The 72,089-nt window shown below is 40.3% G+C and overlaps 1 protein-coding gene across 7 annotated transcripts; it reads left to right on the forward strand.

The window, feature by feature from the left end:
• The first annotated feature begins 1,678 nt into the window (after positions 1-1,678).
• Positions 1,679-59,882, forward strand: PCGF5 (polycomb group ring finger 5). 7 transcript variants are annotated; one of them, XM_048946961.1, is made up of 10 exons: positions 1,679-1,749; positions 27,806-28,111; positions 36,967-37,063; positions 42,529-42,584; positions 42,709-42,768; positions 43,908-44,056; positions 44,644-44,742; positions 46,105-46,194; positions 48,006-48,065; positions 50,352-59,882. In XM_048946961.1, exons 2-10 carry the CDS (start codon positions 28,000-28,002, stop codon positions 50,397-50,399), a joined length of 771 nt encoding a protein of 256 aa, XP_048802918.1. In that variant the 5' UTR covers positions 1,679-1,749; positions 27,806-27,999; the 3' UTR covers positions 50,400-59,882. The 7 variants fall into 7 exon arrangements, with proteins under 7 accessions (XP_048802918.1, XP_048802917.1, XP_048802922.1 ...); XM_048946960.1 differs by lacking the exon at positions 1,679-1,749 and adding an exon at positions 8,697-8,828; XM_048946959.1 differs by lacking the exon at positions 1,679-1,749 and adding an exon at positions 27,245-27,369.
• The last annotated feature ends 12,207 nt before the right edge of the window (positions 59,883-72,089 follow it).

Raw genomic sequence — 72,089 nt, forward strand, 5'->3', positions numbered from 1 at the left:
CCTTGGATGTCTCCAGTGGTGGGGCATCCACCGCCTTTTTGGGAAAACTGTTCTAGCGACTCACCACCCTTAGCGTAAACAACTTCTTCTGTATATCCAATCTAAATCCCACCTTATTTAGTTTGAAACCATTTCCCCTTGTCCTGTCACAACAAACCCCGCTAAAGAATCTGTTCCTTTCCTTCTTGCAGCTCCCTGTAAGATACTGAAAGGCCACTCTCAGGTCCCGCCGGAGCCTTCTCTTTCCTAGGCTGCACGGCCTCAGCTCCCTCAGGAAAAGTGAATCCTCACAAAAGAGGTGTTCAATCTCTTGGAACTGTCAGTAAGCAGGCTTAAGAGAACTCTTTCCTTGATAATGTTTTGGTTGTGTTGGTTTTTTTCTTTGTTTTTTGTTTTGTTTATAATGGAATACTATTTGGAAAGGATCATGAATAGATTACAGTGAATCCTTCAGAACTGCTCACTCTCTGTTCTGCCTTGAGGAGCACAGGTCAGACTTGCAGGCAGGTGCCTTGCAGCCACTGACCATCAGCAGTGCGACCGCTGCTGAGTGCAGGGGGCTGCAGCCCAGACCTCACACGGGCGGTGGCACGGCATTGGTTCTGTCGCAGCACGCAGAAGCCGACTGCTGTATCGCTACGTTTCAGGGAAAGTTGATGGAGGTTATTCGCTTACAGATGAGTCGGGGGAACTCCTGCAGTGCATGGTGGGCATTCCTGTTGCAAAGAGCAATCATGGCATATATTCTGTTTTGACACTTCGTTTATTGTTACTGTCGACCCTGGGATGTAACAGAAAGGGCTGCTTAATTAGAATTAACGAGCAAGAGTAATGTCACAGAGTTCTTACATACTCTCTGTTAAAGTAAGCATTTCACCGGGAATTACCATGGGGAAAACGAGTTACAGCCCGTTCAGCGGAAAGAGCTAGCTGAGGAGATAACATCCAGCGGTTTTGCCCCGGGCACCCGCAGCCCGGAGTTGCGCCTCAGCGGAGAGTGCCCCCGGCTCGAGGCACACACACACACGCCACACTCCGCATCCCGGGCGAAGGCACCTGCCGGGACGACAAGGCCGCCCCGCACCCACTTCTTGGGACGGAGAGAAGCCGTCGCCGCCGGAGCGACGCTCAGCACACACACACACACCTCCGGGCGCGCACGCAGCGATAGCGGATGACACCGACAGAGCGGCGCCCGCCGCCCTCGCACACAGGCGCGGCCACAGGAGCGCATGCGCCACCGTCCCGTTCCTCCTCCTCCTCCTCCCTCCCTCCTCCCCCCCCCCCCCCCCAAAAAAGAGCGCCGCGCGTGCGCAGAGCCGCGCCGGGCGGCGTTGGGGGCGGGGGCGGGGGCGGGGGCGGCGGTGGTGGCGGGACCCGTAGCCGTGCCCGTAGCCGTACCGCGACGCGGTCCGGCGAGGGCTGCCCGAGTGGTTCCGCGCGCCGCCGGTGCGGCCGCGCCCAGCCGGGCCGCGCCCCAGTTTGTGTCCAATCAGAGAGCGATGTGCGTGCACCGAGCGGGGCGGCGATGCGTAAACAACCCCGGGAAACTCCTCCGCCCCCCGCCCGCTCCCCGCGCCGCCCCGCAGCCTCCCCCGCCGCCCGACAGCTCCGGCAAGGCGCGCGCTCCCGTCGCCCAACCGCCACGAGCGCCCTCCCCGCCCCCGCCCGCCCTCCGCCGGCGCCGCCCGCGCCGCCGCACGCACCGCTCCCCGCTCCGCACGCACCCGCGGTGCCGCGCAGGGGAAGGTAAGGGCCCGGCGGGCGGGGCTGCGCGGCGCGGCGGGATCCCGTGTCATAAGTAGTTGTGGGACGTGACGCAGAGCTCGCGCCGCGGCCGACGAGTAACTTTCTCCGAGCGCGGGGCGGCGCGGGGCTCCTGAGGGGACGGCGCTGCAGCCGGGGTCGTTGCGGCGCGCGGGGATCCGGAGCGGCCGTCGTGCGGGGCGCCGTCCCCGGGTGACGCGCGGCGGCGGTGCGGAGCTCCGCGTTATGTAAGATGTCACCGCGGAGGGAGCGGAGCCGCCGGGCCCCGCGCGAAGGGGCCGTGCCCCGCAGGTACCGGGCCCGGCCCGGCCCTCCGCCCCCACCCCACGTGCGGCGGCGCGGGGCTCCGCCAGGAGGGTTCCGTCGTTCCTCCCGCTCCGATGTAAAAGAAATAAACGCCGGAGCATCGCAAAGTTTAAGAACTTGGTTTTTCCATCCTTGCTGTGCGCGTGCGGTGCGCTAGCGCGATCCGGAGCCGACTGAATGAATCATCGCTTCCATGGAATAAACGCGGGTGAATCATCTCATGCACACGCGCGGGGGGGGACGCGCGGTCGCCGCGGACGGGGGCAGAGCCGCGCGGGGCCGGTGGGCGCGGGGTCCCCGGGCCGTGCGAGACCCGCGGGGCTGTGCCGCGCTCCGGGGGCACCGAGCGCCCCGCTTCGGCTGCGCCGGGCGGCCCTCGCTCCGTACTGAGTCCACTAAGGATGCTGCTGAGGGGCTTTGAGGAGCTGTACTGATCGAAGTGGATGATGAAGTTCAATTCAGATTTAAAGAAACAAACAAACCGAAGCCCACCACCACCAAACGAAGCACCTGAAATCGCACGGTGTCTGTTGCCTAAAACCAGAGACAGAAGCCAGATCCTTTCAGTCTGGGATTTGTTTAGTTTTGTTAAGCAAAAATACTTAGTCTGCATTATAGTAAATACGTAAATAGATATTTGGAAAACAAATGAAACCCGTTTGTTTAACAAACACATTTGAGTTGCACTCAGATGGAGTCCTTTTCCTGATCCTCCTGCCTGTTGCTGTTCAAATGGGATTAAAGCTAGCTCTCTGTATAGTTTTTCTTTCAACCCTGACTTGATTCCAGAGCTGAATTTCCATTTCCCTCTTTCTTTGACATGTTTATCTCTCCTTGCACAGAGGCAGTGCTTGGATTTTGTGAGATTCACTCCTCTTTGCTCTCTGGGTATACCTGCTCAGGCACAGAAGTGAAAGCATGGGTTGCAGAGCGGAGGAGGAGCTTCACAAACAGGTGGTTTCAAAGTATAAAAGCATGTGAGGAACACTGAGCATCTTGCTGCTAGGCCTGTCTGTTGCCTTGGGCATCAGGGATCCTTTACTTAGCTGTGTGTTCTGTACCACCAGCCGTTCTCCGAACAGGAACAGGGAAATGAATCAGCCATGGAAAGGGTTGGTATTTGTTGCTGTTGGAAGAAAGGGCATGTTGCTGGTTTGGTTTGATCTGAGTGCATTGGCCCTTGACGAGCAGTGTTGTAACATTCATTCATTCCAGAGTTGGAGCAGCTGAGTGTAGGAGAACTGTTACTTCAGCACCCGTGGTGTGGCTCACAGCTTCCCTGCAGCCAGAAGGCTCTATGCTTACCCACATTAGGGCTGTGTGTGGCTGGATGCACTGCTGGTCTCTGGGGTGGCCAAGCCAACAGACGGGAGCCAATGGCATTCTATTTCAGCATTTAAATCAGTAGTCAGTCAGCAGTCAACCTTTTTTATCTGATTTCTTACAAAGGAGGTACAAACATACAGTGTCTATAGCATGTTGAGTTCAATTCCAGAGCTCACTTGTGAGCCCACAGAGTGTGCAAATTAATTGAGGTAAAACAGATTGCTTGAGGGTTGCTTCTGCATGGTGCCACTGTTAAGGCTGACAAGCAGCAACTTTGGGAACAGCGGAAGGCAATGCAGCTCAAAGGGGAGCATCTGAACTTTGCATCCTGGGATGCAAAGTTTTCTTGTGTTGGGATACACAGTCTTTATTTGAAATGAATGACACTTTGCTCAGAAAATGGTTTGTGATGCACCTGGTTTGCAGATTATGTGTGCTGATAGGCTGATGCTGCAGGACTTTCATGGGTTCTCCTTCCCGCTCTCTCAGCTGGAGATGAATGGTTACTGTTCAAATGCAATTCAAAAACAAAACAAAACAAAAACAAAACAAAAAAAACCCTAAATGAATTAGGTGCTTTCCTCTCTGCAGTTTAAGCTTTAAAGGTTTTCTTTAGATAGATGCAGCTTCTCATGCAAAGTTTTGAACTAGTGTAGGATGTGGTTTTAATAACTACAGTGTAGGAAAAGGCTTTCAACTGGAAGAGGATAGATTTGGACTGGATGTTAGGATGTTAGTAAAGAATTTCAGTGAGGGTGGTGAGACAGAGATGCTGGAACAAGTTGTTCAGCAAAGTTGTGAATGTCTCCTCCATGGAAGTATTCAAGGCCAGGCTGGATGGAGCTCTGAGCAACCTGGTCTAGAGGCAGGTGTCCCTGCCCACAGCAGGGAGTTGGAACGAGATGATCTTAAAGGTCCTTCCAGCCCCAACCATTTGTGAGTCTGTGATTCCATGACACACTGCTGGTGTTGAAAAATAGAATCTTTTCTTCAACTTTCTAGTGAAAACTTGGTACCAAGTGCACATTTGCTCCCCAAATCCTCAATTTGAAACATTTGTTATGGTTAAAAGGTTTACTTTCTATTGGTAGGTTCAAACACAGTTTTCAAAAAGCAAGAAAATTACTAAGTTTAAAAAAAAAAAGTTGATCCTCCCACAAGGTTGTATCTCTTTGTATTACTATATTACTGGAGTTGTAGCTGCTCCATTCTTGCATGTTGATCAACAGTGCCTTGGATACTTCCCAGAGGGAAGCTGATTTCTCTGATTACCAGGTTTTTCTCGTTTTTTGTTTGTTTGTGTGTTTGTTTGTTTGTTTTCTAGAAAGTGTAGTGCATGAAGAGTACAGTTCGACAGAGGCTGAGGCTGGCAGTGAGCAGAGCAGGTGAGGTGCAGGCAGTGGCCAGGCTGCGTGAAAGCTGCATGGGTGCATGTGGAAAACAACACTGATACCCACTTCATCTTAATTGTTGTTTATAAAATAAAAATGGTCATCTGCCTAATGTGTGGCACTTCTGGAATGAAGGATACGTGGTGTTACTTGACTGCTCTGGTCTCAACAGCTGCCACTGTTAGTTCTTGCATGTGAAATGCATAAATCTGGCTGGTTACCTAAAACTGAAACCATTTGTCCCATATTAATAGCTGAATTCATCTATGTCTCAGCAAATTTCCTAACATCTGGCCAAACCGGTCATTTGCTTCTTCTCATCAGTCATTTATTTCCTGTTGGGAAGAATTTTCTTCCTCTGTTTGTCATTATTTTGTATGTTTTTAGGTTTGGCTGAAATTAAAAAACAGCCTGCCAGTTTGCTGTAGTGCTAGTAACCATCTTATTTTCATAAACGACCTAACAAAAAAAAGCTTTTCTGTCCCAGAACAATTTAAAGATGAGAAGAAAACTTTATGGGAGGATCTTCACTTCGTTGAGGTACTCCTGCTGATGGGAGGAGGCATCAGGCTGCAGTTGGTTGCAGTGTGCTGTGGGTCACACTGAGCTTACCCTGGTGGCTGGGGTTGCTCTGGCTGTTGTAAAGAGTGTGCCATGAGGGCACTGAGCAGGGACTGCTGAAGTCCCTTGTTCTTCATGTGTGTGTTTCTGCACTATCCAACACTGCAAATGGGGTGTTTTTGATGACCCCCCCATGTGTCAGTGCTGGCTCTTCCAGGAAGAGGAGAGCCACATCACAGTCTTAGCATTTCTACTCAAGGCAAATTCTTATCAATAAGAACTCTTTCTGCGCAGTAAGTCACTGCTGTTGATGCACCGAGAAACAGTGGTGGGACTTAAATGGTGAAACTGTATTCTTATCCTGATTCATTGGTATGATTCATTCTATGCATATTATTGATGGCAGCTTTACAAAATTATTTTCTGACAAAGATGCATTGTTTCTGGCAACTTTCTGGCAATTACCTACTTCTTGGAAAAATCTGTGGCTTGGTATGGATAGCAGACAGCTGAATCAGAGAGTAAAATCTGATACCAGCAGGGAGGGTCATAGTCTGTAATTGCCATAGAATTGCTTGCATCCTTTTCCTCAATCCCATCTCCCCAACTCTGCCCTGTGCATTTGTTTGGTTCTCTTGTTGCAGCTTAGTTTTTGTACTGTGACCTTTGAGGAACACTTTGTCATTCCTGCTGCGTTGGTAAAAATTTCAGCATTTTGGTGTCCTGGTTGATTTGGCTTCCAGTCTCTATGGAAATAATAAGAATACCGTCTGCTTTAGATGTTTTTGCCTGAATCTCTATTGTATTTCTGTCCCAGTGCACAGAAAAAATGAACTAACCTACAGTTTTTTAAAAGTTTTACAGTTTTCCTAGAACATTTGTCCAGTGACCACCACTAGGAGTAAAATAAGACTGAGTAGACAACAGTTCAAACGAAAGAGAAAAACAAATCTAAATTGTGAAGCTCATGTGAGGGAGCCCATGAATGCCACCAAAAGCAAAAACAAGCTCTAGCAGAAATAAAACTTCAGTATTGTTTTAACACTGTTCAGCAGGAAAAATCTCATAGGAATTCTTAAATGTGATGGGAATGAAAACAGTTCTAGTGATGATCTTCTGTAAGGCACAGATTGATTGTAGTTTATTTATGCAATTTTTTTATACCATCCTCTAGACCTTCTTTAAAAATAAGATTTTCCTTTGTAGCCAAAACACCCCACAGTGCCACAAGTAGCAGCTGGTTCAGCTGTGGACTTGGAATCACACACTTGAGCTTTCCTTTGCAAAGGTGTGGAGTTAGAGGTTACTCATGCTGAACTTATAGATAGGTGAGTTTGCTACAGCTGACTTCTTCCACAAGATACCAAGTGATAAGTAGATGATGGAGAGCTAATTTATCTTCAACTTGTAATTACATGAGTGATTTCACATTGCACTGCATCAGAGTATAGGGAATGTATGGCTTTACAGTGTGGGGTTAACTCATACATTTACATTAATTTCCCTTTACAGTGATCCTTGGAAGCATGGCTGTCCATTGATTACATTTTCAGAACCAGTGTCATTGTTCTGTAGCAATTGCAGCCAGGGCTAAAGAATTCCATATTACCAAACAAAAAAAATAAAAATAAAAATACCCAGGTCGATTTGCAAGATCTGTGATCTTGTAGTTGTAGGATCATTGATGATTTTTTGACTTTTTATCAGACAGTGGCTGCACTTGACAAACTAATTTTCAGAAGCAGAATATCCAAGATTTCTTTTAGAATTATAAAATAGAACATTTTCATATGCATTAACATCTGCATTTTTTAAAGTTTATGCCATCGTATAAGAAATCAGTGTATTTTAGTATGTACTCATAGAGACAGGATGAATATAGGAGGGCACAGTTGCATTAATTTTTATGTTTCCATCTGTCTACAGACATTTCATTTTTGTTTTCAGTCATATAAAAGGATAAATCGCGGAAGTAAAAAAACGGCAAGTCAGGAGCATAGGCTGTGATGTGTATTGTGCCCCAGCTATTTTGAAGTTCCCACTGAGCGTCCTAACCTGTGAAAAAGATGCTGTTATGCAGTAGTCCCAGTTTCCAGTCTTGGCTTTCTTCTAATCACTGCATTTTTTCACAGTTTCTGAATTTGTGATGCATAAAGGAAATACCTGCAGATTGAAAGTGTTTGTAAGGTCATCATTTCTCTTGTAGCTTTGTCACTACAATGACAGCGCTTGCTGGCCTTGATCAATAGCAAGGCTTGAGTCATAAAAGAAGTTCTCCAAATGTTAGCTCTCAGTCTGCTTAGCAGTTTCTGACATAATAATACAATGTAATACTGATTACATGACCTAGAACAACTATTAATTTCCTCAGTCTGGAGCTGTACGTAAAGCTGTGTGTAGAGACACTGGAGTTCCTTTCAGTAGCAGATTTCCCATTGTGCTTTCTAGTTCTGGTTCCTCTTTTTAACAGCACTGGTAAAATATCATTGCCTGATTAATTTGCTATGGATTTGATGGCTTGTTTATTAGATTATTACAGTCTGTGTTCAGAGAAACTATCACTTTCCCTTGGGATGTGAAATGTGTTTGGATTATCTGTTTATGATTCTCACGTGCAATTTTTAGATGACTTTTTGCATTGTGTTATATCTGTAGGAATCTTTGTGCACTAACAAAGCACACTGCAGTAACAGAATCCAAACATTAAATATTCTGAAGACATATTTCAATGCTAGTTGCTGCTGATCAGATCTGACAGACAGATAAATTCTCTCTGCCACAGAAAAGCAGTTGATCTTGAGATAAGAGAAGTCTTGATGACTTCAATCATTCTTAGAGAAATGCCACCCTAATTAAAGGAAGTGTAATTATATTTGTCTCCTCCCTCTAGAAGAAGAATGGAGCATGTAAGGAACCAGGCTTTTGATTATTTTCATAATGAAAACACAGGTTTTTTTTTGTGGAAGATCAGCTCTTAAATGTGTGGATTGAATGAAGTTAAGGAGTTTTCTTTCTTTCACAGTTTTATAAAATTGTTATTTACTTCTTTGAAGAATCATCAGTGGTTGCTGCAGAGACAAAAGAGCCTTTATGTGATATAAATGGTATTTTGACTAAGTACTCTTGGTTGATTCTGGCTGTAGAATTTCCCTGCTTACAAAGTGATTTTGAAGGGCTGCTTAATCAAACCAGTATTTTTCAGCTTTCTATCGTAAGGCTTTTGATATATCACTGTATGGTAACTATTGAGTGACGGCCTGAACCACTGATTGAGCACCTGGGGAAACAACCTGATCAGCTCTGGGAGCACAGGTGAAGACAATTCAGCTGTGTGTCCAGAAGGGGTGGAGCCTGGTTGCACTTCTCCTACACCCCGTGTAAGGACTGATTGCTACTAAGAAAAGATCTCTTTTCTGGGGGTCCCTCCTTGGTGAAGTTTTCCCTGGGAACCTGGAATCTTTCTACATTTTGGTATGGGTGAGTAATCTTTTTCCTTTCCTTTATAGTGCCTTTCTTTTGTGCCAGTCCTTCTGTCATCACGCCTTTGTTGTAATGCCTTTCCTATTGTGTTGATTTGTTCAATTACTACAGCTTGTGTATGGTTAAGCTTTCACAGATCTTGCCTTCAATTGCTTATAAAACTGTGAATTTTTAAATGATTGCAAGAGTAAGACTGGGGGAAAGTTGTCATTTTGCCCAGTTAAACATTTTTTTGTAATCTTTTCATTAAGCCAGCACCTAAAATTTGGCTTAGATATGGCCCTTGTAATACGATTTTTGTGTGTGTGTGCCTGTGAAAATAGAACAGCGTTTGGTCAAAGTATGAGCTTTTAAAAAAAAAATAGAATGAGTTTATGTATATTCTGGGAAGAGTTTGGCAGCTGTATCTTCCAAAGGCACCTGCAGCCAAGTAGGAGTGGAGCTTTCCCCATCATTGTTTGTCCTTGAATCCCAATATGTACTTTGATACAAATGCTGAAAAGGAAGAAACTGGCTGTGTGCTGAGGTACAGCCATCATGAAGGAGGAAGGGGTAACAGATCTGCAGTGGGGTTTAAAAAAAACAAAAAAAAACAAAAACAAAAAAAAAAAAACCAAGTGGTATCTGTTTGCAAATATCAGAGAGTGGAGGAAGCTGGTAACTACCTGGGGATCTAGACACAGGGAAATGTGAGGGTGTCAGTTGAGTAATTCGATAGGGATCCAAGACCAACAGGGAGCAAATTTCTTAAGCCTCATTTTATCCTCTGCTATCAGCAAATAGTAGAGAGAACAACAGGAAAGAGCATCTCTTTCCTTGAAGCCTTGCTGTTTTGTGTTGATCCTCTTTATGCACACATGTGAAGTGTGCTTGGTGGGTGCAGAAGTCAAGCTGCTGCTAACCAACAATGTGGAGTTGTACCAACTGCAGTGGAATTTGAGCACGGCAGGCTGCCAAATGTAAAAATTGGGCAGTTCTAATATAACTATTTTAAGACTGAAGGACTAAAATTAGGATGCTTCATAGCTTAGGCTATTGATGTGACCATGGTTTATCTGTTACAGTACTTGTAAATTCTGCTTTCTGAAAAGATATCTCCGTGGCATTCTGTTGTTCGTGGTACTGGTGTAAAGTGTTTATGGAATGAATTCGAGATTTATCAGTTGGGTTTGTCTGCAGAAGAATATACAATGTGCTCAGTCCGAGGCAGAAAGATGAAGATACCCTGCTTAGAAAATAAAAATGCTACCATGGATCACTAGTTTCTGCCCATCTTGCATGCTCAGTGACTATTGGAACAGATTTTATTTTGGAACTCTATTGGAGTCTGCTTTTTTTTTTCTTCTGAAATTATATCAATCTCAGAAGACTCCATCTAGCCATGGGATTCAGCTGAGTTTGCTTTCGTGGAGACATGCAAGAGATTGCTTTGTCCAAAGATTATCCATTTAGACAAAGGCATGTAGTAGACAAGTAAGTTCAGGGAGAGGTGCTAGTCATACAGATACCATTTTTTCCACAAAGTAATTGGGTATGCTGTTTGAAGGTACACAGTTTCTATTTTATTCCTCAGAGTATATCTGTGTTAAGGTGCATCAGAGCAGTTCCAAGCTCCTGCTGTTGAGCTTGGAGGATCAGGGGAGATCCATCCTTGCCTGTGGTCAGCAGCACCAAGGTAGTGCTAACTGTGGCTCAGTGCCATGGTAACACCACAGCAGTTTCCAGCCAGCTTACAGCACAGGCAGATCTCACTGTGTTGGGACTCAGCATTCAGCCTTTCTTGTCACTCAAGCAAGAGTAAACAAAATACTTTATTAAAGAAGCTTTTTTTTTTTTTTTTTTTTTTTTTTTTTTTTTTTTTTTTTTTGAGAGCTGCAACAGTGATCTCATGGATGAGGTCTGAACGTGGTATGGAAGAGACAGGCAGAATGTAGGGAAGAACTAATGTAACTGTGTGCTAAAAACCCACAGTGCTTAAAGCTGGACAGTGCAGAGCCTTTCCTCTATACCTCACTGAGTGGGATGGCACTGGTAGTGCTTATTGGAGGGAGTGAGATTTACCTTGTTCATGGAGATAAGCCTAATCGCTCCCCAGAAGTAGCAACTGACAGATTAAATGTTGATTCCTGTGCTTTCCTAAGAAAGCTAAGAATAGCATAAGCATAGCTGAGCATCGTGTGCTGGAAGATGTGTTGGGAACCTATGCTGCAGGAGCATTCTGTAATTGGGGAAAGTCAAGCAGCTCAGTGCTGCACTGCTCTAAAAATGAGTGGTAATATTTTGGCATCGGTGATTGTGAGTATTCAGACAAGTCTGTATCACTGTTCTCAAATATGTTAATTTAGCTGCTGAACAAGAGCAATTCTTCTTTTAATTGATCGCTGTTGTCCATGTGTACTGTGGGCTGCACATTTTAAGCAGCGGCTAAAAAGCCTGGTACTCCATCAGTGCTCATTTTATGATGTTAATATGTGCAACATTCACTTGGAAGTCACCAGCTCTGCATGCATTAATCCCTGGAGATATACCAAATACATGGATGCAGTGATTCCATATGAGCTGTAGAGCTAAACAGTGCAGAGATATCTAACTGCTGACTGCGAACTTGCTGTCCTTTTTCACCATGTACCAAAAGCAGTCAGTCCAGTATACCCAGAACAGAGCCAGAGCCCCAAAACTTTTTCAAGTGCTGCTAACAAAGGGTGAGATCTCTATTATGGAGTAGTTGTTTCAGCAGCTTGTTTTATTCTCTGGACCATGCACAGGTGCTGGAGATGGGTAAGCTGTCTTCCTTCTCTAGAGGGAAGTCAGTAGATCAGGTGTTTGCAGGATACTAATCTGAAGGATTAGTATAGATAGAAGGTCCTTGCAGAAGCGAACTGCATTGCAGTGTGTACCAGATAATTACCTGCCAGAGACCACTGAGCTTAATGACTTAAGTGTCTATCAAAAATGCTTTTCTCTAAGCAAGTAGGTGCTAAATATTTTCAGGGGGAAGGGCAGGGCTGAGATTGTTCTTAGTGTAAACAATTGCAATCTTTTGGGTTTGTCTTAACCTTGTAATTTTCTCTAACATCTATGTTTCTGAGTTGCAGGGTTTCATATCCAGCATTTAGTCTTTTTGTTTGTTTGTTTTATTTTGCCTGTTCTTGTTCATCTCACAAGTACAAGGAACAAACCAGAACTCAAGGTAGAAGATAGATTTCAGAATAAGAAGAAATTTGAGTAAACTAAAAAAGTCACAAGAGGACTGCGGAGCAGAATATAGAATATGAGGCTGGTATGAAATTCTAAATGTTTTCCTTGGAATTCAGATCACTTCCCTGGAAGACAAACCTTACTTAATATGGAGCATGTAAAATAGTTCCACTGAGTCAGTGCTGGCCAGGCAACAATTATTTCTTACTAGAAAACTTAAGTTTAAATGGGTTCAGACTAGCATCGTTCTTACTCTGTTGTACAAGATAAAATACTGTGGTATTTTTCATGATTTATCTAAAGGTTGAAGTTTTTTATAGATAAGAAAAAAAAGTTATAAATGAAAATTGTCCAGAAAGACAGGAAAACTTTCTAGTAGAAGTTGCTGTTGTTTTCAGTCACCAAATTCCAGAGAAATAGCTTGGTTATTCTGCATCTTATGTAGATGGACTTAGTGGTACAATTTCCAAAGATTTCTGTTTGCAACAGAGTTGACTGGAAGGTTGCAATGTATGTTTTCTAGGCCCCTATCCTAGCTGCTGTTGCATGAAAACACCCATTTTTGCGCTGAAATTCAAGTTATGTTCTCAGTGTTGCTAAGTACTGATTTCAACTAGTTTCGAATGCCAGAGGTTTGTTACTTGTGTGCAGGTTTCCTGTAAAAATACTGTTCCCCATTTGTTCTATATTAAACCCTTCTCCGTTTGTATTTTGTACTCATAGAAAATAAACACATAAAAAATGTGTTGTTTTACCAACTAATAGAAGCAAACTAGCTAGGGTGCAGAGTGGTCCAAAATCAGCTTTCCATAAGAGTTTTTTTCTTAAAGAAAAAAGCCCGACTTAAGTGAATGTCTTTTATTTATTTTGCAAGAAATCACAGAATAGTTTGGATTGGAAGGGGCCTTAAGAACTATCCGGTTCCAGCTCCTTCAGTGGGCAGGGATGTGTTCCCCTGTGTCTGGGCCCAGGATCCCATCTGACCTGGCCTTAAATGCCTACAGGTAAGGGGCATTCTGTGGGCAACTTGTGCCAGTGCCTCCCCACCTTCACCTAAAGAATGTCCTCCTTACATCTAATCTCAGCCTACCCATTTGTAGTTTAAAAAATTTGTGACTTATACTACCTTATACTCAGGTTTTAAAAAAAAATCTCCATGATCGTTTAATACAGGAATTTAAACACTGCATTTTCCATTAATATCTAGAATGAAGGAGATAATAGTGAAATAGATCCATAATAATCTTTACAATGTTTAATACTGTGGCTGAATTCTCTTAAATTTAAGTGGTCTGCCCCATTGATGTTGCTCAATACTTGAATGAATTAAAAAATAAGATTTGTTTTTCTTGGACGCAACTTTGTACTTAAATCAGTAAGTGTAGAAAACAAACTATGTACAGTTGTGCACACTGCACAATAACTGGGGAAGTATTTAATGCTCAACTTTTGCCAAACAGATTTTTTTTTTTTCCTGCAGGAGTCTTGTAGATGTTTTGCTTAGATGTTTTGCTTCCACCTACTCCTGTCTAACATAACGCATTTCTTTCATAGAGAAATGAGTTCTGAAAAATCATGTTTGGCAGTTGTATCAAGTAAAACTGTGGGGTTTTTTTTTTGTTTTTTTTTTTCTTTCTGGAATCTCTTAAGTGTTGTGTAGGTTTACCAACAGTGCTCATTTAGGAGTAGAGTGAACAGGTGCCTGTTATTTTTGTTGACATTGGAGTCTGTAGGGATGTAAGCAGTCCAGCATTCCTCATGTAAGCATTTTTCTTTCCAGAACAATGTCTGAATCTTGTGTGAAAATCTTATTCTTATGTCTGCTCTCACCTGTCATTAGCAAAATGGGGCCTTGTGAAAAAGGAGTTCACTTGAGTACTCATGAAGTATTGAGGTATTGTAGAAGGCAGGGAAGGAGGTACTTAGTATGTAAATATCTTGTTCTTGGAGGGTGCAAGGAGGGATCTAGAAAAATGGATGGAAATGTGGTGTATTCAAATGGATGTTTTTGCATGTGCAATGTTCATCACAACCTAACTATATGCTCAAAGATAACATGATATCTGCAGAATTCAAATGCAATCTCTGTGGCTTCCAAACTAAGAGATGTAATAGAGCAGAGGATCACCTCAGTTCTTAACTGTGTCCACGTCCTTCCGGAACACTTTTTTTATGAGATAGCGTAGTGTAGGGAATCTTACAGGAGCTAAAAGGAGCAATATTTGTTTGCTCAGAGTTACTAATGCACTATGTGGACACTGGTAGTATCTTGTGCTTTGCCTCTTCCCTCCTAGCTGTTGGGAGACTGTTGTACATCTAGAATAAGATTAGGCATTCTAGACTACACGTACGCTTCTAGCTATGCTGCAGTGATGAAAATGTTGCCTATAACCTAGCTGCAGATCTGTAATAGCATTCTTTTATTTGTCACCAAAAGTATTTTCAATTAATTGCAAATATACAGTGAGGCAGTATTCCTTTTCCTGCTACTGTTTAACTGCTGCTTTGGAAATGAGCCTAACTGTGCATTTTTATTTCCTTTTTAATAATGAATATGTAGCTGTAAAGCAGTCTATCAGTGCTAGATGTATACTGCCCAACAACTTCTTCATCACAACACTGGTAGAAGTACATTTAATTACATCATAGGGACACAAAAATAATTTGTTCAAGGAAGTCATGTCAGCATTGTGTGGGATTGGGCTGTGTAAATAGCAATGTTCACATTCATTCATGAGATGTTTGTTAATAAGAAAAAGAAAGATGAGTTGACGGGACTGAAGCTTTGTCATCTTAAGTAGTCATTACTCCTGCCTAAAACTGAAAGCAAAAATTTAATCAAAGCAATGTTCTGTTTCATTCCTATTTTGCGAGTGTATAAAATTATATATATAAAGACACAACTTGGATATTCAGTGACATATGAAATTCTGCCCAATCCAACTTTAATCTTTCAACTTTTTTTTCTTGTAAAATGTTTCACATGCTTCCACTTTGAGATTGGAGACTTACCTTTCAATTCCTTACTGATCCTGTTTTAAAAGTAACAGCTGATAACTTGTTTAATCATTTTCAGGATCTAGTAGCAACAGCAGTATGAGATGATGTGTAGGCTTAGTGCTCAATATAACTATTTCATGCAAAATAAAATCCCTCACCTCAGAGATTAGGTGCCTGGTTTAAATCCATGTCAAATGAATATTCAGATGAAGAATAATGTTGTGATTAACACAATGTATTGAAACTTGGTAGTTTTAATTCCTAGGCAGTCATACCTGTCTGTGTGGCTGGCATCAGAAATTTCTTAGGAAAGCAACAAGAGTATTTTACTCTTTCTGTAAAGCAGACTCAATGTATTCTTCATGATGCTAGACTGCAGCTGAAGGTATATTTGCTGAATGGATATATATGGATTGTAATCAAGCCAGGTTTGTTAAATAACAAAGATAGTGTCAGGGATTACAGTCATAGAATCACAAGGTTGGAAATGACCTATAAGATCATCTAGTCCAACTGTCCCCTCATCACCGTTGCCACCACAAGCAGTAAACCATATCATGCAGCACGTTGTCCAGACACCTCTTGAGCACTGCCAGGGATGGCGACTCCACCACCTCCCTGTGCAGCCATTCCAGTGCCTGACCACCCTCTGAGAGAAATAGTTCTTCCTTATGTCTAATCTAAACCTCCTTTGATACAACTTGCGGCCATTACCCCGTGTCCTGCTTGTTGCCTGGGAGAAGAGGCCAAATCCCTCTTCACCACAACCTCCCTTCAGGAGGTTGTAGAGTGCAATGAGGTCTCCCCTGAGCCTCCTCTTCTCCAGACTGAACAATCCCAGCTTCCTCAGCCGCTCCTCATAAGACTTGTGCTCCAGACCCCTCACCAGTTTTGTTGCCCTTCTCTGGACACGCTCCAGGACCTCAACATCTTTCCTGTAGTGAGGGGCCCAAAACTGAACACAGTACTCAAGGTGCAGCATCACCAGTGCTGAGTACAGGGAGACTACTACCTCCCTGCTCCTGCTGGCCACACTATTTCTAATGCAGGCCAGGATGCCGTTGGCCCTCTTGGCCTTGGGCACAGTCAGCTTGTGTTCAGCTGAGCATCAGCTAACACACCCAGGTCCTTCTCTTCTTCGCACTCATCCAGCCACTTATCCTCAAGCTTATAACGCTGCATGGGTTTGTTGTGCCCAAAGTGCAGAACCCAGCACTTGGCCTCGTTGAACCTCAGCCCAGTGGTCCAGCCTGTCTAAATCCCTCTGAAGGGCCTCCCTACCCTCAATCAGATCGACACCACCTCCCAGCTTGGTGTCATCTGCAAACTTACTGAGGGTACGCTCAATCCCCTCATCTAGGTCATCAGTAAAGATATTAAACAAGACGGGCCCCAGTACTGACCCCCTGGGAACACCACTTGAAACAGGTCACTAGTTGGACTTCACTCCATTCACCACGACCCACTGGACACAGCCCTGTAGCCAGTTCCTTATCCAAAGAAGTTTATACCTGTCCAGACCACAGGCACCTAGGTTCCCCAGAAGAAGCCTGTGAGGGACCATGTCAAAGGCTAGGAAGACTACATCAGCAGCCCTTCCCTCATCTACCAGACTGGTCACCCAGTCATAGAAGGAGATGAGGTTGGTCAAGCATGACCTGCCTTTCGCAAACCCATCCTGGCTGGGCCTGATCCCCTGGACACTGCACACATGCCATGCAATCTCATCCAAGATGATTTGCTCCATAACCTTCCCTGGTACCGAGGTCAGGCTAACAGGTCTATAGTTCCCCAGATCCTCCTTACGGCCCTTCTTGAAGATGGGAGTCACATCAGCAGCCTCCAATCCTCTGGGACCTCACCAGTTAACCAGGAGCGCTGATAGATGGCGGAGAGAGGCTCAGCAATCACCCTCCCTCCCCCCCTCCCCCCCCCCAGCACCTGAGGGTGCAGCCCATCTGGTCCCATGGACTTGTCACAGTCCAGATGGAGGAGAAGCTCTCTGACTGTCTCCACTGGAATTGCTGGGGGCATATTCTGAGCAGTGTCCCAGACTTCCAGATTGAGGCATAAAAAGCCCAGAGGATAACTGGCCTGGCTATTAAAGGCAGATGTAAAGAAGGCATTGAGGACCTCAGCCCCCTCCTTGTCCTCAGTGACCACATTCCCTACTGCATCAAGTGTAGGATGAGAATTATCTTTGGTTCTTCTTTTGCTGTTGATATATTTATAAAAGGATTTTTTATTGTCTTTTACTGCAGAGGCCACCTGAGTTCAAGTTGGGCTTTCACCTTCCTAACTTCCTCCCTGCATACCTTAGCTGCTACTTTGTAATCTCCCCAAGTAGCCTGTCCCTTCTTGCAGAGGATGTAGACTCTCTTTTTCTCCCTGAGTCTCAACTGTAATTCCTGGCTCATCCACACCGGTCATCAGTGAATGGTACCCAGCTTGCTCTGGACCCTTGTTTGACGACGTTGTGCTGATAGATGTTCTTTTTGTTTGCTTCCATCATTGTTGAAGCTAGAGAGATAAAAAAAATAGATCTGCTCTTTCCTTTCTAAAATTTGTTTTATTTTGATAAGCTTTCAGGACTGTGTACTTCTACACAGTAGTCTAATGCTTACTCTAATGATAAATGTGTTCTTAAATTATTTAGCATATACAGTAGCTGCTTAATAATTTGAAGTTTTTCGACATATGGAACAAATGGAAACAGATTCAGAGCTGGTAAGTGATAGAATCCTACTGGTCTGTAATGATTTTTAGGAAAACCTGGTAGCTCTTGTCTATTTTGCCTTATGATGCTAACCAAAACAGATCCCAGGGTCCAGTACTTGACACTAAGGGCAAGGTGACAGAGACAGTGCATGCTTGAGTGTATCCTTATAACAAGCATTGGTACAACAGGGATATGCACTTGTATGAATCTTGCCATGGGCCTGATTACCCCTAGGTTGGAAGTAATGCTAAGTTGATGAAGAAAAAAACTGAAGTGCAGGGACACACAATCATAGACACAGGGCTTTTAGTCTTCCCTGCATAACTTATTCTTTAGCAACTTTTCATACAGGGAACTTGCTGTATGTAAAATGACTAGATATGATGAAGCTATGCTTTTTTTAAAAAAAAAAAAAAAAAAATTGTTTCACTTTGATAAACAATGTACCTTGCAGGTTGTTTGATCACTAAGGCTGTATTTTTCCCTAGTCAGTATCAGTAATTCCAGATGAGTCTGTGTTGCATCAGAGGTATGAACTGTGATGAATGCTGAGCTCTTGTCTTGTGGCCATGTCATTGGTCCCTCATGAAAGTACAGCATGGGAGGATAGGAAGATATGTGCTGAGCAGTGGAGATAAGGCAAAGACATTCGCACATCAACCTTTTGAGATTGGCAGCTCAACCAGGTTTCAGTCCACCTCTTTGTTTATCTAGTTCATACAGTCAGTGCTGAAAGGTTCACTAAAGCCAAGGTGGTGTCCCTTTATCTACAAAGCCAGCCATCTCCTCATAGAAGGCTCTTGGTCTGATCAGGTCATTTTACCATTCACAAGCCTGTGCTGGCTAATCTGTTACCCTCGTTTTTCTTCATGTCTAGGACTATTTGCATTCTCGCTTTCCCCTGTGATTGAGGTGAGACTGACCAGTCTGTGTTCTCTGGATCTTCTTTCTTGCCTTTCCAGGATGGATGACATTTGCTTTTTTCTAGTCCTCAGGATCAGTTTCAGATACCTATGATCTTTAATGGGGCATTAAGGATGGCCTTGAGCAACATCATGTCTACTAGCTCTGTCAGGATACATTCACAAGCACTATCAGGAGACATGGACTTGATTAGGATCATCTAGCCTGTATAAATGTGCCTTTATTGCCTGAGATCTCACAATCTCAACCTGGCTGCAGCCAAAGCTGTCCCCAGCCTTCACAGCCCTAAAGAGTTCTTCTCTGTAAGAATCAGATCTAGCAAAGCATCTCTCTTTATTTTTATCAGAAAGGAATTGTCAGAGCTCTATGAAAGCCTCCTTGGTTGCTTGTACCCTCACCTGCGTTGCTCTTCTAGCAGATACTGGTATGGTCACAGTCCTGCATGAGGACCAGTGCATGCAAATATGTGATTTCTTCCACTTATAGACCTCATCTACTCTTTTCTCTCATCAGGTGTCTGTAGCAGATGTTTACCACCTACAAGTATGAAGTCTTCGCTTTAGCATAGAAGGCAGGCACTGAGAGGTGGGGGGCTCTGAGTTGCAGTAAGCCCACTAATGGCAACAGGGCTGCTCCTAGCTTCTTAGTTATTACTTCACAGGGAACAGCCAATATTCCCAAATGCTTTTTAAGTGTTTCTGGTCCCGGATTATTACAGTAAGTAGCCTATAATGAGTACATGACCATTGCTAAACTGATGCCGCTGGTGAGCTTGTTTACAGATCTGCTGTTAGAGCATTCCTGCCCTTAGCAAAGGTACAGTTCTCTTTAAATTTGGAGATTAGAATAAACTTTTGTATTTAGAATTATTGATTTATGAGATCATCACAACATCTATTATAATGTGTTTTACTGTAAATTAATTATTTGTACCTCACAGAATCAGACAGGTTTGGAAGGGAAGTTTGGAGGCAGTTCAGGATTCTGTCTATCCCAGCACCTCTGTTCACAGCACATCAGCTAGAGCTGGTTGCTCAGGGTCTTGTCAGTAGGATTTGAAACCTTCGAGGATGGGAATTCCAAAGCCTCACTGAGCAAACCATTCCAGTGTTCATGTTTATGGTAGAAAAACAAAACAGTTTTATGTTTAAATGGGATTTTCCTGTTTCAGTTTGCCTCTTGTCCTGTCACTGGACAATATGAAGAAGTCTCTTACTTCATCTTATTTACTTCTCCCCTCAGGTATTTATATGAATTGATAGTTCCCCCCTGAGCAAGGTTGAAGAATCTCAGTTTCCTCAACCCCTGCTCATATAACAGACGTTCCAATCCCTTAATAATTTTACTGGTTCTTCATGCACTTTGTAGGATGAAAGTCATAAACAGGAGAAAATAATGTGGTAGAACAGTAAAATGAGGAAAATTATAGAACAGATTTAAAACATGCTGGATACAAGTGTAAATTGGCAATCTCTGTTTGAACGTACCTCTTTTTGATGTCCTTTGTAGCAATGGTTTCTCGTGTGACTTTTGGTAAGTTGCTGCTTAGCAGAAGATGTAGCCTCAACATACATATTTTAGTTCCTGACTGACAGCGGGTTATGATGGCACAGGCATTTCTGACAAGTTTAAAAGACACAGGGGTGATACACCAGACAGCATTCCAGATTTCTCAGTGGGAAAATGTAAATCTCCTTAATTTTATTCCTACTGAGCAGTGGCAACTAAGATCTTGTATTTAAATGTGCATTATTAAATAGACAGCACGATGATGATAGGAGCAAGATGTGTTATATGTATCAACAAGTTCTCATAAGCCTGATACCTTGTCAAAAATTCATATTCCCATCTATGCATTTGTGATAAAGGCACATCATTTTAAGAGTATTATGCCTTTTATTCTTGAAAGCCTACCAAGGATTTTAGATTAAGGAGTGGAGTGAGATTTGCCATGAAAATTGATAGATGAAAACTTCTAGCTTTAGGCCTCTAGAAGCTTAACTTGCCACAACACTGAACAATCACATCTGAAAAATCTGAGCAAACTGTTAACAGGTTGTAGGAATGTAGTCAGATGTTGTATGACATCTTCATAGTTTATCATTTGCATTAGGAAACTTTAATGAAATGAATTTAATGGGCAGCTCAAAACATTACTGATGATGGAAAAACTTGAAAATAAGGCTGTTTTTTAATGAATGGATACAGTTAGATAATACAAAAGCTGCTAGCAATCTGAAGATGTGGTATTATATCTGAGATCAATCTCGGTTCTTAGAATCTAGGGTGTTTGACAGTGACTGCAGGACTTGGAACTGTAGCAATTCAGATTAGAAATAGCACTAAGGCATAAAACATATGTATAGAATGGTTTGTGCTCTGCTCATTTTATATACCTTTGAAAAATATGAGAAGATGAACATTGTATATCTGCATGTACACTGCTGCATGGACTTTGGTGCTAAGGTTGATACATGTGAATAGTCACCCATTTGAATGAGCTGGATTGTGGACTTGTATGGACCATGAGTGTGCATAGTGAAGCACAAGTGGTAGTGTCTGTAGAATCGGGGGCTAAATATGAGATGTAAACATAGTTGACTTTCCGTGTAAGTACAGTACTTCTGCAGCAGAATGCATGAGGCTTTTTGCACACACAGTGCTAAATAGTGGCTCTTTGGAGGTCTCTTTTTAAATGTAAATATAATCTCCTGAAGTATTACCTACATTTCTTAGCATGTTTTTCTTCCTACAGAAGTAGTTCATGGTCCTGTCTAGTTGATGAGATTGGATGAGTTACTAGGTTGAGAATGAACTCCGGAAGACAACTCAGCTTTTTTTTAAAGCAGAATAATGTATATTAATTGTATTTGGGAGGGAATCAGTCCTCTTCTGTCCAGAGCCTAAAAGGAGTCCAAACTGTAATATCTTATGCAGCTAAAAACCATGTGATCTAGCAGCATGTTGAGCCCAGACTTCTAACCACTGTAGTGAGAAAGCTCAAAATGTGGGGACGTAATGGAAAGCTTCATTTGATGTACATTTGATCAGGCTGAGCATCAACACAGAAAATGCAATTTGAATGCAAACTGAATCTGAAGGCTGTGATTCTGTAATCATAAAAAAATCTCTAAACATTTTGCATATTTGAGAACTGTTTTATAAATGATATCTGTAGAAAACTCTAAAGATGATACTGTCAAGCAATGGCACTGCTTATGCAAACTCTTATGATTTGTTGCAGTCATGGGAATCAAGTTGTGAAACCAGCACTGTCAAATTCCTAAGGTAATATGACTTCAGAACTGGCATATGGTGCCAAGTTATGGGTTGAGGAGTGATTGTTCACTTGAGAATAGATTCTGGCTAGAATCCTGAGCTTGTCTCACCCTAAAACTGGTACATTATTGAAATGAGGAATCAATTAAAAGTGTCATTTTTGCTTAATCTTTTCCCATCGGCATATTGATAAGTTATTAATATTGAGATAATGCTTTCAGAAAAATGTTATCTGGAGTGACTTGTTTGTCCAAGTTAATGTTAACAAACATCCAAAATACAGGAAGACTTTCTATTTTTTATTAAATATGGGGAATTATGGAATTAATGCCTTTTATCTAACTCAGATTAAATTCATCTGTGACCATAGTTATATGATTAGATAGAGACACATGGAAAAGCTTGAATCATATAATCTAAAGTCCTGTTAAAAAAAACATAGGATATGTGAGTATATGAAGCTAGGGCTGGAGTGTCTTTCCCCTACCCCCTATTTTTACTTAATTTGAGGGGAAAAAAAATCATTATTTTAAGAAGTAAAAATGAAATTCACAAATACCTGTATTAGTTTTCCTTTGGTGAATTCTATTGTTTTAATTGGTACCAAAATGATGTTTCCCATGAATGAGTCTTCTCATACAGTGCAAATGAAATGTAGTCTATCCAATAATATGTTATTGAGTTAGAGGTTTTATTCTTGAGAGGGCTGGAAATAGAACTCCTGTTGAAAATCAATTGAAATAGAATGCTTCACTTACTTAACCAACCCTGAGACATTTTGCATATTGTTAATTTGTTTTGTAAAATATGAAGAAATTTGGTTGTTCCTTCTCTATTGCTTTGTTTGCTGGTTCTGCCATTATAACTGGCATGAGGAGCTTTCTCGAGGATTGCTTCTGCTGAGCTTCTTGGAGTTTCAAATTTGCTTTGACTTAAGATCTAGTAGCAAGTCTTGTTTTTAATTTGCAGTGCAAGTTGATTGCATAATTGTGAAGCTGTTTGACATGTGTGATACAATTTGATCTGCATTCCTGCCAGCTTTCAACTGTAAGAAACAAAATCTGTTAGTAACAATTTCAGCAGGAGCCATTGGAGTTTGTTTGCCATCTCCCAGAGACTGAAAGATGAGGCTATTTTAAAGGTATTTGAATGCTTCATGTAATTGCTTAGTTGAGCTGCAGAGTATGGTGGTGTGAGTGGCTTTGATATATTTAGGGAACAAATACTGGAAATGGTATAATATATGTGTGATACCATACATATAATGGAGTATAGAGGGGAAGAAACATAATGCTGGCTGAAACAAGGATTAAAAACTAAAATATAGCAAATAGTCATTAGGAAGTATTGTGGGAAAGAACTGATCAGAGAACTACTTTGTGCCTTAAAGGATACGTATATGGAGAATGACCAACATATCCTGGACATCTACAAAGGAGACAGTCTTGCTTGTGCAGACAGCAGCCATGTTCATGCTGTCCTATGCATGTTATACTGCTTCAGTGTTTCTAATAATGTCACTGATCTTCATGGACTAATGTTGTTCTGTCTCTTTTCACTGTTGCGCAGTAGTAGGAAGACTTGAGATAAGATTAATTCCTGAGTAGCTTTTCTCTGGAAAAGCCACAGAATAGGCATTTGATTCTCTTGTAGAGAACAGAATAGAAGGAAACTGAATGGGCAGAAGCATATAGTCAGACAGCAGTGTAGGTAGAGAAATAGTATTTGAGTATACAGTAGTATCAATGGCAATGCATGCAGTTAGTGCCATGAATTCAGAGGAAGACTAAGAAGCAGTGGAAGTAAAATAACTGGCCAACAGAAACCAGAATAGTAATTCTTTGTGCATGGAGAGCAACTGGTTCACAGCTGATGTGGGTAATTTCAAATTATGACTTAAACCCGTTATCAAAATGGGTGACCTTTACTTGCCTCAACTTTACACAGAATTGATGTGAGCTTATATCAAACATAGGACTATAAAGGACTACTTTGGTCATTCTGTGGTTCCCCACAATCACAGACAACTGTCAAATAATGCCTCCTCCATTTCACTCTACAGAAGATACCACAAGCCACAAAACACTTTTTCGGTATCCTGTAGGAAATTAAAGATGATGCATAGGAGATCAAAGTCCACTAAAACTGTAGTCTGCCATAATACAAAACAGGAGAGATTAAGTATACCACCAGTACTTTAGTTGCTAACAGTTCCTAACCCCATCTCAGATCACTGTTTTGAAACTGGGTGCCTAGGCAAATGGATGCACATCTAGTGTCCTTCCTGCTGTTGCAATCTTCAGTGGTTCAAAGCAAACTCCCCTCTGCATTTTGTCACCAAAAATCAGTTATTTGTGAAAAATGCTGTTATGACACTATGCAAGACTATACTAGATGGAAGAACTGCTTCTGAAGCCAAAACAATGCCAGTACATTAGATCTGGTTTTTTTTGTACCTGAGTAAATATGTGGTGATTTCACTTAAGCTGCCAGCAGGTCAAGAAAGGAGATCCTTCCTCTATGTTCAACATTCGTGAGAACACATCTGGAGTGCTGTGTCCAGGCCCAGGCTCTTCAGTAAAAAGAAGATATGGAGCGAGTCCAGCGCAGGGCCACAAAGATGAGTAAGGAGCTGGAGCAACTTATGTATGAGGAGAGGCTGAGAGCGCTGGGCCTGCTCCCTTTGGCCAAGAGAAGGCTCTGGAACATCTTAACAATGGGTATAAATATTGGAGGGAATGAAGATGAGCAAGTCAAACTGTTCTCTGTTGTGATCACTGATAGGGCACCTGAAATTCCATCTGAACACAAGAGAACACTAAGAGGGTAGTCAGGCACTGGAGTAGGTCACCCCAAAAGATTGTGGAGTCTCTGCCTGTGGGGAAACACAAAACTGTGGCTGTACACAGTCCTGAACAGCTGTCTGTAGCTGGCCCTCCTTGGCTTGCACTAGATCTCTTCTAAGCTGAGCAATTCTGTGATGTTCTCAAGTTTTGAAAGTCTTTAAATTCCCATCAAATGTAGGTACCTTTCAAAAATGTCAGAGTTGCATTAATGAGTAAAAATAATGAAGTGCATAGAGTTCTCAAGTTCTTGTGTGTTATGCACTTATTCATATCAAATGTAAAGAATTTGTTTTGCATTGGGATGATTCAGCAGTTGTTCAAGGCTTTCAATAAACCACTCCTTTTTCAATAATGCTTAGACAAAACCTTTTTTTTTGTTAGACCAGCTCATGTACGTAAAGGGCTTAATAGATTTATATTAGAAATAAGTAATTACTGTGTTAGAGGGCAGCGAGTATAAGTCAGTCAGTAGCAAAGTCAGGTTTAAGACACACAGGGAAACGAGCTGTATTTTCATCACTGTCTTGAGGGCTGTAGTGTTCTTTGCAGCACATCTGCTGCTGTAAATATACAATATGTGTTTACCAGAACTAGCTCTGTTAATTTTGTTTCACTCTTAACCTGAAAACGACCACTTTGATTCAAACACTGCACCGTTACCTTCTAACTGCATTAAGTAAATCCAAGTGCTCACATCGGTTCTGTGGCCCTGTGCTTTTATTACACCTGGTAGGTGCAATGTTGGGAGTTAACTACTTTTGAAATAACAATAAATTCAGAAGCATTTAATGCAATTTCTTTCCTCCTGATGTAAAGTAGGAACAAGTATCAAAATATTTTTGTTGCACTACTTTTCTCAGATAATGAAATAAGAGCTTATTTTGCAGTGCTTCCCATTTCTGCTTTATGTTGTGGTCTTAAGAGGTGCTAAGTGCCTCAGCCTTGTTTTCAGAGTTAAAAGCATTCAGTGTCTCATAAATACAGCCTGGTACCAGCAGGGCCAACCTCCTAAATTTTAAGGAGATGGAGCAAGAAAGTGTCATTTGCCCTCTGCTTGGGATGTGACTGGTGCCCCTTCAGAAAGGTATGTAGGGAATCCATGCCAATGGGGCATATCTTCCAGCACCTTAAATGATGCACAGTTACTGCTCTATAGGCAACACTACAGCATAGAGACAGGACTCTGTTTTTAATGTGTCTGGATAGAACATTGTGTATCCATTATTGTGTAAACATGAGCTTTGTTGATAAATTTAAGGAAATGTCTTTTGGGTTTTTTTTCAGTAGTGAGATTTGATAAAATGTGTTTTGGAATATTGAACTTAGAATCCAGTTTATTTTTAAAGCAAGTCTTACCGGCCACAGTCATGTTGAAACAGCCAGGAAAGCATTGGCAGATGTTTGTTATAAATGTGTGTGTAGTCCAAGCTGGGTCACTCACGCTCATTCTGAAATTGTCAACTTCTGCTAAACTGCCAGAATGCAACTGCTGACTAAAATACTCCCTTCTGCTAAGTAAAATGTTTACATGAAGAACAACTTACATTCTCTCCTAGTAACATGCTTCACAAGCTGTGCTTTCAAAGGAGCAGTGTTCATTTAACAATGATCTTGCCACCTTTCAGGACAGTGCTTTCTCCAATTTCGACTTTCAAGCAGGATTACCCTCGGTGTCGTTGTGTCGGTGCTGCCTGTTTTGTAGCGTTTTCACCGTGGCACCGAAACGTTAACGAGAACGCCTTTCTGCCCCCGGCCCGGCCTGCCAGCTGGGTGCTAGAGGGAACGGCCGGGGGCAGAAACCGAGGGGAGGGGAGCGGAACGGAGCGTCCCGCTGCAGAATGGCCCGGGTGCGGTGTCAGGCAGGGCGAGGACATCGCAGCTAACAGAGGAAAAGACTCCACGTATTGTTGTCTTTAGTGTTTTACGAGAGTTAACATTTTCTAGAGATACCGCAGTTGAAAAAGACCATTAAGGCCGCTTTGGTTTTATGAAGAATTTCCTGGTGCCGGAGCGTTCTTAGGAGCAGGGTGCTGAAAGCGGACGGGTTTGACCATAGAGACGGCTTTCACGCGTGCTTAGCGTTTCCCCGGCTGGTTGGAGGCGGGGGGCCTAACTTGGTCCGGCGCCTCACTGTTTCTCCGTGAAAGTTCGAGAGAGGGAAGGCGAGGGCAGGGAAAGGGTCCGAAGCGTCGCTTCCCCACGGGCAGAAGCTGAGGTCGCCTTTAAGGACCTTTAGGAACGCCGCAAGGGCCGGAACCGGGCAACTAGGTGCCGCCGAGGCAGGGGCCGCGCTCTCACTCCGCTCGCTGCCCGCTGCGGCGCTTACCTGTGGCCCCCGCGGGGCCGCTCGGGGCTGCGGGCGGCTCCCGGCGCGGCGCTGCGGGCGGTGGCGCAGCAGGGCTCGGCCGGGGAGCAGCGCCTGCGCGCCCGTCCCGCCCGCCCTGGGACCGACCGCGGCAGCCGGCGGGGAGGGAAGGAGGGAGGGAGCGCTCGGAGGGGGCGGGAGGCGCACGCCGTTTCCCTTTCTCTTTCGCTGGGCGGCTGCCCGCCCGAGGCCGCGGGGCTCCGCCAGGTACGGCGAGGGTCGGGGGGCGCCGCGGGCGGGGCGGGACGGGAGTTCGGGCTGAGCGGGGAGAGCCCGCCCGCGGCCGGGCCGCCCCGTCCGGAGGGCCGCGGAGGGGGTTGGGGAGAGGAGGGGGGCAGGAAGGGCACGGCTCCTCCCCGTGGGGGCCCGGCGAGGCCTGCGGAGCGCGTCGTGCCTCCTCGGGGGCCGGGCGGGCGGCGAGACGGCCGCGGGCCCCGGCGGGGCGGGCGGGAGCTGCACCTGTCACCCCGCGGCGGACGAAGCCCTGGGAGGGCGGCGGGGCGGGCCGGGGCTCGGCTGCGGAGCGGCCGCCGCGGTTACATAAACGGCGACCCGCACGCCCGGCAGGCCGATGGCGACGCGTGTCAGCGGGCGTCGGCCCGCACCGCCGGCTCACGCGGCTGTGCCTCCACGTGTGCTGCAGGTCCCGAGATGGCTCGCCTGACGCCGCGGCGAGAGGTGCGAGCCGCGGCCCCCTGAGAGCTCCCGCACCGCGAGCAAATGCCTGAAAAAGTCCCGCTGCGCAGAGCGGCACCGCAGCTCTCCTGAACGGCGGGCAGCACCTCCCGGATCCGCTCCCTGACCCCCGGCACTCCGGCAGCCTGTCCTGCCCCACGAATGGCTGCGCAGAGGAAGCACTTGGTGAAAGATTTCAATCCTCACATCACCTGTTACATCTGCAAAGGCTATCTCATCAAGCCCACCACGGTCACGGAGTGCCTCCACACCTGTAAGTACCTCACAGCACATCTGTCCTTTGTAAGAGGCACCCCTGCTAGTTTCAACTGATGTCTCCTTAGACCTCTGTGCAGTGCTTTGTTTACTGATGGTGCGCTGCATGGAATGCTCGGTGATTTCTGGGGTGTACCTCTCTGCCACTTGGGTATGTCTGAGGCTGTGGATGCTCTCCTCAGCACCCCATAGGGCGAGGATGCCCCTCTCCTCCCCCCGAGCAGGGTGGCGTTGCTGGGCGCAGCACACACGTGTGTCACCACAGCCTGCTCAGAATGAGACTATTGATCGGGTGTGGTACTCTTATGATGAGGCTGCGCCGCTTTGAAACTGAAGCAGTGCAACTGTTGGTGTACCACAGTGCGCACAGCCTCTTGGATTGGGCCTAGCTCTCCTAACTCCATAGTGCCCTCCGTGGCACAGTGAGTAGAAGTACTTGAAATTTGGTAGAATGCTCACTTAGGGAGTAGATCTCTTTGAAACTGACTCAGAAGAGATTATTCAGGTTGTCTTATGCTCCCAGTGCTTCTAAAACATTGGTGTATGAATGATGCTGGATGTATCAGTGATTCTGTCAGGCCCAGTACACTTACTTTCTGAGGAAAATTTATTTTGAACACATTTTTCCCAAGTCTAGTATCAGCTAAGGGTTATAAAGTTCTTTTGGTTTGGGTTGTTTGGTGAAGGAACTTAATTGCCAGAGGAAAGAAGTTAAACAGAGCACTCTTAGAACATTTTGAAATGAAATGGGAGAGAGGTATATTAGCTGTTAGTGTTAAACTTTCCCTTTAAAGAAAATGGAAAGCTTCCAGCATTAGTCTTTTTTTTTTTTTTTTTTTTTTTGTGTGTGTGTGGCTGAAGTTTAATGGACAGTAGTAACTTTTAAAAAGTTGGGCTGAAGCAAAAATGTTACATGAGAAATCATCTCAGACTCCAATAAAAAGGCTTTGTTTTTATTATGGGATTTTTCTGTTTAGATAATTTATTTGTTTATTTACTTTCATTCCCATTACAAAACAATAATGGCAGAAGGAGCATTTTCTTTCAGCAGCATCTGTTGCTTTTGTTCACTTGTGGATTGTGAGCTGTTTGCTGAGACAGCTCTGTTACTGCCTGCCCCCCATTCTGCAGCTGGTTAGTGCAAGTGAAGCTTGCTGAGCTTCCATGTAGGTACGCAGGTCTCCCCCAGCAAAAAATGTTCTGTGTTTGGGTTCATTAAGTAGACATGCAAGAAAGAAGGTGTTGAATCTTTGTAGTGGCTAGTTGCCAATATATGATGCTTACAATGATGGAAAAGAATTTAAAAAAAAAAACTTCAGATGTTGATAGGAAAGCTTTATGTCTGTAGAGGAAAAGGTGATATGTATATTGCAGAATTTAGGAGTGTACTGTGAGGAATTATTTTACACTTTGGTTTTTAGAATACTTTTTTTTTTTTTTTGACATGTAGGTATGATTTTTCATCCACAGCCAAGTAGTTATCACAAATTCTAGTACGTTTAACTCTCCTTTGGTGCTTGTCTTGCACTGCCCATTGCTGTAATTCAAAACTGTACAAACAATTCAAATCTGCGGGTATGAACAGTTTAAGAAGCAAGGTAAATTCTCTAGATGCTGGGAATGTGGTCTGTTTTTATGGAAAAGATGGCAAGTGCATATTGATGTTCTCTGGTGATCATAGTAACTAATGTGATGAACAGTAACCAGTTAGTGGTTAATTAACATCTGTGTTTACTGAAAAATGTTAAGTAACGAAGTTCTGTGTTGAGAAATGTCTTTTTAAAAGCAGTTTTTCTATTGAGGTTTTTGTAAATGTTGGACAGACAGCTGAACTCCACTATTTCACTGTTTACTGGAAAGACTGAATGCAACTTAGGGATCAGTGGTATGAATTTCCCTGCATTTGTTGGGGAGGAAATGCTTACAACACTGCAAGGATAATGCATTACTCTACAAATGCACCTCTTTGTTCCTTTGCTACTTTAAACAGAATGATTTTGCCTACTGTACTGAGGCCTTTTTCTGTTCTCTTACGTGATTGTCGAGGACGTGTAAGCACTACTGGCTAAAGCAGGCTAGATGTGAGCTGCGGGTATGTCCCATTATCTTCTTCCATGTCACTCCATTGTTTGGCACAGTGAACACTTAGAAAAATTGTTCCTGAAGAAGGTCTATTTGCCAGTCTTTAGCATCCTACAGTATGTCAGACTGTTTAAATGACTTCCAGAGGGGTTGGTTGGAAGGGATGCGTGAATCTGGCTCAGCCAATCTCATGTATGAGGCTGTTTAATTGCCAGCACTGCAACAGGTTGAGCCACGGCTCTGAATAGCTGAGCTATGAAAACTTCCAAGTGTGGAGTCTCCACAGCCTCTCTAAATAACCATATCAGTGCTGCATAATTCACCTTGTGAAGAAATATTTCTTAATGTCCTCCCAAGCAACTTGTGACTGATGCATTTTGTTACACCATTTGCCACTACTAGGAAGAGTTTGGCTCTATCTGTTCTGTTATTGCCATTCAAATGGTATAGGCTGTTATTAGTGGCACTTGTCAGCCTTAACCATGATTTGCTTTTGGTAAATCTGCGTTGACTGCTCTTGATTCCCTTTTTTTCCCTCTAATTGTTTGGACATTGATTCCAAGGGACATGGCATGTTCTGTTGTCTTTCCTGGGAGTTAGGGGAGGCTATTTAGCTGTAGTGGCCCCAGCCATCCTTCTTGTCCTTAAAGCTGAGCATAACACATAGCCCTCTTCTGCTCAGGCAGACACCTGTGTAACCTCTGTGATTAGGGAGGTAGCTTTCAGCTTAGTGAATCCTACCTAGCCCCTAGATTTGAATGCATCCAGTTTTTGTAAGTAGACCTTAACCTGCTGCTTCCTGACTGCTGGTCATACCTCTCCTTCCTAAATCACTCTGGTGCACTTGGACATCTAACTTAAGCCTCTGCCTCTGAAGGCAAAAGAGACATTGGGACTTCAGGCCTTTTGATGTTGCCTATTCCTGAATTGTCTCCCTCATTCATTAGCTGGTCTGTGTTTTCTATGAACTTCATGCAGCCACTGGTCTACTTGTAGACCCCTCTAAGTCTGTCATTAGTTTTAGCTCTGGCCGTGCTTTGGCCTTCCTGACTGGATCCCTAGGAGCCTGAGCAGTGATTTAACATCCTTTTGTTTCCCATCCTTGTTTCCACTTCTAGTATGTTCTCTTTTTGTGTATTAATTAGGAAGCTTTTGCACCAAGGCAGTCCCAGGCAGCTCTGACAGAATTCCCTGTACATTAGGCTGCTTAGCTCTTGACGTCTAAATAAAAGTTATTTAAAAACAGCCAGCCCTCCTGGGTATCTCTCTTTCTAATGACAGCCTCCTTGGGAATTCAGACTGGAAGGTGCTTGAAGAAGCTGAAGTTTTCAAGCATTTCCTGGGGTTTAGAATCCTAGCTGCTGTTTAACTGTGCAGCGTTCTTCAGAATCCTGAGTTCAGTTACCTTGTTGTCACTGCAAGGCAAACTGCTGCCCATGGCTGCGTTCATTGCCAGGTTTTCACTGTCTATGACGAGGAGATGAAGTGATGCATTACTTCTACCTGGTCTCTCTAGCATTTGCATTAAGAAACTGTCAACCAGTACAGTCTAGGAGCTGTGGAGATGCCCTTCCATCTGGAAAACATCCGGAGATGAAAATTTCAATATAAACATCAGTGTTTTTCAGGTGTTGCTGTATGCTCCAAAAAGCTAGAGCTCTCACCAGGAGAGCCCAAAAGAACTTCACTGCAGCAAGGCTTCACACCCTCAGACAAGCAAGCTGAGATACTTTGGTGCTCCTTGTCCTGCAGCAGTTCCAGTAAATGACATGGAGCAGCTTAGCAGATCTGTCTTACCTTGAAAGTGAGCTTTCTTGGTCAATGCTCTCTGCTTTCTAACAGAAGGAAACCTGCCTGACTGTGCCTGATAATTGTAATTAACAACGAGTAGTCTCATGTGTCTATTTTCTGAGAAGGGCAGTTAAGTATATTAAAGGTTTTTGTCCTGGTTTTATGCAGAGACTTTCCTAAAAGTAAGTGCTTTTAATGCATTTTTAAGGTAGCTTATTAAGTACTTGTTACATGTCTGTGCCATCACTGAGATGAGTTTGATGTTTCACTAGCTGTGTGTATACTGCATTCTTTCTTTCCCCCCTGGCTGAAGGAGTGCTTCAATTTGAGAGAGGACATTCTCAGAAGAATTCAAAGGATGAGTTCTAACAAAGAATTTGTCCCACGATTAACTAATTAAACATTTTCTTGTGGCATATTTAGAAGAAAAATGTTTATAACTTTATTTAGGTTCCTTGGTGATCAATATTTTAAAAATACCCTCTTCTCAGTAAACAGTATCTATGGGTGCATCAGGCATGTACCTCTTTGTTAGTGTAAGATGACATACAGTACAGTCCTGACACTTGCATATGTATTTTGCAGCTGGGTACAAAGATCTAAAAGAATGTGTGAACCAGATAGCTCTGTACTGGGAAATGCAGCATTGTGTAGTATGTTATGGTTGCCAGCCAATTAGCATATGTCACACAGATACTTTTATCAATTGTAATAAATCCTCTTTTGTGAGTTTAAGTTTTATTATGGCTCGTCTCAACTGTCATAATATAGTCAGGAAATATAGGTCCTCTTTTCACTGGCATGTGATGCATGAACCTCAGAATTCTACAGACTGCGCAGCTGTTGGTTAAACTGCTTTCTTTTGACTGTTCACCATTGCTGTAACCTACCATAAAGCAATTGCAAACCATGTCATTTTGTTAATCTGAATTACAAGTGTTAAAGGTCTTTTTGTTTTTCCCTGAAGTTGTGAATTAAATATATCTAATTTATTTTTATTTAATGAGTCCCTTTTTCCTTCATCCAGCACTTAGGTTCCACCCCATTCTCTGAAGCTTCAAAGTGACAGGCTTTAACAAATGTTCAGTGTTTTACATTGAGAAGAGGAAAATTATACCTATCATATCTGAAATTACTGGTTGATTATCTTCTTCCTACTAGGAGTATCACGTATCAGTTCATTATTTGTGAGTGCTGGAATTTGTGTATATTTTTTACTATATTGCTGCCATCTTCTCTCAGAAAATGTTTGATGAGAGCATGTAAATATATCCATATCAAGGAATTTGATTTCTTTCCATAGATTAGTTTATATAAATAGTTCTTCAAGTTGTATTAGTTTGGATTTTAGTAGGCTTTATGTTTAACACTGTTTAGTATTTGTGGGGGTTAAGGAGTCTATCACCTGACTTCAAATAAACGTGCCAATTATCCACAGTTCAGTGGCATGGAGTTCTTTTAAGTGGTAATCAAATCCTTCCAGCAGTAAACGAAAGTCACGGCTCGGATATGTCCTTTCAGTTTGATGAACAATCACAAGGTCCAGCAGAGTCAAGTTTAATATGTCTTTACAAGGCACATCAACAAGTCCTTTCCAAAGGATCACTGCCATCTTAACACAGACTACAAGAACTTCTCTGACTTGATATCCCAAAAGCAAATGAAAAGAATGAAATTATCAAAGAACTTCAGACATAGCTTTCCTGAAACGTAGAGAAACTTTTTCTGAGAGTTTTTCTGCTAATCTTTTTAGAATCTTTGTTGCAAGCAATTTCCCACGTGAGAAGAGATGGCTAGGATTTAGGGCCTGTCAGTTCCAAAATTAATGGTGACCAATACTGACTTTTTCAAAAATTTAAATTCTTTATCAATTGTTGAAAATTGGCATCAGGTAGGAAAAGCTGAATAGATAGGGACACTATTGTGATCACCAAACAGGAGGCTTACAAAAAAATATTAAAAACTCTTTCCTTTATTAAAGGAATAGCAGAACAGAAATTTTTTCACTTGCTGTTCTCTGTTGAAATAGAGTTTTCTCTAGCTTGGTTTCTGTGAAATCAAGTCACAAAAGGTCTAGAATAAACCAAACCCTTACGTTACTTACCACAGTGACTTTCGGTTGAATTTCCATGTGGCTGTTGTTTATGACTGTCAGACTTACTTATTTCATCATCATACTAGCTGCTCAGCTTTTAAAAAATGTTTAAATTGTGATTCTGCAAATAATGGAATGTCTTGAGTAGCAGACGATTCTTAACCTTGTAGTTCTTAACAGGATTGTCATCTCCTGCCAATAGTTAGTACACTTTCTCTTGTCTAAGGTAGAATATAATCTCCATCTTCAGCACAGTATAGATGCCATGATTGAGATACCGTATGCTGCATTTGAAGAATTCCAGTGACAGCAGCATGTTTCAGATTCCCTGTGAAAACCAGGCTAAGTAAGGTTATTTAGATTCTCATTCAAATAATCTGGGAGATGCTTATCTTAGGACTTTTGTTTCAGACTTTTTATTATCTTTGATATTGAGGCTTAACGGGCTCATCTTCTTTAGACCTTTGACTTGCTTCATCCCTATACCCAGTATCTACATTTATTTGCTTTGCTTCACTAATTTGTAGGAATCATGCACTCAGAATCTCCTGATTATTATTATTAGGAAGAAGGCACCTCCTTTATTAATGAACAGGAAAGTTCTAATTTTCAGCAATGTTAATTACTGCGATTTTGGCAATATTTCATTTTCTAGGCTATCTTCTCTTAAAATCTCTTGCCTAAAATGTCTCCACACAGTCCTGTGTTTGAAGTATTGCTCACTTTTTTATGGGGAGTACAGTGCGCATTACTATTAATTAATGAGCCTTCTCCATCATGATTTATGCTACATAGTATACTCTTTCTCTTTTTTCATCAGTTTAGAACCAGACCTTTTAGTGGTTGACTTGTTTCTGCTTGCTGGAGAATAACAAGATGAATTAATGACTTGATGCTGAAAGTGCCTGGTTCAGAAAGGCAAGCTCATTTCATCCTACCTTTCTCCTGAAGACTATATCAAAATTTGTAGTCATCAGTGCTATTGGGTGTTGCTTGTTTTTTGTTTCTTTTTCCAATTCAAATGGCTTTGCGTGTTCTGGAGCCATTTCTGGGGGGCAATCTTCAGTCCTACTAAAGTATCAAGAAAGTAAAATTATAGTAACTAGTATTTGAAGGTGGGCTAGATTGTTTTTGGAGGGTATTGAGTTATGTTGTTTGACCAACTAATGAAAATGTGTCTGCACATTTATACAAACTCAAATGGTGTGGTCTGTTTGTAAGTAGTTCAGGTCTCAGGCTTCTATTTGTGCCCTAGTGTATGTTTTTGCAGTGCATTATGTCTTGTAGCTACATCTGTTCAAAAACTATGACTTAGGGAAAGTGAAGTTGCTTCATCTGTGACTGATTGCCACTTGTGTCGCTTGGTTGACCTCAGGGCATCAAGCACCCTGCTATCCAGCTGCACGTGAAATGCAATGTGATTTTTTTCTGAATATTAGTTACAAAAAGTATATAGAAAAGTAAAGGGATCTTGTTGGTACAAAACATCGCACTCAGTATTCTGTAGTGGATTTCTTACCCTGTGGATGCGTTAGGAAACGTGCTAAAATCAATTGAGTGCAGTAATTTAACAAATTACAAAAATTCTGTGACATAAGGTGAGTTCTGTGATTACAAGTTCCTTCATCTGTATGCCAGTGCTAAATACTTCACACCTTTGGTTTAAGAAGAAATGCACTCATGTCCTAAGGGTTGAACTGAGCTTTTGTGCATCTCTGTTTGGAGGTTCCTGTCTGCAGAGGGCCATGCTTCACTCCCTGGACATAGAAGGGGGGTTGAAATTAGATGAAATTACATGGTCCTTTTCAACCCAGGCCATTCTGTTCTGTGACTTGGTTGGCAGCACTTAGGGGCTTTCTGGACTCCTTTTACCAGATCATCAGTGATCTACCATGTATGCAGCACTGCTGGAGCTGTTTCACTTGGGGAGAGTGCCAGGAACCACGCTGAGCCATGCAACCAAAACTATGAAGTTCATGCCTTTCAGTCAGTGTCTGAAACCACTTTGGAAAAACCTGTGCCTACACAGACTCAGCTGACATGTAATATCATTGCATTATCAGAGTCAGCTGACGTGTAATAACTCTTCTGGGCATTCTAAGGCAGATAAGTGCAGACTGAGCATATTAGGTGACATTTGTTTAAAACAAACAACAAAACCCAACAAGATTGTCCTTAAAGACTGTCATATTAGAGCTTACCAGCTCACTTTAGTGGTGCTATTAGTTCGTTAGGTAAGTGATGAAAGAAATTAGTGTTTCAGTAGAAAACATACTGCAGTTGCAGCAATCCATTTATTTTTTTTAGTCCATTTGCTGATGAGTTGCAGCTCTCGTTTCACTTTAAGTAATAATAAACAGAGCATAGATATTATTTCCATCCTGAATGTTATAATGCATTAATAATAGCAGATGTATTTGTTCTTGTCAGCTCCAGTTACGTTTTCTTAATAATGGCAGTAAAATCTATAGGATGCAATTAATCATTTGAAAGCAACAGTAGTGCAGCACCTTCTGTAGTTTCCATTTCATTGGATTTTAAATTCAGATTGTTGCTCTGAGTTTGTCATGGCCATGACTCTGTTTTCTTTTTTTCATGATAATATTCAAGTATTAAGTATTTTCTGTAATTTCTGTCCAAAGGCAAACATCACTGCTTTGAACCAGTGTAGAGTTTCTGTGAACTTTTCTCTTACAAAGACATTGCAGAGCTGGCTATCGCTTTGAGGAACAAGAAGTGTAAAGCAATTAGTGCTTTAAAATAATACTCCTTCATCTTTGATACATGAAGTAGTTAGCTTAGTTAGCTGGCATCATTAGGTTGTGTTCAAGGAATACTACTTAGATCTTGGCCTAACTTCTTTTTCTTTCTTTTTTGTCCCTCAGTTTGTAAGACTTGCATTGTTCAGCACTTTGAAGACAGCAATGACTGTCCCAGGTGTGGCAACCAAGTGCACGAGACCAACCCACTAGAAATGTTAAGGTGAGATGACATTACACAACTTTGCTGACGTGAAAGGACACAAAAATTAAAACAACCAAACAAAAAAGCTCTAAATATTATTGTTCTAAAATGAAATTAATTTTTTTGCCTGTTTGTAAAATGAGTCAACTGTGTTTGACCAGGGATTGTCAGTTTCTCATCTTGTAGCAGACTGGAATTTTTCACGTATAATTTAAGGAGGAAAGACAAAGAAAAATTGCAGCAAGGCTCGGGTATATTGTACAAATTAAAGTATTTTAAAGCCTCTATTAAATAAATAAGTGAAGCAGAAACCTTCTATGCTTTACATGATTACAAACTTTATTAATAGTCTTTCTTTCTTTCCTTCCCCTCCTCAACAATTTAGGAGATTTCAAACTGTGTTAAACCCTTCTGTTCTTCCAGTGTTGTATAAAAAGGGTCATGCAAATAACTGAATAACCGAAGGGGTATACTTGCCAATCTGTATTGTTATCTGCTGATCAGTCAGGATAAGCATAAGAGATGATTTTGACACTGAAAATGCCCATTCTTGGATGTTAGTTTCTATATCACCAAAAGAGAATGCAGAATTTCAAGAAAAATAATTGTTAGGACAAGATGTGTAAGTTGTTACAATATGTAGAAATGCAAAGTGATAGCTATCCTAGAGAAATCAAGAAATGTCATTTTAAGTAAAAATTCACATTTTCCTAAAATGTCATCATTTTAGGAACCAGCCTCGTCCCACCCTCGTTCCAACCCATTCTCATCTTTTCTCAAGGTTACAGACTTACCTGCTTTCCATAGTATGTGTGCTGGAAGTCCACATGTGTTAAGCAGAGTTTAAAACATGAGGAAATCCTGCAAGAAAGATGACAGGATATCAGTACAGGGCTATGAAGGCAGGTGAACAGTTTCTGAAGTACTAAAAGTAGTTTTAGGGTACATCAAAGCCAGGTTGAATGGGCCCCTGGGCAGTCTAGTCTAGTATAAGATATGGAGGTTGGTGGCCTTGCCTGCCGCAGGGGAATTGAAGCTTGATGATTCTTGAGGTCCCTTCCAACCCAAGCAATTCTGTGATTCTATGAAAGGGAGATTTTTGTTTGTTTCTTTTAGTCATATTTAATGAAGTAGATTCAAAAATAAGTTAGCTGGATTTCTATTTAACATTCACTTTTCTCTTGATGTTTGATAACCACAGCAGTCGTTAAAAATTTTATTGCAGACCTTAGAAGGGATTTAAACTCTTCACCTTTTTGCTAGTTATATCATATTACTGTATTTTTGCTATTTGCATAATGATGATGATTTGTGAATAAACAAAAGTGCTGAAGTACACTTCCCACCCACCAATGGATAGAAGTGTTCACTGCTAGGGACAGTGTATTGTCCTTTTAAGTTTGAACTTTCACTTTGCTATGAGCATGAGAATTTCTGGAAGTTGTCTTGAGGGCACTTTGTTACTGTATGCTGGGATCTTCTGGTTTATAACGATGTATTAGCTGTGATTTTATGGGACTACTGGATGTGAATAATTTTAATTACTAATTGTATAAATTAGTACAAGCTGTTTTTGCTCTCTTGATCTGTTTTCTTTGGATTTTAATTCTTAGAATACCTTTATAGGCTCAGTCTTCGTACATTTTATACTTTGTGTCTTTCATATACGTGTCACCAGATGTGATCCCACAAGTTTTAGGGGAGATATTTTTTAGTTGGTCTTTCACATGATTTTTTGGGGGCCTAAATTTGGATTATTCAAATAATAAACTTAACTGGCCAGACACTGGGAGAGTCAGAGAAAATGGCAGCATGAGCATGCCTGTGAGATCTGATTATTTGTTTATTTTTCATAGAATATCTTTTGAGATTTTATTTTTTTTTAGCTTAAAAAGGAATTAAATGAGCTAGATCTTCAGAGGACTTCAGATAAACCAAAGCAATAAAAAGGAAACTAGCTGTGTCCTGGTCACTGCATATGCAATGAAAACAACTAAAACTAATCACTGTTTGCTCAGTTAAGGTTATCCTGAATGTCTCATTCCAGTGCTTAAAATCATAATTTCATGTTACTGATTGGTCCTAAGGAAGCCTTGCCTCCTTCTCACAGTTGCCTTTTGTCTTTTGTACAACTTGTACCACCAAGAACAATACATTCAGAGGGTACAATTTTTCTTTGAGATTTATGTAGTTTGTAGCACTGTTGTGAACTCAGGAAGAAATACTATTGTGTCAGTGCTAAAATAAATATTTACACCTGGAGTTTACTAGAGGTGGTATTATTTCCTAGTTTACTGGTGTTTGCTACAATTTGCTGTATTTTGCTTTGATTTTTGTGACAGATGTGTGTTTCAGATAGATGCCAAGACAGTAGGTGAGAAAGAGTAAATCCAGCAACTCTAGGTTGTACCATTAGCTGAAGTCTTTGTGATCCAAATGTTTTTGGAGAGGTAGAGCTAAAAGGGTTTGTTGTAGATGTTTTCCACATGTATATTTCTAATCTCCTATCAGTATCAGGAGCATTTTGTCTGCCATAACAGGAGATGGTTGTACAGAGTAAATATTGGAAGCAGAAATGTTCTAGAAGTACATCTTTTATTCTGACAGGATTATTACAGGTGAGCTAGAAAAATATTTTAGAAAATGTCTAGTAGATGTTTAGTAAAATAGTAATGTGCTTTAAGTAAGAAGAGCTAAAAGGGTGAGAAATTAAGCTCACAAGCCAGAAACGAGGAAAAACCTGTTTTCCTCATAATTATTTCCTGAAACTGCTTCTAGAGTAACTAACTGGATCAATTTTCCAACAAACTGCATGTAAGTATGTTTGCTGGTTGCGTTTTATGAAGCACTTCTAAACATTTGCTGAACTAGTAATCAGAATAACAGTGTAATGACATCTTTTTTGGATGTTGCCTGTGTAACATTATACACACATTATACTTTGACTTAGAGACAAGCCCCATCGTTGCTGAGGAGTGCAGCGAGTTTCTGAGAAATGGCACCCTAAGTAGTATTTTAATCTGAGATCTTTGAGACATACTTCATAAACTCTTTTATAAACTCAATTATGAGTAAACTTCATAACTGTCTTGAGTTATTTAGATGTATCTTTCAGTTGGCAGTATGGAAAGGCTGTTGAAACTAAAAGGCTGAGTCTGAAATTCAACTCTGAACTCCAAACTGAAAATATGGGAAGAGTATTAAATTTTGGAATTCACCTTCCAAATTTAGAAGAATTCTGTGTTATCAATTTTACCAACATTCAGTAGTGTTTGGGTTGGTCATACTATGAAGATGCACTTCTTAGCAAGCTGACTTGGATGCAAGTTCTCCTGACTGATGCCTTCATTTGTTTCACTTCAGATAATTAACAGTTATTATGCTTTGTTCATAGAACACATTTATTACAGAAGGTGGGAGAGACGGGAACTATTCAAAGCTAGCATAAATACTTGGTTCTTCTTGCCATACAGGCTGTTCTGATGGTTGGAAGATGTGGGGGTGCAAAGAGGTGTCTAAAACATAAACGGTTCTCAGTTTGGCCTCAGCAGGAAGTATCATACTAAATGACTGAGCAACTTCAGAGTTAGGCCAAGTAATTTCATTTTGGAATGACTTTGATGCAAAATACAAAATCTCTTTTTGAGTTCTCATAGGCTTGGAGGATAGGAACACTGTTGAAAGCACCTGAAATTGAGAATATTTTTATAATTTCCTAGGTTTATTATTATAATTTATAGTTAGTTTCCATGCACTTTAAGATCGGGTAGGTGTTATTTTTTTCTACTTTTTTCTCTGTAGCCATAGGGATATTTTCCTCTAATTAGTGTTTCTTCTTCATTAGGAAGAAGAAGTTCATTTAGTTTGCTTTTTCGAAGAAAATGGTTGTCAAGTAGAGTATGAGTGCATGGTGCTAGCATTGTAATTGCTAAATACACAGGTTTCTTGCTGTGATAGCACTGACATTGACTTTTCTTTTGAGCCATTGAAGATCAGTTAAAAAATTAAAAATGGAATTTCTCAGTAATAAATGTAGAAAAAACAGCATGTATGCACCATCATAAGGAATGGTTAACAGGATTTTTGAATTAAGTACAGTGTGATTCTCCTTTGAAGTCCAAATTTTTCTAAATGAGTAAGTTATGAAGATTAGAACTTTCTTGCAAAGTGGAATTGTTTCCAAATCTAGTATATTTTCCATTTCCTGGATAGATTCACAAGTTCCCAATGCTCTGCTTTGGGGACTTTAAAGAAAGCAGTACCATCTAGTTGTGTTTGATCTTGAGAGGCTGGAAGAGATAACATACCATTTGGAAAAGTAGACCTACAGTTTCTCTATTCAGAAAGTGCTTTGATGTCATACGACTTTGTTTTCCTTCTTATCCATGAGAAAGTGCTCTCTATGCATCTTTGCTTTAGGAACAGTCTGCTTCACCTGGATTTTTTTTTTTTTTTTTTTTTTTTGTCTTTACAAGAAGAAACAGTTGAAAAATGGAATACAGTAGTAGCTTAAATATAAATATTCCTATGATACGATTGTCTCCAAGAAGTGACACAGAGAACTGGTCTCAAAATAGATGACTGGTTAATATGCCTATTTGTAAACTTTAGATTACAAATGCAAATAGTGTAGAGAAAAGAAGCTGGAATGCTGGTGTATTTAAGAAGTGAATCACTATCTACTAAAATGCTTCTCAGTGTTCCTCGACTTTAAAATCTTTGGGTCATCTTACTTTGTCACTTCTAGCAGACAAGAGGTAGTGAATTGTCACGTGCTTTATAGCAGACCTAGTGTGTGTTATTAATGGTGTGTACACATTTGTATGTATATATACAAATATAAGTATGTATGTATAGAGGTACAGATACATATCATTATTGAGAAGACAAATCAGGGCAATTAAAAATATACCAAAGGAAGTTATTACATTGTGGTTTCTAGCCAGGGCAGAGTGGATGCTGTGTGAGCTTCCTTATCCTGCCCAGATTGATTTGTATGTTTTATCGTGAGTAGGGAATCTGTTCAGCTTTCTTAAAATGTATTACAAGGGATGTCTACACCTACTTAAAATCAATATGATACTGAAATTTATAGTTTCCATGCTTGTTCTGCATTACTCGGTCTTTAAAATTTGGTATTACTTTTCTAATTTTTTCTTTTTGACAGCATAATTCATTCAGTGTAACACAGAAACAACAAAAATCTGTCAGAATGTTTTTTCCCTTTCCTTTACTTTTTATCTGTTAGAAAGTGAATTTCTTGGTAATTTGAAGAAGAAATCCATTTGAGCGGTAATTCAGATAATCTTTAATGCATGTTTTTTTCCTCTAAAGCTAAAATCAGCTGTTTTTTCCATGATGTATTATTTACTAGAAATATGCAATTCATTTTACTATTAAAAACGTGTTTGTTGTTTAAAGGCTAAAAATATTTAAAATGCAAGTTTCTACTTAATGTGAAATGTATTTTCTCCCCTTGAAAGGCTGGATAACACCTTAGAGGAAATTATATTTAAGCTGGTGCCTGGACTTCGAGAACGTAAGTTTTCTGATTTGGTTTTGGGTACTTGCTTGGGGTGATGGAGGGAATATGACTGTTTCTAACGCTGTGTCTGTATTTCTGATTTTAAAATTCATATTACTGTTTTTTTGGTGTTAACTAGAGGAACTGCAGCGAGAGATTGAGTTTTGGAAGAAAAATAAACCTCAAGAAAATGGGCAAGGTGATGACTTTTTTTATTTTATATTTTTTTTCTCTTCCCCACATGTATGTTAGGTAATGTCACAGCTCCTCATCAAGCCCTGATTCTTCAAATGTTCATGCATGTACTTTTTATTATTACTGAATTCAAAGATAATGCACAAACTCCTAAAATCTTTCTAAGTGTCATCTGCACTTTTATTTACTACTGCCCACCTTTTAACCAGTTGATTTACAGCACTAGCTCTTTAACTGCTATTTTTGCTTGCATTTCCCTAAGCCCTCCCAGTCATCATTCATGCAATTTTCATTTGAATTCTTAATTTTTTTTCATATTACATAGAGTAAAATGTAGAACTGCTTGAGCATTTTTTACAGATTATTTTGTGATACTGAATTTGACCAGCTGTTAAGTAGGAGGTTGTCAAGAATTACTAACGGCAAGTAGTAAAACAGTTTTCCACACATTCTAAACAATTGTTTCATGTAGATTTCAAATTGCTTTTTCTTTTTTTTTTTTCTTTTTTTTTTTTTTGGTAGTTGACCCATGAACTTTGAGAGTTCATTATTAAGCTGCCAAGTGAGAAGGACATCTGTTTTTGAAGCCCCTTTGATTTTACTTCAGGGTTTTGATACCATAGCCTACATGATTTGGGCTTTTAGAATACCTTTTGAAAAGCTCCTTTGCTTTACTTCACAGTAATATTTCAGGAACTTGTCTCTCCTGTTATTACAGTAGACAGTTAATATGTGTTAATTATGCATGTTCCAGGTGCTGATGTTAGTTGTTCCATTGTATATTTACAAGCAGTGTTTTCTGGAAGTGAGCTGCCACACCATAGAGTGGGTTTGCATTTGATACGTTCATGGTTGCAGCCTTTAAAAATTAGTGGACGCAAACAACAGTAGACAGCATTAACTATTAGGGGCACATTATTTCCTATCACACAGGAATCTGTTGTGCATTTTACTTCAGAATGTCAGTAGTAAAACTTCATTTTCATAGGTTATAATTGATCAATTTAAGAATACACAAAATTAAAATTGCAAAGTTAATATGAAGGAAAATATGCTCTTGAATATTAAGTATTACATCAATAAGTGTTTGTTGGCACTGTGACTTTTGTTTTACACTTAAATGATGATCTTCATATTCTACAGAAGAAAGCCCCAAAACTGATAAACCCAAGGTTGATGAGGAGTGTGATGAAAATGAAGAAGATAAAGACTATCACAGGAGTGACCCACAGATCGCCATCTGCCTCGACTGTTTACGCAACAATGGGCAGTCCGGAGACAATGTAGTAAAAGTGAGTCCTAATGATAATCTGTGGTGGTATTGTTCTTGGAACTAAATCATTCTATAACAATACATTTTAGTGAAACAACATTGACCTGTCTTGATTGTACCTTTAGTTACTCTCTTTTGTTTGAGGTGTTTCAGTGCATCATGGAATTTTATAAGAATTTCATGGCATTATCTATTGATTATTGTGGATGTATTTTTTTGTAGCTCCAATATCTTCCATCTTCAGTGGTAAATAACTGCTTCATGCAGCAGATTATGGCATACTGTGGAGTTGCTTTAGAAGTTAGTTGTGAAAGAGCTGTTTCATGCTTTCAGGATAGTTGTCTTAACATGCCAACATGAAACTACTTCTCGTGTAAGTTGTGTACTGAATGACTGGAACCCAAATCTTGTAAAGACGTGAACAGGAATGAAGCTACAATGCTATTATGAGTTAGAAGAGAGAGAGTAAAAATGGTTACTGATTGGGAAAAAAGATTTCTTACAGCTGTCCTTGGACTGGAAATTGCTTACATGCTATTTAATGAAAAATGAGAAGGCATGGTTCTGTAATTTCTAACATGTTTTTCTCTTCTGTTGTCGCTTTAGGGTTTAATGAAGAAATTTATCCGCTGCTCTACTCGAGTGACCGTGGGAACTATCAAAAAGTTTCTCAGCTTAAAATTAAAACTTCCAAGTTCTTATGAGGTACATTTGGAAGAGTGTTGCTTATGTTTTTATTTAATTGCAAAGTGGTATTTTTTAAAATGAAATTGAGCCATATTTATGCGTGAGTTTACACTAAGTATTCTTCAATATTCTAAGGTATATTTTCTGCCCTTAAGTGAGAAGTTGTTTATCACAATGACTAGAAGTGGAGTTGTTTATCACAATGACTAGAAGTTGCTAATGGTAGAGCTCATGCAGTTGTAGTAAGAATCCAGTCCTTAGGAGAAGTGACAAAAATACTATCTGAATTTTTTGAGAGGAAGATACTTTTTTTTTTTTTTTTTTTTTTAAATATGCCATTTCCAGAATTTAATAGAGAAAGAGACATATCTTTTCTCTGTGTGTGATTTGATTTTGGCCAGAACTGTTTCCTGGGGGGACTTGTTGACATGGTAGAAGTTGTGATGTAGAGTTGAGATAGGGAGCCTGAAACTCCTGCATGAATTTTCCTTCTTCTCAGGGATACAGGAGTTTTGAATTCAGTCAGTTCTCATACAGAACTCAATGACTCCACACATTAGGCTTCCTTTAATGAACAGCAGCATCCCAGTTTCAGTCAGAGGTAGGGCTGAGTAAGATGAGGTGTATAGGTTGTTGCAGAGTTGTCACAGTATTACGATGTTCCAGCCAGCCATTTTGGTGTCACTGGTTTTGTTCTACATTGATTTAATCTATCTCTGACATCTTACGGTCATGCATTATGTGGTGCCTACTTACTTAAAATTTTTTTATTTCTTTTTCCTCTTGAAAGCAGGAAAGCATTATGGCTATTGTAATGAAAGAATAGTCATAGATTTTCAGTGAATGCTGTAATATCTTTTACAGTAAGAGAAGTACTTATTTTTTCTTATGCCCTTAGTCCTTCCAGATAATGAAGAAACATGTCTGTTTACATGCATTTTTCATTGTAATTATAGTTATTTTTAAATGAGAACATTTAAAGTTAGTTCATAATTTATTTTTTAAAGATGAGAATTACAACACCCGGATTTTGTATGTTTGGTTTTGAAAGAGCATTGATGTAGCAAAAAGGCCTTCACTAACCAACATATGACTTTCTCTTCAGAGAAATGCTGTGTAGTATTGGTAAATATGTACAAGATTTGTCTACTGATAATTTCCTACTTAGTTTAGAACATTTTCATCCTGACTAAAACTTCACTGAAAAAGTAAATTGGAACACTACTGTACGAAATAGCCTGTTGTCAATATGTTGTATTTATTAAGCTTTTTACAGTAAGAGAAATTCTGGGCTTAGTTCTCAGAGATGCTCTTGAAAGTTCATTTAGTCATTAATTTTTACATCAGTTTGTCTTACCATTTGTTCTGTTGTATTTTAAGCTGGATGTACTATGCAATGGAGAAATCATGGGAAAGGATCATACTATGGAATTCATCTATATGACAAGATGGAGACTAAGAGGCGAAAATGTAAATGCTGTTCTATTACTAATAAATGGTGTTTGGGGATTCTTATTACATGCTTTCATAGCTTGATACAAAATATCTTCTGTGACCCTTCAAAAAGACCCGTCCTTAAAGATATGTTTTGCATGTTTTCTGTATTTATTATGTGAGAAAATATGTAGTGAGTGGAAAACCTGCAGCAAATGTAGATTGTGAAGCTTAAAACTGAAAGGTATACAAAGTTTGCATGAAAGGTCTGCTCAGAATTTTAAGTAATCTTTTTCCAGATTTTCTGCAAGTTTCCTGTTAGTGACACTTTACGTCACAATATTTACGAATCTGCGTACAGCAGTTCTTTATTTAGAATCTCTTTTATTCAGTCAGTAATGAACTGTAACACTGGCAAATTATTGGAGCAACCTGATTGGTTTATGGTTGTTTCAGTGAGTTTTTAGTTGCACTGTATAACAAAGACTAACAATCAGGTAATACAGCTAGATGGGTTTTCCTTATTGTGTGCATGCATTTTAGAACTGCAATTCTTCACTTACTTGAACACCTTTCTTTCAGGTATGCCTTTGCTTAATTTAGTAGACAATGTTGTCCTGTATACCTAGTAGATTTTGTTAGGGCTCATATCTCCATTTTTTCTCTTGTTTTTTAAATGTATCCATTTGTTTATATCCAGCTGTTCATTGCTTTTTCTCCTTATTGCTTAATGCTATGAGCAAGTTTGTTGCCTGCCGCTGCCAGTAGAGGTTATACTGGAGGAGTGATAAATTTAAGCAGTTAACATAATTTATTAATCTGTATACTCAGATTTAAAATGCAGTGGGAAGTGGACAGAGAAGATGGGATTAAGCACACTTTGGAATTAATAATTCGCAAGTTTCTTGATTTTTACCTTATGTGAGAAAAATCAAGACATATTTCATAGGAATTAAGAGAGTTATGTATAGGCAATTGTTAGTTAAATTTGAACGTTGTATCGCACTGGAATTTGACAGTTACTGAAACCCCAGAGTTGCATCAGTGAGTACCATTTTTCCAGTACTGCCTTGAAAACAGCAGTGTCTGTTTGCCTTGCTACTTTATCTTTTATTAGCATTGGCTGTACTCGTAGGAAATTTTGAGGGAACAACTTCAGTAATAATGGAATTCTTTTCCTAAAACTTAATCCTGCAACCCCTGCTTACAAATGGACCTTTGGTCCTTGCAGTCATTTGTAAGCAGCAGTAACTGTCATCTTGACAGAAAGGACACTATTTGTACTGGTTAATTTTTTTTTTTTAAATCTCAGAATTATCATTTTAACCTTAAATAAGTAGAGGAGTTGACAGCTCTTGCTTAGATTTGTAAGTTATGTTTATATATATGGTATGTCAGCTGTGTGTTCGTCTTTTCTTTTATGTGGTTTTAAGTAATTCCCCTGAAGTCAGAGATGACAGTCTAAATCTTGTAAAAATTGTGCTGATGATAAAACCAGTAACATCTGGGCTTTTCTAATTTTGTTTTTGTTAACTGTGTTGGGTCTTCTAAAATAACAGTAGTTGCAATGCTAATTAATTCTCTTCCTTTGGATGAAGATCAAGTAAATCCTTTATTTTTATCTTTGGTACTATTTGCCACCAGCTTTTACTGGCACACCTCTGGACCTTGCAAGAGGTAGAGCAGTTAAGTGGAATATCCACTTATTCATTAGAGAAGTCTTTCTTGTTTCAAACAAGGAAATAAATTTTAAACTTTACAACTGAGTTTTTAAAAAAAGGAAAGGTAAATGTCTATGTCCAGCTGTGGATGCCTCTTATCTGATCAGAAAATCATCTCCTTCGCAGTTTCGGTGTCAGAACTGCTCATCTTCGCAAGTCTACTCACAGGATGGCACTTTTTATCAGGTAAGAGGCACTCACGACTGTACATATTACAGTCAAAAAGGTCCTGTAAACACTACAGTTATAATCAAAACTAGAATTTTTATGATACCTTATTACAAAGTTCAAAAATACCACCAGAAAGACTTGAGCACTTTTGTTCATTGAAAGAAAGCTTAATTAAATTAATAGAACATATTCAAATTACCAGGTTTTGTAGGTTTAAAATGTAAGACTTCTATCTTTTATTTTCCGTTAGGTCAGTTACCTTACTTCATTCTTTAGGCTGATAGTTGCATCAGTATGGAAGTGTCGTCCGCCTTCCTATCTCATATTTCTGATAGGTAGCATTGGGCAACCACTGACTGAGGACCAAAACTGAAGGGAGTGAAACAAAAAAGACTGTATTGGTGGTTTTGTATCTTTATGACAATTCATATTTTCTTTTTAAACAAATAGAGAAATTGCAAATTGAAGTTGATTCCTAAATCTCATTGATCAGTTTGGTATTTTTTTTCAGTATATATCAAAAATCATAAAGATTGGAAAAGACCTCTTAAGATCATCTAGTCCAACCATCCACCTGCTAGTAATAGTGCCCACTAAACCATATCCCTAAGTACCACATCTTCATATTTCTTAAGCACCTCTAGGGACAGTGAACAGTATTTCAGTTTGCTCATTGGTAATATTCAGTCGAACTTTCTTCTAAAAATTGCTTTGAAAGTCTGAAATAAAAATTTTTCTTGAGCAAAAAATTAATGATTGAGCATTGCTCTCACTATGGATGGGAGTGATCTGTTTTACAGTAATTAGAATCTCTCCAACCTATTTCATTTTTGTCTGTACAGTTTGTAGTTTTTCAAAGTAGTATTCAGTCTTGCAAAAACACTTAGTGAAGAAGGTTTGCATGATGCGTTATTCAGTGAGGTGACTGCTTTGTCTCTGCCTGTATGGACTTCCAGTTAGAACCGACTGCTTTTAGATACAATTTATACAATCAAAATATTTGTTCTGAAAAAGGAACAAGCGAAATAGTATTTAAATAATATAGTCATGTCCTGTGTGGAAAAAATCAGGGACTAAGTCATTTGGTCTGCAAATACATTTGTTAATTGCTAATGCAGACTACACATGGTGTTCCATGTCTTCTCTTCCTAAATGCTCTTGCTGCTGTTGAGTACCTCTGCTTTTATGTTTTGATTTCTCTGTGCTCTGGTTTGTAAATCACCAGCAACTATGGTCGCGTTTAGTTCTGCTGATTATTTCTGCCCTGACACAAAAATCTGTTAAGCTGTGAAGGTCTCTGCAGTGATCTCTTTCTTTCTTGGTACCTGAAGTTCATCCATCTTGCATTTGAAGGATGCAGTTTTTTATTGTTTGTTTCCAAATTGGGAAAAATCAAGACTTAAATTAGCCATGCTCTGTGGCAGAGGCCCATACAGTTTCTGAGTCAATAAGATTAGCCTGTTTTATTTGCAATCAAAACAGATCACTAAGGTAAGAGGAAAACATCTTCAATGAAATGCTGAAAGATTGATAAAAATGAGATGTTAACAGGACTTCTGGCAGCAGGTGCTCAGCTATTCCACAACACTTTTTGGAAACCCTCTGTTACCACAACAGCCAATTCAGGGATTCCATTACATTATTAACTTCCCCTCCCCTCCCCTTCCCCCCCAGTAATAACTACTGAATATGTATCATTAATTATGAAGTTGAGGACTTTGGATTTCAGGGAGGGAAAAGCGTTACTCTTTATTGTTTGAGTACATCAGTTGACAGCAATTTTATCTGATTCCTTCTTTATTATTTAATACCAAAGGAACCTAGCTCCATTTAACTAGTGCTAACTACTGCCATGCCTATGGGAATCTCTGTATATTTAAAAGTGGAACTATGTGCTTCATCTGTAAATGGACCTTATTTTACATAGTATAAAAGTTAAAAATTGCTTGTTCTCAGCCACAGCAGCACAAATAAAAGATGTTTGAATAATACAACATATTTGTCATAAACCATAAAAGTTACTAAATATGTAAAAGTTAGATGTAAGAATTTTATGTTCAAAACAAATAATTATAGCTGATTAAGAACTAAGATAGCTTTGAAGTACAGCAGTGGAATTGCTGAAATGTATATTGCAATCATTTTATTTATATTTGAAATAGTTCTATATATATGTTTGAAGAATAAGTTCTTACTGCTCTTAAGGTAAAATTTAATAGCATTTCTTTTGTATTTTTAATGAATCGTATCTTCATGTTATTCTTGTCTTTGTTGTTGTTTTTCTCTTGTTTTTGTTTTTAGTCTTACCCTATGGTACTTCAGTATCGACCTAGAATTGACTTCGGTTAGACCAAAGGGCCAAATCTCATTGTGATGAATCCTGCACTATTTGTTTACCCATCGACAGATTGCACAATGAATGGATGTGCCTGGATTAGGGGGACACAACCAGATTTTCAGCATGCAAATAAGGACATTGTCTTTCTTAAAATTGTCAACTGCATCTTTGTTGTTTCTATTAGAGCAAGCCAAGTGCCATTCTGCTACTGAAATGTGCATAAGATATTTGTGAATTTTATGTGTGCTGCAAGTCATAGCCAAAATCATGAAGTGTACAGTCAAGATTCAAAACCTCTGTAATATTTTTGCTTGCGTGTTAGAAAATCCTTCTGGTCCTCGTATTGATCACACTAGCAAAATGGCAGAGTGCTCATTCCATGTGGTGTTGCAGTTTCACATGCTTACTATTTTACTGAATATCGTTGTTTAAATCATAGAGTACTGTACAAATAGGTAAGGATTATACTTTGAAAATATTTTGTATAGAAAATATATTTAGAGAAGTGGTTGTTGGGCCACTACCTTTTTCTCAATAAGCTTCTTATGGGTCCAGGTATAGCTCACTCATGAGTGTGCAATGGTCCTTTTGCAGTGTACCTTTAACAAAAGTGTAGAACATGATAATTCGAAAAAGGAATTTTAAATAGTCTAAATAGATTCTACCAGTATTGCTTAAAAGCATTGCAGCTTTCATGATTGCACTTTTTTGTGGCTACCCTAAAGGTTGGAATTCGGGATAGGGCTTTTCTTTGGAAAATGGCTTCTAGTCAGATAACATTTCTTTTAATAAAATCTTTATAGAAATGAAGTTAAAATCATCTGTCTATGAAATAAATTTCATCGTGAGGTTACAGTCAAGGCAGAATCTATATGTAGTTACTGCATTTTGTGGTAAGCACTTCCTTTTAAGATTGGGTAAAGGTTTATAATAAGCTTAAGAAAAAAATAACATATAGCTACACATCTCTCTTGAGAGCATCTGGAGTGTAGAATTCATTGTAGAAATGTTTCACTAGTTGAAGTCTCATCGTACAATTATTTCCATAGAATTAGAGGCAATACAATACTGAAGATGAGCAGTCTGACCAAAATAATTCTTCAGGTCATTGTTTTTTTCCTGAGACCTGATAGTGCTGGATAAAAGAGTGATTGTTGCCTTAGGTACTGCAAGTGTAATCATTCTGGTATAGAATGTTTATTGAGGTTTCTGGTAATGTTGCAGGGGGCATAATAATGCGCATGTTTTCTGTAGTCTTCCGTTGTCTTGCTCTGCTTACAAGTCAAATGAGTTTTTTACTTCAAAAGCTGTGGAGATAACTGTAGTTCAGCACCTTTTATATAATTCTTTTTAGTGCACACCCACTAGTATTGTAGATAGCTATTTATGTCCTTAAGCCTTCTGCATACATCAGAAAGGAACCAAATTAGTGTTTCAGAAACTACTCTAATCATACTTGGGTAGGACAAAGTGAAAATTCGGTCTTGTCTACCATGGGATCAAGTATAAAAGGTGGAAACACAGCTGTAACTTCTTTGTAAATGTGTATTCACGTATGTTGTGATGTTTCTGTAGGAGAAACACACATGTTGTGGATTAAATTTGAGCCTTTTAGTACTTGCAGGAGTTCTAACATTGATGACTTGAAGAATCCCTGTATTGTTGGGTTAAGTCCCACCACTGCACTCCGAAGCCCATACGTCATGCCGAAATAGCGATGCTGTCAGTAGCAGTCTGTTTAGGAAACCTGCCATTGCAGGTCAAGGTTGCACATATTGTGCAGATGCCAGTGAACCTGGGGAAGCAAAACGTTAAGGAAGCTGCTGCTCTGTTCTGCAGGCATAACGTGCCGACTGGCATGGGCGTTCTTTTGCCCATGCTGTTGTGGGAACAAGTGCACCTGTGGGCTGCAGGAAGTGGTCATCTTTTTGCCCACCTGAGCTGTGAGGTGCTGCTTCACAGAAACAGCCACACTCTCTGCGTTGGGAGGGCCCTGCTCATCTGTGTACGTGGAGCAGCTTGTCAGATCAGAGCATTCATTCTAAGTGCAAGTCATTGCTATCTTTGTTATATACAATTGTTTTGTATGGTAGAAATAGATATTATTTGTAAATATTGACATGCACATGCAAATGACACCTTACGATTTTTATATACTTCATGTGTTTTTATACCAGAATTTTCACTGTAGATTCACTTAACATAAAATGCCTGTTTTGTTTTATTACAAAACTAGCATTAGGACTCTTAAGCATAATTTCTGCTTGATCTGGAGGACCCTTTTTTCTCAACTTTTGCTGGTTTGACAAATTTGAACAGATTTGGTGGGGGGGAAAAAAAAAAAAACAGCACATCAATTTTAATCCATTTTTAGTTACCTTACATAGAAGTCTGCATCCAGCTAACGGGACCCTCAAAATCTAGTCTACTTCATAGTGGCTTTTAAATGACATCCCAACAGAGGATTTGACTGTCTGATGACTTTCTGTAGTCACAGTTCAGAGAACTGTGAGTTTGTCTTGATCAGAATTGGATACTGGCAATTCATGGTATTTTCTTGATGAAACTTTAAGCTAGATTACAGAAGGCAAATCTTCATTTTAAGCATGGAAATCATAGACATACATGATTCAGTGTTCCCAGCTAAGAATTATGCCTTTAAATGCTTTTAAATGTGTATAGTCTAGACAACTACCTACAATTAATGCATTTCTGATTTAATGGCAAAACTCTTGAGTGCTGTTCTAGTTTAATAGTTTTTGTACCAGCAAAACACCAGTGAAATACGTATCTTAACTGGGCAGCTTGTTTAACACAGGCATTGACTTTCTTAGAGGAATTTTTTCTCTTCTCTGTAGTACATATGTGCCATGTATCTACATATAGGCATATTTGATTCCTTTGTGCCAATTAAAGATATCTGAACAGCATAGGAAGATTGCACATACAGGTTCCTATGTGCCAAAGGTAGAGTAAGTGGAATAAGCATTTCATTAAAGCTAAACCTATTCCATCACTGAGATGATTACTGTGTACAGTCACACTTGCTGAACTTTTTCATACTGCCAGAACCTAGCTGCAGAGGAATAAGACCAAAAAGAAATATATATATATATCCACTCTACTGCCTAACCTTGCTATCTCTTATTTAGCACATTTGGTGCTTTTTTTTTCCCTGAAATTGAAAACATTTATCTGCTTTTCACTCTGGGGTAACTTATTAATGAACGTTTGAAGCAGTTTTTCATTGGACATTAATGTATGCTGCATTTGTTCAGCAACAAACTGTAAGGTAAAATTTACAGGTGAGGTCCTATAAGATCTCCAACAGTAGGGAATTCAGTAATCTAGAAATGCATCTTCCATTGTGCATTAATACACTGCATGTAGTTGAGAGCGTAGTGCTATAAAAGACATTTATTTGGATAAAATACTAAATAAGATTGCTGTAATTTTCTTAAGTGACTCATCACTATGTAGTTACTGCTCACGAGTGTTTCTGGGACTTGGGTCCTAGCAGTATGCAATGAGTATTGTGCATACTTAGCTAGCTTGCAGCTATTATGCAAAGAAAAGCTCTAAAAAGTATTATTTTGACTTTACTGCAAATATTATATAAAGTGCCTGATTATTAATACAGAATATCTTTTAAACTCATTATTTGTATTTGGCAGGGTAATCTTTGCTTCTCTATCTTATCGGTGGTCTTAGTATTTTCAAATATTTCAAAAAATATTTCATAATCACTCTGTATTGAGAAGCCTTCTTTCACATGAAACAAGCAGAAAAATAAGTGTTATTATTTTCAATTTCAAATTGTCTATCTCAGTAGAAACTGTGTGAAAAGAATACTTTCATATTGAAATTATTTCATTTTCTCTATGAGGTGACCTTGAATTCTGAATCTTTTTTTCTCCTAGGCTCCAAAGATGTGATTGTACTTCTCTCTTCTGCAGTTATCAAAAGCAGTTCCAGTATATCTATAGGTGGAAAGAGACTGATCGCATTCCCTTTAGGCATAAAGGTAGACTTTTCTCCACTGCAGACAAAGCAATGGTCCAGAGTTTCCATCTCTTCCCTTCTATGTGCAATTGTTAGGCATGACTTTGTTAGAGAAGAAAGGAATTTCTCCTCCTCTGCTGCTTTCTGAAATAACAAAAGGTACCATTGTTTATAGTCCTTTCACTGAACCAGTCTCTGAATTGTGTTGTTCCTTTCGTTTGCAACAGAAGGAATAGCCTCCAGCTCTGCCAGGTATTATGTCTGATGGAAATTCTGCAGAACAGGTAATTGTTCAAAACCAGTCTTACATAGCAAAACAAACAGGCTGAGGGGCTACATAAATTACTGGTCAAATACATAGCATAATCATACTTGTCTATATTTGCTTAGAAGAGGTAAGAATGAAATATGTTCAAGGAAGTGAATAGTTGCAGAGGAATAATGTGCTAATTCATCTGTCCTCGCAGAGGGGCATTCACATAGGTACAGCCCCTAATAATTTGGAAGAACATTTGAAGTGTCCTTTCACAGTTATATTCTGCAAGTCTTCTGGTCTTCCTGTGTAATAATCATTTAATAAATAAAACTGAGGAGAATGGAGATTCTCAGAAGAACTTGGAACCTTCTTGGAAAAGAGTTTGCAGATGAAAGCAAAGCAAAACAATCCTAGAGTATGTGACAGAGACCTCCTTTTGCAGTACAGATACCAAAATGCTGACTGTTAGGATAGAAGGTTTATGGGCATGCTTTAATCAAGTCAAAAAAAAGCTCCAGAGCATCCGTTTCCTAGCTCTGGGAAGCAGTTGGTGACACTCTGGAACACCATTGTATGTCTTAGAACAAGGTGCCAAGAATCAGGTGCCACCATGATGAGAAAACAAGTGCTTAATGCCAAAGAAATTCACGTTTTCTTTTGGGATTAAGTTAGTCTCTGCTGGATTTTGGTGAGTTTTTCACAGTTCTGCGCTTTGAATCCTTCATAGCCAGTCTGAACAAGGTCATGCTTCCATGTGGTGTTCAGCTAGAGATACCTGTTTGAAGAAGGATTGCCATCTACTGGAGCGTGTTCCAGGATGGATTCCAAGATACGAGCTTTGATCAGCACTAAAGGAAAAGTGAAAAGGTTCCACCTTCTCACTTACCACCACTTTTATGGCATGTGGGAAATCCAGCCTTCAGACCTCAGTTGAAGCATCCTTTTGTAGGAGTGTCCCCTAGATGATTATCTTATAATGGTAGCATTTTTCTTCATGAGCAGATCTACCTGTTGAGTTTTTTTTTTCCCCACTACTATGCTGTCTGTAGATCAGGTAAAAACAGCAGGTTCCAGAACAGGTCATTTAGTAAGGGATTTCTAATAGGGATCCTTGCAGCCCAGGTATGTGCCATAAATCTTCTGAATTCAGGTGGCTTGCTAATGCAGCAGTGTAAGGATGTTGTTTCATTCTCTTGTAAGAGATGTAGATCTGTGCAGTGGTGGGATGTGACTGTGGAATGGAAGAGCTCTATAGGCTGGTGGGAAGGTCCTGGCTACCTGTTTTACTTGTAGGGAACCAGAACCTCCTTCTGTAGGCTCAGGATGGGTGAGGTGTACTGGAACGTCTGCAAGTGTAATCTTCTGCAGTTACATTAGTTTTAACCAAAGAGAGGCATTGGTTGGAATTTGCATGTTTATCTGAACTATGACACACACTTTTCTTTGAAGTAAATTTTGCATGTATTTTTATCAAATACTTCTGACAGGGTTACTAATGTGGCAATTGACAGGGTGAGACGGATAGGAGCAGTTACTGTGCATTTTTCATAAGAGTGAGTGGAAGACAATTGCTGTACCATAAACAAAATTGCTGCAATGACACATTTGTGCTGCTAGTTAACATACTGAGATTTGTGCTACAAATGAAGTTGTAATAAAGATGTTTATTATCAGAGTGCAAGGCACATATTTTCTGATGGTATTCTACTCCTCAAATTGTGTTTTGTATTATAGCATATTGAGTAAATAGACGTTCTTGCTGTTGTCTCATGAATTTTGATGCAGTAAAATGAAACATGCTCCTTTCTTTCTGAAAAATATAACTTACTGATTGATTCAAAATTATTCTTTGCCGTCGGATACTTAGTTTGTTCATTAAAAAAAAAAAAATTAAAAGAGAAATAAACTATTTTTATGGATAATCTGATTGCCTAGTAGTTTCAAGGGACTTACTTAACATCAAAGGTAAGCCACCCAGAAACTGGTGTGAGTGAGGCAGTGCCACGTTCTTGCAGTGCAGTGGTGAGAATTAGCCTTGGGGCTGGCAGAGAGGAGCTCCCTGCCTGGGGATGTGCTGCACCACACACCCAGCAGTCCCAGAACAAAGCAGGCAGCGCAAGTGGGATTAGTGTACAGGTTGAGCTGGCGCACTGCAGGCGGCTCTGTGGGTATAACTAATGTTGGAAAAGAGGAGTGTGAAGGCTTGTATTACTGATGTGTCAGCTATACCTGGCCTGTGAACTGACAAAATACTTCAGTGTGCTGTCAGCCCTGTGAACCTTCCGAAGCACAAAATATTCACCAGGCTACTTTGGGGTTTTCTAGCTGTAGTTCAGTGTTATTTTGGAGGGTGGAAAGGGCAGACTTGGAGGATAATGGGAAGATACTAAGGTTGTTTTACAGATTTTTATACATATTTTTTTAGCAAAAGGCATTGCTGTACTCAATGTGAGACCTTTGGTTAGCAAGAAGTCAGTTGTTGTGCAGAGCAAGATAGAATAAAGAAATCTCAATACCTTCATTTTCTTTTCCAGGATAATGATTAGCTGCACTGGAAAGTAACAGAGCAGTTTAATTATTTAGCTGACTCTGAAACATTTTGATCTGAATACTTACTGATAGTCATTTCTCCTCAAATACAAACTTAGAGTAAGCATGAAGCAGTGTCTCATTTTTATTTTTTTTTCCCTTATTGCAGACTCAACTGTTGAGAGGAAAAAAACTTTTTTTTTTTTTTTTTTTTTTCCTTCATTTTTAATTAATGCAGATCCGGAATAGTTGGTCCAGGCTGCTGAATAGTGTTAGTCTGAATGGAATTTTTTTGGGATGGGGGCCTAAGTGTCCTTATATAAGCTGTGAGCCAAGTTACGATAAGAAAGGAGCCTATGGTGAGCAGTAATAATGTCCTAATGCTTCCTTGCGTTTGATCAGTAGCTATCAGTTTTTAATGTTACAGCCCTCACAGTACTTAGGAGCTCATAGAACATATTGTGATGTTATGTTGCTAATTTGTTTTAAAATATAAAATGTTTTAAGCTTTTTGTCAAAAGTGGTAACATCATATTACAAATAAACCTTTTTGTGGTTGTAAAACTTAGCTTATAAATCATTCAAATTGAAGTGAAAAAACACAGGTCATTGTTAATGACAGTCTATCCTACTATGAAAAATATATGTATTTTTGTAAAGGAAAAGCACTTGTAGATATTTAATCGGTCCATTATCTATGTTAATGTTTTGGAAAAAAAATACAAAATGCTGCTTAGAAAATCACTTACATGTTTTATTTTTTGTGCTCAGATGTGTTTTCTGTTGATTTATGGAATGTTTCTTCCGTGTGAAGCTGTATAGTTAGTACAGCTGGGCTAAATGCATTTCTTACCTTAATGGAATGCAGCGTGTCTGACTATGCCATTACATATTCTGTCCGATCAGAAACCCGACTGCAAAACATAGGTTGGTGGTGCTGTTCTTCATCTTTGATATTAGCTTCATCCTGCCGTATATCATTACTACTTCATAATGATTATGAAAATGCTAACAATTTTTTTTGTGGTGTTCGTGTTTAATGGATGTTTTTAGGGTATATTTGGTTATTCATTTGCATTTTATCAAACCTACAAAGATTTATATGTAAATATATTTACATTTACAGATGGTATTTGAAGTACAGTTCTTCCAGACAATAAAACTTCTCTGGAGGAAGCTACAGCCAGGTACATGCATGGGATATGTTTGCATCACTAAAGTATCTGAGCACCTGTACAAATAGTATTTTTCTTAAATTCAGAATAATTAATTTCTTGTAGTGTTGTAAGGACCATTGAAACTTCATCCTTATCTATTTAAATTCTGCATAGTGGATTTAATGTGTTTTGATTCTGCACAGGGGATTTACATAGTTTAAAAAAGAGAAAGTAAAGCAAGGAATTTTAGTGAAGTACTAGTAGAGAGCAATGAGCGTATTGGTTTACGGTTTGTGTATAGTTCACATCTATTTAATTTCAGTGGGATTCTCCAGGATCTTCCCAGTGGTGGAAGCCATCAGAGGAGTTACTTTGCTTGTCCTTCATTGTAGCTAAGACTTGAAATGGCCCGGATGTCCCTCCTCCTCACTGAGTTTCCTTTCATTCTTGGCTTGTTCAGTATCTAATACTATCTAGTACTAGATCCAATGGCCTACGCTAGCAGTAGACTCAGTGGTATGAACTCAGTTGAGTAAAAACTTGTGGAGTTGTGAAATAAGTAGAGACAGCAAACTTTGGTTGTGCCACCCTCTCATTAAAGTGCATGCTTCACAAAGACCTGTCAGTGATCAGTTTCTAATGTGTTTTACCATTTGAATATTGAATGTTTTATCATTTTTAGTAATTTATATATATGAATTCACTGGGGGTCAACATCTCAGGTTCTGCAAAGTAGCATTTAAAAACTTCAATCCATGTGAGCAATGAAAGCAATGCAAGATTGCAACCTTTTGTTTCTTAAAGAGACAAATAGGTTGGGTTCAAAGGATTTTAGAGCTCTGTAAATTTCACCCAGTAAAATTTAATTCACCAAATGAATATTGTTTAAATCCGTGCTAAAATCCTCAGAAACTGAGTGGTGGTCATTGGGGGAAAAAAAAGAAAAGAGAGGGCTCTAACTGAGTTAGCAGTAGTGAGCAGTTCTACAGTGCGGTGAAGAGAATGCTGGCATTAAGTTCCATTTTGGCAGAGTGCTGCTGTTCCTCTCAGTTACTCCGCCACGTGGAGTGGCATGTGCCTGTTTGAAAGTGCATCTCCACATGTGTTAGCGAGGCTTATTTTAGTGCAGTAGCTTGTGCAAACTGTGTAAATGGACCTTTTGGAATCTTGTGTACTAAATATAATTGATCTGTAATATTTCCGATGATCTACCTACCAATAAGGTTCAGTACCAGCAATGTTAAATCGAGTGCTTCACGCTAATGTCAAGAATGTTCACAGCACCTTTATAACTGCTGATAACAAATTACAGTTTGGTATGGCTCATGTGCTGCAAGATGCCTCTAGCCCAGTTGGATTAATTCTATGAAAAATATAGATGAGCAAGAAGTATAACTAATCTGCTTACTAGCACTGAATTGCTCCTTTCTCAAAGCAATAAATATATCCATGTTGTGACATCTGTTGTGCAGCCTACAATAAGAATTGTTTTGTTGCATTGTTTCTATATAATTTATTTTGTGCAATAAAAAATCTCTGGTTTTATCTGACTTTTTTCTCTAATTTTTTATAATACTTTCAATTAAAACCTTTGGCTGGCTTTATGTCTTCATAGATATATATGATATATATATAATCATGGAAGTATGCTATCAACTCACAGAATGCAGAGCAGAAAATGGAATGCAGAAATGTTTCACCTGGTAGGAAAGAAAAAAAAAATGCACTTACACAGCCTGATTTTGTTCACATTAATGTCGTAGAGAGTGTTACCATTAATCTTAGTGGGTACAAAGCCGGCCGAACACCAAAGTTGACTGAATTGGTGCTCCAATCTGTAAAATACACACTCATGCTGAGTTACTGAGATGAAAAACAAAAGAGGAAGAGATGTTATTCAAGAGAAGTTGGATTATTTTTTTTTTTACCCAAGATGCTGCTGTGAAAGCTGTGCTACCACCCCTTGAGATTAGAGATATATGTTTCAGATTAGGAAATCATATAAATGGTTGCTGGTTAAAATGACCTGCGACAATGAGCACTTGGCATCTTCTCGTAAAATTCTTCAAGATGACAGCAGAAAAAAGGTAGCAGCTGCTAGATCTCCAAGTATGAAGGCATACATGGTATGTTGCAATGCTTACATATGCTTAAATGCAGCATGCTTCCCATGGCTGGTTTGGGGTTGTCAGAAGCACAAGAGCCGTCATGTGGTGGTATTTGTTGCTGTGTGTCAGCAACAGGGGCACAGCTTCTCTGGCTCTCCTTGGGACCTTCTTCCTGTCAAGTATTTGACCTTTGTAGTTTTGAAATACGTTATGTAAGTTTAGTCTATTAATCATAGACTAATAATTTCCCTTCTCTTAGAAGTGTTCTTGAGACTTTGGTCACTCAAGAAAAACCTTTGCGTGGCGCCTCTGCAGTCTTAATGAAACAGATGTTTGTTGAATAGTTCTTACCTGCAAAGTTCTGCTCCTGTGCAGTTTCTAAGCAGTGTTTCCTCAAACAAGATTTCCAAGAAAAAAAAGTTGATAAAGTTATTTTCAAGGTTTTCCTTGTTCAAGGCAGCTAAGAAGAAGAGAAGGACAGAAAAAAACATAGGACTAGTAACAAATGTGTGATCAGTTACCTGCCCTGCCTGTGGTTTATTGAAGGAGAACTCTGTAAGTCCTTCCTGGAGCCGGAGCTGCAGGTAGGTGGTGTACAAACTTCTATTTACATCAGAGCTGTAGCGCATGAATTTCCCTGTTAATAGAATTGAGATTCAAATCTCCTTATATCCTGATATTCTGTTGTTTTATTTTAGAAGATAATATGCTGTGCAACATCATTATAGGCGAGTTTGTCAAGAGACAATTGATTTAGTATCTAGTTTTCAGTAAAGAAACATAAATTTGCTGGCAGACGTAATGCGAGCACCTCGTTCCAATGGCAGACTTCCAACATCTTCATTTGGAAAGAAGACTGCTGCATTCATAATTCATAAAAAAGCATTGGCGTCTGTCCCATTAAGCTAACACAGGAAGAGAAAACATTCTTATACTCAGAAACACTCTGTCCATCTTTTCTATTTATAGGTGAGATTTTTTCCTTTTTGGCAGTACACAAAAAACTACATTAATTGCCTTTATAGGTACAGAAAATAATGACAGTGATAAAGCTATTGATAAGAAAGCTGTGCTTTATACCAGCTACAGAAAAATTTTAAATGTCTTGGATTAAATTTCATCCTCTGTTGATTGAAGATGCGTAACGTGTGTGTTGATGCCTCTGCAGACTTCCAGCCCTCCTGGCTGCAGCCTGCATAGAGGTTTAGTGCTTCAGTACATCTACTGGCCTGTGTTCTTCCTTTGCCATTTCTGTTCTGGTTTTTCCCAAAATTGTAAGATTTTTGTCTTTGCTACTTTTTAAAATGTTTTATTCTCGTGCTCTTCCCTCAAATTCCTAAGTGGGATCCAGGCATAGAGTGCTCTGTATGTTCATCTTTGTGCCCTTGTGCTGCACCCAACAGCAAGACCCCTGAAGCTCTGACAAGTACTCCCAGGAAGCTCACTGTTGTCCATTGCTAGTTTCTGATGCTGAGTTTTTAAACCACCTCATTGTTCAGGAAGAGTTCCCAGCAGGAAAATGCCTTTGAGCAGCTGATTTAATGGTCTCTTCTGAGACGGATAGCGCAAGAATCATTCTCATAAGTAAATGAATTACTTGTGATACAAGGGGCTGCTTACCTAATTCCGCAGGAGTCACAAAATTCAGCACAGTACTTGAAAACCAGGTTCATGTGCCTGGACTTGATAGAAAAGTTAGCATTGCAAAAAATAAAACTTGTTGTGGTGTTCAGTGCTAGAAAGCTGGAAATGACATATTTACCTCTATTTATTGTAAAACCTACTCTGTAGCAGTGTAGGTAGATTACATCTTTGGTTTCATAATACATATATTAAGTAGTTCCATATATTATCTCTGTCGCAGCATTCAGAGTTGTCTGTCTGGATAGCATTCATTTTCTGAGTTCCAGAATGTGTTTGAATCCACTGCACTGAAAAATTAAAATGAAGGTGCACTTCCAGTGGGTGCCTCTTGGATGCATGCAGCCTCCAGTCAGCCTCCCCTTTGCCACATTCTGCTGATTGCCAGAACCTTGCTCCTGAGTGAAAAGGTGCCTTGACAGTTCCTTATAAATGAGTGGAAGAACATTGCTAATCTGCTTCACGTAAGTGATAGGTAACTTGTTCTTCAGTTTTGAGTAACTGCTTTATTGAAGAGCTCTCTGGGTAATACTTTGAGAGGACAAACATGATTGTTCAAAGCATTACCCATCTAATTTGACAATTTATTCATAGAGTTTATATAGAAGTTTTGTCAAGGTGACAGACTGTGCAAATTTATGTTAATATGACAATAAATAACAATACAGCTTATTTTAGGAAGTTACAGTATAAAGGATAAAATCTCATTTTCAACCAAAGGCTGTCAGTGGCAGATAGTGAACCAACTTCAGTACTCATTGGGAAGTGCTGTGGGAAGAGGGGTGACGGAAGGGGAAGGCACCTGCTGTGAGCTGTTACGTCTGCTCTGCTTTTATCTGCCCACAGAGCGACCACTTCTTTGGGGGTGGAGGCTGTGGAAAACAATGTTGTAAGGACTGCACAGTTGTGAATATAAATAAAACACTGCTGTGAGAAAGTAAGCACTGGATAGTGCTTCATACTATTAATAACTTCTAAGAAAACATACCATGTCCCAAGAGAAAAGCACACTGGGTTGCAGCCTGCTGCTAGGAGAACTTATCTAAATGAAGTCCCACAGAGTCTGATAGTTGTTTCCATTTACTCTCTAAGTCAAATGTGGTTTTTTCCACTTCAGTAAAGGATCAATTATACATATCTCTGAAAGCCCACAGGTATGAACACATCTGATGCAGCAGGCTACGAGGCATCCACATTTTTAATTTGAGGAGTTGGGGCTTAATTGAATCTGTATCTCTTCATGCATCAGTAATATTTAGAAAAGGAGGAGAAATTCAGTTTGGTTGAGTGATGACCCATGAAGGTTGAATTAAGAATGCTTAAAGCATCATGGGTCCCTTCCAAGCAGCACTTGGATGTTCCAACTGTGCTTCTACAAAGTCACAAAGAGAAGGCAGGAATATTTCCCTTAACTTCTATGGGTAAACGAGCAAGCTAGCAGTGCCAGATGCCGAAGTGATGTTGAGAGGGAAGCAGAGCAGTGTGGATGTGTGCAAGGCCTAAGCTCCAGAGCAGGACACAGAGAAAGCAGGAGTCTGCCCTAAGGAGCTGGGGGAGAAGCTCCTCCGTGGCTCTCCAGAAATGCACCCACATCCGGGGCTTTGGTCACAGGCAGACTGCATGTGGAGAGTTTCTCCTTCGCATTGAACAAAAAATTACTTTTTGACAATTTCCCAAAAGCCCCAGGCATTTTTTTTTCTAAAGTCAACAGCAAGAAAAAGCAATACTGAAGGGTCAGAAGGTGGAGATCCTTTCTCAACACTGATAGCCCCTCAGCAGTGTGGGGAGGCTACAAATGCTGCAGCGGGAAAGGAAGAGGGTTCTGTAACTGGAAAACACTTTACTGAATGGAAAGAACTACAGAAGGTTTAAAATATAACTCACTGAACTGTGCATCACATTAGGAGCCTAGAGAAAAAGAGTTTTGGAGTGTTTTGTTTTTTGTTTTTTTTTTTTTAAAAAGCAACTTATTAATGGTTTTAGAGATGTTTTCTGTGTTCATTAATATCTGGCTTTTTTCCTGTGTAAAGCCAGCGCTTGAGCGCTGAGCTGTTAGAACAGAACTTACTGCTCTTAATGATCAGCGCAGAGCAGCTGTTCTTGGGTTCAGATGTGACAAAGAGAGGATTTTGAACTGTAAATAATGCCTTTACAGTGGTAAGGTAAAAACTAGCCTTAAATGCAGGAGACAGCTGCTGGGAGTTACGCTAAGGTTGGAAACCCCATCTGTGTGCAGTCTGTCATCAGCTCTGACCTTTAGGGGCTTGGCGTTAGTTAAAAAGCGCAACTCCAGCACCAGGAGAGCTGGCACAAAAAACAACGCTCGGCTCCTCCAGCTCTCTTATGTGGTAAAGATTTCTAAACCTTACATCCTTAATCTCCAGAATCTGTTATTTTCAACAGGTGATGTGGCTGGCACTGGGCTCTTTTGCTAGCAATTGTGCTAGGCAATTATGTAGAAAATCCTCAGTAAATTGCCCTGATGGTCTGCCAGTAAGGAGTAAGCAGAATGAAAACTGGCAGTCACGTTCAGGAGCTTTTGTCAGGGACATGATGGACATATTTTTTTTAAGCTCTTTAGATACATCACAGATACTGAAACAGTAGGACTTCACTCACAATCTTTTGTTAGCAATCCTGTTCAAGCAGCAGAAGCCAATAGTTTTATGAAGCCATGAGTTTTAGTAGGTAATTTACCTACAACAGTGCCTATTCTGTTTGCTGTGCATACCACCAGTCCATCTGAGAAGCCAGGCTGCATTGCTTTACCTGTTTCCATCCTCTCAAATTGGATCTCCTGATGAACCAGGTGCTGACTTCTCCAGAAGATTTCTCCTTGTCAAAAAAAAGTCTTTGTTCTTTTTGCAACAGCAGTTCTGCTCAAACTTACAGCAATTAATTTCTTTGAAACAGGCTCTGCAAGGATGGAAACTGCTGCTAAATTGAAAGTCACAGGTATGTGCAGTTGTGAGGGTCTGAATGTGAAGTTGTGGGCCTCTGTTACTCCTTCCCTGCTAGCACAATGGCAGAGCCGAGGGCATCCTCACATGCTCCACAGGTAACTCCTGCTCTCTGGGAAAGCCCCTTCCTGTGCATGGGAGAGAGAGAACCCCCAGGTCCCAGTTCTCTGCTCTGCATTCTTCAAGCAAGAGTGCTCTTCACTGGAACTGCATTTCATTCATTCCGTGAGGTTTGTTTTGTGCGTGAAGTCCCTTACTCAATAATGGAGGGTTTTTGCCTTTTCTTCCTGTGCCTCCAAACTCAGTGAATGCCTGCTTCAGTTAATAACTTTTCTTGACATATTGGTGCTGACTTCTCCAGAAGATGCAGCAAGGCAGCTGCAGCTTCTCCTCAGCTCCCCACACCAGACTGTGCTCCCCTTCCATGGGGGACCTCCTATGGGAAGAGGCATGATGAGATGAGTTCCTCTGTCCCATAGTATTTAGAGCAGAAGTGGGCTGACTGTAAGCATAGTGAGAGTGGACTCCTCAGTACTGCTTATTAATCTTTTGTTTGGCTAATTAAGGAAGCAGAACATGGCCTCACTTTCTGTATTGTTCTCTACTGTAGATAAAGTATCAATTTCACTGTTAACTGTAGGAGAACTTTGGCAAGTGATGTTTGGATCTGAGTTGGTTTCCAGCTTTGTTGTAGTCTGTTTCTGAACATCTGCTGGGGTGGGTGGCTGCTGCAGGGAGAGTGAAAATTAACTTTATTGATTAATTTTCTTTATGAAGGATCTGAAGGGGATGGCTGCCTGCAGAAATAATGTGTTAAATAGCTGTATTTGGAAAATGAGTAAGAGAGAAAATAGCATGCAGATCCCCTGGTTTACCTCTATGGGGAAAGAACAGAATCACACTAAGAAAGGAGGAGAGATGCTGACCTGGAGGTGTCAAACTAAAATTACCCTAGCAGGAATTTTGTGTGATTTTGAACTGGAAAGATCTATTAAAAAATGCTGGCACTGGTCATGTCAAATTTTAAACTTTACTTGAGTGCAATCCTTTTCAATAAGAGAATTGTTCACCTGTGAACTATTTCTAGGTTCTCAAGTATCTGCTGTGCTGGATATGTAAGATCTTGCAGCTCTACCCCTTATCTACTTTCACCTACTTTGCCTAGAAAAAAAGGCATGAAGGCATGTAAGGCTGTTCAGGCCCTCAAAGTCAAACATCTCCCAGACAAATTCTAGGGTTTCAGACCACCAGGCAGCCCACCTGAGCAGCCAAAGCTGCCACCTCTTCAGCAGCTTTGACACCACTGACCTTTTGTGTTCATGGTGAGCAGTTAAAGAGGATGTTTTCCAGACTCAGTCTGGTAGCTGGCTCTGTAGATCCCAGAACAGACTCCACCAGACTGTGGGTGTTTGTGTTCTTGTGTTCTCCTGTATTCTTCCTGTTCCTGAAGGGATGTTACGGCCTCGTCTGGCTCAGTGTCTGTGTGGTTTGGAGAGACTGATGGGAGATGGCAGTGCATTGGATGGGGACACTGCTTGTGGCACAAGAGAAGCTGAGCCCCAGACAGCTCAGAATGGGCTGGAGCTGGTGTGTGGTGTTCGTGGTAGACAGGTCTTGTGGCAGTGCGGTGGGGTCTGTCCATACAGAGACCTGGGGCAGGGAGGTGTGGAGAGGCCACAGTAATTCTGCTGTGTGACTTTTCAAAGATGTAACTTTCAAAGGTTACTGCAGGAAACCACTTGATGAGAGTGGTATTGAAGGACTGTGTTGCAAGTAATACCAACAGGTATATAAGGTGTGAAACACATGAAGCAAGCTGTGCTGCAGCAAAGTAATGGGACAGATTTGGAGTGGCCCTTCCCAGGGGGCTGGGGGTATCGTGTGGACAAAACAGGTCAGAAATACAACTCTGTGTCAGAGGGTGTTAGATCTGGCAAGTGAGGGTTGTGGTGTTCCTTTAAAGATAATCCTCATAAAAATAATATTTAAACCTTTAATTTGCAGTAAGGGCTGTGTTCTGGTCCTGGACTGCAGAGTGTTGTTATCCTTGTTTTGTTTGCTTTAGTAAGGATGGCTGTATCACCCTCATGTCCCAGTGAAATACAAATTAGGTTATTTCCTTCTAGCTAAAGCTTCCTCTATGTCTTAATTGGATGTGTTTGAATTCGCCTTGTGAGATTAGGGAGGAAGAACACTCTGTGCAGAAAATCCTACTCAGTCCTGGTCATGTAGGAGGACTAATGAAAGGGCTGGAGAGGCTGCTCCATTGACTCTGTTGGTCTGCCCCAGAGCCCCCATTTAAGCACACAGAGGCTTGCTGAAGGAGGGAAGACAAATATGTGTTGTGTGATAGGTTTGCACAGTATTTACAGAGGGATGAAGGTCTGCACTATTGTGTGTAGAACAATTATTTAAATGGACCTGAATTTTATAAATTCTTACAGCCTTCCACTAATGGTTTTCTATGGGCAGCATATTCAGAAATTGAAGTACATATTGCCTTTGCCATTTTCACTCTATCCACATTTATTCTAACTTTTGAGCTGCTCACTTCTTCCTCTTAGACACAAGATTTAGCTGGAACCTGCAATTGTCTTAGGGAAGTTAGACAGGCAGCACTTCTCATCTGTCAAAACGTGGCAAGCACTGATCTACACAGGATCATCTTTAAGGTCCCTTTCAACATTGCCATTCTATGATGCTTTGCCACTGTATTTAGCATGAAGGATCTAGTCAGTTGCACCAGTGTGACAGACACAAACAACCCTGAATTTGCTGTAGCATATTTCCTCCTTTGTACTGGTTCCAGCAAGGGCACAATTGGCTCTTGGGAGCTAACCAGTCTTTAAAGCAAAAGCCAAGTTTAAAAGACAACAATGTTCCTTTTTCTTTTCTTTTTTTTTTTTTTTAAATCAATAGACTCCAATTAATTAATTGCTAAACCACCAGAATGGGGTAGAGGGAGGGGCTTAGGAGGAGGCTGAGCACATGATGTGGGAATAGTACTAAGGGGTTGGGTGTTTGTTTTTTTTCCTGGAGTAGAAGGTACTGGTGGTATCCTGTTCCATTGTTCTGATGCCTGAGGTGGTATTGGAAGGCTAAAAATGGTAAATCTGGTAAGCAGAAACGTATTTAAATAGTAGAATTTCTTGTAGGAAGAGGAATAATGACCGTCACAGAGATTGCAGTGTGGTAAGAATTAGCAATGTGCCCATGTGCTTTTGGTACCTGCGCCCTGCTAGAGGAAAGCCAGCTTAAGCAATACTCATCTCACATTCACTCCTTGGACAGTATCTGGGGTTTTCAGCATTCTTGCCATTTCTGAACACGTGTTGCCATTCTCCAAGTCTTTGTTCTGACAGTGGGTGGGAAAAATAAAAAGCTTTTGAGTTTCATGGGAATTGTAAATGTCTCAGCAAATTTCAGTGGAACTTGAAACAAGAAAATGAGACACTATTCCAGAGCCTCTGTGTAATCAATTTCAACATTTATGTGACTCAGACTATGAAACATGCAATGCTGGATTATTCACTGTGGGCCAAGAAGAAAAATTAGGTAGTGAATTGTACCATACTGTGAAAAATCATTGCAGGGCAGTGGTGTTATATATTGAATTTTAGAAAATCCTGTAAGTGTAAATTAACTGAACTGTAGCAAAACATGAGGTTTGGCTTTTGGACATTTGCTTAATTTTATAGCTGGGGTGGGTTATTTTTTTGTAAACTTGACTTTTTTCAAAGAATAGGGAAAGCTGACATGAGAATACATATAATTGTATGTATAGAATCAATGTTATGTAAAACAGCAGTCATTATTTGATTGCTTTTGATGACCCTTTGCACACAGGATAGTAGAGCTTAAAGGACCGGGTGAGTTCCAGTCTCTGGGCATCTGCTGTGGGTGCCTGGGTCAGCAGAAGCCCCAGGAGCTGTCTGTTGTCTTTTAACATCCTCTCAGCAGGAGATGTAAGCCCAGCTTATGAACATCTGTTTGAATTTTTTTCACAAAGATCATGCCCAGAGACGACCTTGTGAGGCTTGTGCTTTGTCTAGCTCTGACTAACCCAGGTCTGTTGCTAACAATGCTTAGGCAGTGGTTATGAAGGAAAAGCACTTGTCAGTTCTTCCTCCCCACAAAAACATCAGCTGTGAGACTTTTTCACCCAAACCCTGGGGTTAGCTTAGCACTTGCACATTTCAGCTCAGTCCTGGAAGCACGTTACCATACTGAATTTTAGACATTATCACTGACTTTTATTTTCTAATGCTTTTGATTAGCTATCAGAAACCCTGACTAAAGCGTCACGCAGAGTCTAGATGCTCAGCCAGAGGCTGCTGGGTAATTACCTGAGTAAAATGTCCTGCTAAGGGCATCAGGCTCCAAAGAGAAGCTGTCCTGCAGGGCCCATTCCTGCAATGTGCCTCTCTGGGAGAGCTCAGTATGTGCCTTTCCCACAACAAGAGGTGGGTACAGTGCTGGCAGAGAAAGCAGGGGATTTGCATTCAGTTCCCTGCTCAGCCAGAGATAATTCAAATCTACATGTCCTATTTTCAAGGCAACAGCTTATCCTGGAAGAACACCCTTCCCTCTCCTTTTGAATGTGTGCCACCAAGCCAAAATTAATTAGAAGGAGAAAAAGCATGAATAGAAGAAACAAAAAGCTGCAGCGTTGTGGGCTAATGCTTAGGGCACTGAGGAGGAAAAGGGGAGTCTGAACTGTGATTCATGTTCCCAAGGTGAGTTGTGTTTGGCACTTGATCAATAATGCATGTGATCATTTCTGGCGGCAGAGGTTATAACTGGGGCTCCCTAATTATACTGGAGTTCCCTGAGCATGATGAGTGCTGTCAGGGAGTTCTCAGGTCTTCCCTGAACAGCCACTATGACATCTGTCTGCACCTCTGAGACCTGAAAGCCAAGAGCAGAGGGACTGTTGCTTCCTGATTGAGCTGAAGTCCAGCTCAGATTGGAGGCTGAGCTCCTTCTCTGACCAAGCTCGGACTCTTCTGGGCATCTAAATCAGTGCAGCTCAAGGCACCCGGGAGAAACTGGGTATCTGTCAGAGTTTTCTCCAGAGCCAGTAAGCATCCAAGCAAGGAAAGTCTGGAATCAGGTAGCTGAGTCCTGCCCATGTCCTTTTTGGTGTTGTCTTCTATCCTTTCATGTCTCCTTCAGCTCAGTTAGTCTGAATTCCCTCATTGCACAGACCCTAACAGCTCTCTGGAAGGATGAGCAATGCAAGGCATTATGTATTATTAGTGCAAATAAGAATGAGAAGTGCCCTGCAGAATTAGGAAAAGCTAGTCCTAAACTGCTTCCAGTTTCCCCAGTAACTAAAGGCTATCTTTTGGGAATGTGTGAGTTCGGCTGCAACTTTTTAGCCTGGACACACTCAGCCAGGACTTGTTACTGGAAGAGGGATCAGTGCTGGCTTGCTTCAGCAGCATTGGCAGGTGTTCCCATCACTAATGCCTGTTTTCTTTGCCTCTGGAGCCAGAGAGAGAAAGCTGAAATGGAAGTTAGGATTGGCAAGACAAGAGCGAAATATAAAAACATGAATCTCAGCATTCTTATCACAGCTATGGTTATGGCTAGAGATACAGCAAAGATAAAATATGCAGAGTGCCCAAAGGACTTCTGTATTCAACTGCTTCTGGATTGCTATCTGACAAGTTAATTAACCACAACAGTGTTGAAATACATACTCAGAATCATTGCTTGGAATTGGACTTAGCATTATCTCATCAGAGTGCCATGGAGAGAGCAGACATAAACTTCAGTAAGGAAAGAAGTGAAATAAGAGAACTGTTTTTCAACCAGAGTGAGAGCATTCAATCCAGTAAATCCCTCATTACAAGTGATGTTCAATATGATTGAGATCCTCCAAACCACAGTCTGGACCCTGAGCATGCCTGGAGAACTCAAGCAACAAAGAGGAATAGGAAATATTTTTCTCTATGGCTAGTCCAGCTAAAAATAAATAAATAAATAAATAAATAAAATCTGGTTTTTAAAGAGGCTTTTCTTGTACTTCTGTTGTCTATTGTTCAAAGCGGGAACTTTGAATCATTGGGTTTTCTGTGCATGATAGGAAAAGTGTGCAAATCGGTGATTATGATGAAGTATTTCTTCAAGATGAGAAAAAATGATGCCTCAAATTTGGGTTACGAAATGAATCACTTGCTCAGCTCTAGGATGTAGTGCTGTGTACCTACGCTAAGGTACTTCATGACTGTTTCTGTGTGCCAACAGATGCTGGTGCAGGGCAATTAAATTCTTTACCCAAAGGAGAAAAGTGCAGAGGTGGCCTCAGCTGACTATTTCTGTCGTGCAAAATGCTGATGTGTCAGCATTTGTCCTTGTCTATGTGAGCAATGGAGGTGAATGACTTTGAGGCATGTGGTTTGGTGGTAGACAAAAGACCTATCTGTAGGAGATGGCAGGCCTGAGTAAACTGTGTGTCTGTGTGTACATTTATTAGAACATTTTTTAAAATACCTTTACGAATTGTAGGTTCATAGAATTGTTTGAGTTTGAAGGGCCAATTTAAGGCCATCTGGTCCAACTCCTCTTCAGTGAACAGGGACATCTACGGCTAGATCAGGTTGCATAAAGCTCAGTCGAAAAATGTTGTTTTCTTTTCTGTTTCATTAGCTATAGAAGTATACTTGTGCGTGGTCTGATTAATCTCTTGTGTATCTTGTGTTTTTGCAAAACTTTGCTATTAAATGAGCTGCTTGGAGGAACTGGCAGGTTTGTAGGAGGGGGTCCTTTCTGCCTGTGAATGTCATCATTTCCAGAATAAGTGATGATAAATCTCCTCTGAATTGAAAATTAATTGCAAACAAACCATAGGGAACCCCGGCGATGATAAACAAAAATAAACCGCCTCATAAAAACTGAGCTGAATGAGCTCAGGCTTTCTTCTGCTCACAGATAAACATCGCTGTTTAATCAGAATCTTTAGTTGCAGTGCTATTCACTTGGGAGCACTGCAGCACATTCTCCTTCCCTCAACACAGGTTGCTGTTTTCTTTCCAGCCACTAA

The sequence above is a fragment of the Lagopus muta genome, chromosome 5 (genome assembly GCF_023343835.1).
Source record: "Lagopus muta isolate bLagMut1 chromosome 5, bLagMut1 primary, whole genome shotgun sequence".
NCBI classification, from domain to species: Eukaryota; Metazoa; Chordata; class Aves; order Galliformes; family Phasianidae; genus Lagopus; species Lagopus muta.

Coding starts and splice junctions, on each gene's coding strand:
- PCGF5 (XM_048946961.1), top strand. CDS start 28,000: ATGGCTGCGCAGAGGAAGCACTTGGTGAAAGATTTCAATCCTCACATC. Junction 28,112..36,966: donor CACGGAGTGCCTCCACACCT/GTAAGTACCTCA, acceptor TTTGTCCCTCAG/TTTGTAAGACTTGCATTGTT. Junction 42,585..42,708: donor GGTGCCTGGACTTCGAGAAC/GTAAGTTTTCTG, acceptor GGTGTTAACTAG/AGGAACTGCAGCGAGAGATT.